The 72,089-nt window shown below is 43.1% G+C and overlaps 1 long non-coding RNA gene across 1 annotated transcript; it reads right to left on the bottom strand.

Moving 5' to 3' along the window:
- Positions 1-20,681: 20,681 nt before the first annotated feature.
- LOC122163288 lies at positions 20,682-54,993 on the bottom strand. Its single transcript, XR_006169873.1, has 4 exons — positions 54,908-54,993; positions 54,605-54,708; positions 27,842-27,957; positions 20,682-24,536 (listed from the first exon to the last, which is right to left on the bottom strand). It is a non-coding gene; the product is annotated as an uncharacterized LOC122163288 (long non-coding RNA).
- Positions 54,994-72,089: the final 17,096 nt, after the last annotated feature.

The following is a 72,089-nucleotide window of genomic DNA, read 5'->3' as shown; positions in this document are numbered from 1 at the left end:
AAACACTAAAAATTACAGCTCCTGAAATAGAGTGCTGTTCTTGTATTACAGAAGATGAGAGTTATTGGAGACGTTATCAATGTAACACAAATAATTGAGGTGGTTTTGGGAGATCCCTGTTTCTCTGGCACCAGAGGATTCCCCGGTTCTCTGTAGAAATGAATATAGTGTGTATTTCCACAGCAGTTCGAGCTGTGGTTTTTCTGGAGATATCACAGTCAGTTCAGATCTGAGGGAGAAAAACAAAACCAACAACCAAGCAATCACAAGCAATTTACCAGACGGACCGGGATGCCTCCAGCATCCCAAGCAGCCTGAGCCTGTCTGCCTCTGTTTAGGATAAATACTGAAGCTACACCTCTCTGAACTCTTCCGCCTTTGCCCATCAGTAATGTGTATATAAAAAGTCTGTGCCTGGGGATCAGCTAACAGGATTATTCACAGACACAAAATGAAGCTGGCCCAATCCTGGCATCCTTCGCAGCGCTCCTCGCAGCCTGTTGAGAGGGGCAGAAGCAGGATCAGGCTCCAGGTCCTCATAATTTTGGCAGCCTGTGAGGAATGCAAAGGGAATTTGGAAAGGGAGCAGCGGTAGGTAGAGGCTCGCATTTTTTTTTGGTAGTTGTTTTTCATTTTTAATACAACAACTTTCAGTCCTAAAGGAAACCCTGGCAAAGTGGCGAGGCTTTTGTCTCTCGCTATAATGCCACTGGGCTTCGGATTGACCTGCGTGATACAGTGACACTGTGTGGTTCGAATTTTTACATACAGCTGCATAAAGCAATTCTCATGTAAATTTTGGAGGTAAATAAGCCTGCTGTTGGTCTGCTGCATGGACACATATGCTCAAATCATTAGGCTCGACAGGAGATTACCATTAGCCCACCCGTCTCTCGCTGGCTCGCTCTTTCCCTCCCCGCCACACAGCTCTTACAAGAGACCAAAGCACCTCGCTATTTTAACAAATGTCAGCACAGTTATGGCAGAGGAAAGAAGAAAATTGTTGTATGCTCTTCCTGCAGCCCCCTGCCACACCCACAGAGCCTCGGCTGGAAGCAGTGTGAAATTAGATGAGGCCGCGAGCTAATTACCATGGCGCAATCAGGCTGGAGTGATTCCCTTCCCTCAGCCCTTTGAATTGCAGAGGACTGATCCAAACCCCTTTGGTTCCCAGTGTTGGCAACAGGCTCAGTGCCTGTCACATCCCTTCTTGCATGTGTATTTTCTTTTGCCCAGGACAGCCCCGTTGCCTCCTATTGGGTGAAGAAAGCTTTCTGAGCCAAAGCAGAAAGTCCTTTCCAGGCTCTTGATGCTGGGACATACCCGCATGCTTCCACAGGTGCTTGCCAATCAGCCACTGTGCCTGGGCTTCACATCAGAATGGTTTTGCTTTCGAATGGAGAGGGGTTTTATTGAATGCACTCTGAAGGCAAGAGGCAGACAAAGCGAGTGTGCGCACACGCGTGCGCAGAACGCAAAGGGGGCAAAGGGGCCAAGGGGAACCTGGCCTGGGGTTGTTTGTTTATGCGAACTTTAAATAATTCATTTTTGTCCCTATTGAGCTCATCACAGCGTGACAAAAATAAACGTGTCTTCTTGGCCTATTGTTTGGAGCGGAGGATTGTCAAGCGAGAGGAAAATATTACAGTGACTGAGGGAGATACACGCAAGAGTGTGACCTTTAACTGCAGCACCTACAACCAGTCTCATCAAATTAAAGCACTGTATATTTTCCTTAATAATCTCTGATTAGGCTCAGGGTATGAGTGGACACGAACGCCCGCCATTGCTATGCAGCAGGAGGCCTGCTAAGCAGCAGCCGAGCGCTTGGGAATAAGTGAGCAAAATGCTTTAATTTGATAGGGTTAGAATCCTGCAGGCTCCGGGGTGAGAAGTCACCAACAGCTCCGCTCGCACTGAATATGCAGAAATAAAAAAGTAAATTGCTTACATCTGCTACAGGCAGGAGGGAAAATGATCTGATTGGACAGGCCGAGGGCTTTCCATCTCTTTTGGGTTAGAAAGAGGGGTTTGGAGCATCAAAAGCTCGTAATTGGAGTAATTCTGAATTAATGGACATATACACACACGTACAAGTACTCACACCGTTTTGAGGCAGCTGGTTACAGGATGCACATGCGTAGGAATGTTTAGGGATTGCAAAAACGCAGTTAAAAACGCTGTCCCTTATTCCTGATATTACTGACATTTGGATTTCATGACCTGTAAGAAGTGCAGTAAGTGCAAAAAGCCCAACCCGTCTGTCTGAGCCTACAGCTGTTTATTCACAATACAGTCGTGCTGTATCTCTCTCCCTATCTGCCTGTCTCCCTATCTCTGTTGTATATCTGGTCTTTCATGTCTGAGGGTCTTTGCTGCATGCAGAATCCAGGCTTTAGCCTTGCCATCTGATACTGTATTTAATCTATGTATTTGATCAATAAGAATCAAAGACAAGGCTCAAGGTCTTTTTGGCACAAGGCATTCAGCTTTGTGTCGGGTGTCAGAGGTTGTCTACAGTGTCACCTTGATGGTGTCACACTAATTTGTAACCTACTTTACTTGTCTCTGTGATCACGGCCTGCGCTGCTTTTTTTTTTCTTTTTCTTTTTTTTCCCTGTCTTTTTTTTTTTAATGGTTATTTTTATTAGTTTGGGAGGGAAGAGGTGGGGGAGCTCAGAGGTGGGAAGCTGAAGACATTAGCTTAGAGGTTCAACGAGCACCCTTCCTGACCTGACCCTCTTCCCCCACCTCTCTGTCTTCTCTCTGCGAGTTGCTTACGCCACAGGATAACGGTGTCACCTCTCCCTGACAAGCTCTGTATCCCAACAGGGCAGGAATTACTAAATCCACAATGACTGAGGGAAGAAATCCTGCAAGGCAAACGTTCAGGAGTGATTTCTCAGCTTGCCACTAAGGGGGAAAGGTAGCACATCAAACCTTGGACTGAAAGGCCAGAGTCCAGCGTTCTGGGTAAATCCACAGAGTAGGTACATCTCTGCATTTCACTGGTATTTCCCTTGGAGCCAGGCTTCTTTGGATCTCGCACTGATATACAAACTTGAACAATTTGTTCTTTTATGGCTGCCTAAGGCTGTACTGCATCATTTCAATGGCCTTTTGTCTTGTGACAAGTATTGCAATGCCTATAATGTACTAAACATTCTAAAAATCCATGTAATTAATTCCCCAACATATCTAATATAGAACTATTATCTTGAGGACAGATAAATGCAGTTTATTATCTCTTTTTTTCCCTTCCTTACACCTTCTTTTTTTTTTTTTTTTCTCCACGTTCTTATTTAACACAGAAAATAATCACACAGTAAATGTATTATTTTACTCTCGTTTTGAATTGTGTGTGTGAAGGCACTGCACAAAAACTGAAGCTGCGCTTCATCCCAGATCCTTAGATGTAGAGTGCAACCTCTACCACACATTTCCTTGAAAGGTCGGGCAAAATGGTGGGCAACTGGTGACTGGAATTAAGCGTCCACTTTTGTATCTCGCTTTCGGAAGCGCCACCAGTCCACAGTGATTGCAGCAATCAATGGAGACTGGAACGCTGCAGAGCCACACAGCCCCAGCCAGTGCATTCAGTTAATCTACTTGTACAATTAACGTTGCCGTATTATTTAATGGATTGGTGGAAATATTAGGCCTTAAGAGCAGCTGAGGGTCCACCTGCCCTGGGATTCGGTCTGTAGTAACAGCTGGAGTGGATGCTGATAGAAAGCAAACAGTGATAGGAAAAAATCCAGTCGTGTTTTTTAAATCTTCAGGCCCTGGGGAAAGCGTGGTATTAAGTGCAGAGGTTTGCTGTTATGATTAAGCTCTATTTTGAAGTTGCATAGAAGAAGAGGAGCCCTGAATGGATCCCACACGCTCTACAGACAGCGCTGCTTTTCATGTCTGCGCTGGCTGTCACTGCTGGAGGTACAAAGCAGGGCTGGCTTTACAGGTTCTGCTCTGAAAGCTTCTTGTGGGAAGCTGGTTGTCTCCTGGTTAAGGTGCCACGTCCCCGAGTCTCTGCTCTCTGCTCTCTCTTCTCGCAGAGAAGCCTCTTTTGTCTGCCTGGCCATGCCTGCCACAGTCTATTGCAAGGTATTTGTCAACAATTATGTGTCTATTAAGGACAAGTCAATCAGGCTATGTGCAAATAGCCAGACCTCCGGGGTCTGCCTATTGATAGGGACCTGTCGATAGCCAATCCAGTCTTTTTTCAACCAAACAAGGAATCAAGCACTCACCAAATTCATGGTGAGGCTGAGTCCCCGCAGCCCATTTTTATTCTCATAGCATTGGCCTCTCTTTTTTTTTCTGCACTAATATTTATTTTTAACAAACAAGACTACAAGGTGCTTGTTAAGGGGCTGTTTTAACTATAAGGAGAATGTTTCCTCTGTGTAATTAAGAATGTTACCAAGCGGTTGTGCTCGTAGGTGGCTGCAGTTAATCCTGATGGCAGTAAAACTATGAGGGAATTAATAACAGAAACTTTAAATTAGTCCAACTGTAATTAATACCTACAGTATATAAATACCCGCTCTTCCACCAACAAAAATTTTAGATGTATTTACCTCTATTAGGCTGGAAAAGTTAATAATATTATGCAATATCTTCATGCATATTCAATTTGTAAACTCAACAGTTGATTCTGTAATTTATATTGCAAATGACTTCACACGAGCAGGGGGGAGGGTGGGGAAGATGAGACTGCGTGCTGGAAGCATGCTTTAATCAAAAGCCGTGACATGAGAAGGATGCTCCACAGGGCGATCTCATCTGAATGGGCAGAACTCTGCTGTCACAGAACATGTTGGTGTAACAAAGTGAAAGGCGGTGTTAAGTACCTTTGCAAAGACCTGAAATGACCACAAATATTGAAAGCAGATGTAATATTTAAGGCACAATTGATACCTGATCTGTCCTTTTTAGCTACCTCACAGCTGGCTTTGTTAGCTATTACCCAAACAAACATTCTGTCCATCAGGCTTTTATTTCTCTATTTCTAGCCTTCAGCCAGAACAGAAACTGAGAGACAAGCACCAAGTAATCACTAAACCAGTTAATATTATAATTCATCATTTATCTTGTAAGATCCTTAAAACATTTATTCTTTGAACTAAGCTGATGCGTTTTTGCTCTGAAAAATGAGCAAATGCAGACATCTATTCCTAGCAGAGCACTTCATGGTCAGTGCAGGATTGTTGGGTATAGAGACAGGTTTGGTTTGGTTACAAACTTCTTTCTATTTCAAATTAAGCCCTAGCCAAGGGGGAGCCTTTAACTTGATTTTTATTGCTGGCTTTTATCTTGGTCTAAATTTAGTTACTTTTTTTTCTCCATTAAAAAAAAAAAAAAAAAAAAGAAATTCAGTTTCTCATTTTAAACCACAAAATACTTTTAAAAAAAGTCTTCCTGGTGGCAGCTCCTTTTTGAATTCCTCACCCTTCCCCAGACACGGACCCTTTAGAAAACAGCTTTGGTTTTGCTTTAATCTGATTTTAGCAGGTGCAGCACGTGGACGAAAGCTTTTCAGCAGATGCTTTGGGAAAATGAACATTAAAGGCAGGCAATTTATTTCACTGTAAATAGTAGCTGTTTTTGCTACGGAACCTTAAAAAAATCCAGACATGTCAGTACACAGGGTTAGCATGCGTGCTCCTAGCTTGTATGAGCATTCAGTGCTGTGTCAGTTTCACACATGGAATTGGCTCTCGAGGTCATGTATATAATAGCATAACTTCACAGGAGATGGATCTATGGTATTGAAAAGACCCAGTTAAAGCAATATTGCCTAAGTATGTTTGTGGACACACAAAAACTGTGATGCTTACCTTTCAGATAAGTACCAAATAAAAAGTCTTCTCTAAAAGCTTTTAATTGAACTTCGTTTTCGCCCCCTAGAACTCGAAGAGGCGAGGATCTAGCAAATAACTTGAGCAGTTCCTGAATTCAGAAATGCAGAGAGGCTGTACTATCTGCCCTCCTCTGGAACAGAGGTCTCAGATCCCACCTCCCATTTCTGCCCAGCTCCCGTGGAAAGAAAAGCGTATTTGTTTAGAAATTACATCTTAAAAAAACGCACATCTTATCAGTATTGAGGTTTATCTGATCGATAAGCTTCTTTCAAACATCCAGGGAGGATTCTGTGGGGTTTTTCCTTTTGGTTTTTATTCAAGAGAGAAAGGACAAATTTTCTATTCAGAGGGCCTCTAATGCTGCTGAAGGTCTGTCTCTAAATTCCCTGAAGTTTAGCAAGCAGGATGACAGCTCTGCTGTTCTGCATTCATATTTACACAGGAGAGCAGCATGCAAAGAGCATGGCTCTCTAAACAGTGTGAAATGGGCTGCAGTGCCCTGCTGCACAGGGGTGAGCTAAGGACAGAACATCTGCCTCTGAGTTTTGGGGCGTTTATTTTTCTGGTGCTGGTCAGCTTTATCCGAGTTCCGTGCTCACAAGGATCTTTTCCACTGCTCCTTTTAAAATTGCTTTTTTGTTCTGTTTGTTTATTTTTCTTCATCAGCAAATTATTTTCTTAATTGGTATACATAAGTGAAACTGATGTGTGAGAAAGCCCTCTGCCGTGCTAGGCAGGACCGTGGGGAAGGAAGGAGCTCATTGCCCATACAGGATGCCTCCGATTTCTCTCTCTCTTCCAGATTACTTGAGAGAAGAGTCGAAACCTTTGATGAGAAACAGCATGTAGCAACAAAGACTCAACCACTCTGCATATATTTTTCACCTTTTTTTTTCTTTTTTTTTTTTTACATGAAAAAGATTGTTATTTTAATTGGCAGGAAGAGGTTATTTGGGGATGGTTCTGTAGAAGGAAATGGCATAGGGAAATAAGTAGTGGTGTGTGTGCGATATGCAGAGCAGAGGCACTTCAGATTTTGTTGGATAGTTTTACTGTCAGGCAGATATTTGTATCAGAGGGTTTCCATTTGAAATGCTTGCTTAAAACAGAGCGGGAGGCAAATCAGCAAAGAAAGAGCCCTGCTCTGAAACACAGAATTCCATCCCTTCCTCAGGGATGACAAGGCAGTTAAAAGGAAGGGGCTGGTACGCACCTCAAGCGATTCCATCCTCACCGAACGGAGAAAGACTCCGTCCGGAGGGGTTGCAAAGGGTTAGCAAGTTCTTGCTGTGATTTTGTACTCTGTATGGGCAAAGTCTGTCTGTCTTTTGATGAGTTAGAGAGATCCTTCATGAAAAGAGTTGCTCCCTCTGCCCTGTAGTTGCGGTGTGCTCAGCTCCACGTCTCGCACAGCTCAGTGTGCTGCACGTTGCAGACAGCACCGGCCATGGAGCTTTCTCTGCTCCGAGCGCAGCGAGCACAGCTTTGCTACAGATGCAAAATCCTAATGCATGTGTGGGAAAGTGGATGTGAAAACAAAATCCTCCACCAGCTGACATCCTGTTACCATAGTTATCGCTTTCTGTGAGACAGGGACAGTGCTGCGTGTTGCCCTTGCTCAAATGCGTACGGCAGAAATAGAGAATGCAGCATGTTTGCGTGTTTTGCAGTGCCAGTGCAGCAATACAGCTCTGTGTACTGGAATGCAGCTCAGAGTCTGCTAAGGAATTTTTCTCATTTTACAAATCGTTAGGGCTCAGGGGTTTGCTAAAAATATACTTTCGAAGCTCATGTAGTCCTTCCCAAGTGTTCCAGTTTATCCTCCTTTTAATGGTGCAAAGCTGGGTTGTGTTAAGGCTGGGCGTGTGATCTCTTCTGCCCAAAGAAACGAGGAAGAAGTGTGTGATGCACTAACATGAGCAGGGAAGAAATATCCGTTTCTCATCAGCTTCTTTCCTGATCTGAATTCCTCAAAAGGAGCTCTGATGTCGTGGGTACTCTGAACAAATGCGGCTAACAGAAATCCATGGAAAGAAATAAAAAGTCCTGGAAGCTGTTCTTCCTCCCTCAGTTTCCTTCTGTACCTCGGCCTCGGCTCTGGCTGATGCAGATAGGGAACTTCTCGTGGTCAGAACTGGCCACTGGCAGTCCCTGCTGGGCAGGAGGGCCACAATGCCACCATGCCCAGCGCTGAGCACCTGCAGCCAACCACTGCTAATAGCAATAATAACAACTGCCCACTGAGCGCCTAAATGTTTTAAGTGTCTCGCGTAAGTGGATAACTTGATTTGTAAATAAACTGCATTTGAGGAATATTTCATAAACATCCTGCGCTAAGTTGGTGCCTGGGGTAATATAGATTTTCATCCATATTCATCTCCGTGCGGGAATTCCCGAGAGTTTCTGGGGCTTTGCAGCGAGCTGATTCTTTCATGCTGAAAATAAATAAATAAATACATAAATAAACAGGGGAGAAAAAAAAAAAAATGTAATACAAACCCTGTGGGGGGATAAAAAAGAAAAAATAATACGGAAAGACAAAGCGATGGAAACAATTTTAATTGCAAGAAAGTGCCCGCTTCTCAGTGCCGGGCGCGGAAGCCTCCCCCTGCTGCTGCCGGGCCCCTTCGGCGGCTGGAGCGCGCGGAGCGCAGCGCTGCGCTGCGGCGTCCGCCTGCGCGGTGCGACAGCGCCACCTACCGGCCGTGGCGCAGACCGGGCGCCCGGCACAAAGCGGCACCTCGGGCCCGGCGTGCCGCCCCGTTTCCCCCGCGGCCGGAAAAGGGGCCGGAGAATGGGGAGCACCATGAACGTCCCCACGTGCTGGCTGGGTCAGCCGCCCCGCCTCGGCTGTCTGGGGAGTGTGAATCGCGCGAGTGGGACCTGGGTTTCTTTGGCCGTGGAATTTGTTTGTTTTCACACGAAGGAGTGCGTTTTGTCAGTTCTTTTCCTTTATTTATATATGCATTCACAGCCCTAGAATGTGGGGATCGAATGCTTCCAGAACCCGTGTATTTATTCTACAAGAAACACTAGGCCTGGGAGGTATGAGGATGTGTAGCTGTGTAACACAGCTGCTGGGGGAAGCCAGATGCATGCAGAGGTACCTGGGGCTGAGCAGCTGGATTTGAGCATGAGAAGAAGCATAGATCTGAGTGAAGGGTCAGGTACTGTCTTCATAGGAACGATGACAAAGAGGCATTTACTTATGCCTGCTGATTTGCACCAATCCATCGGCGGTTTGAGCTCAGTTCTGCGGGAGGCTGTGCTGATGGAGCAGCTACAAAGACAAGCCATTGTATGCGTTGTGTATGTTCTGGCTAGCAGGTCACTGGTTGCTGCTTTCACTCGGAGCTGTTAAGAGCATGCGGTTGTCAGAGGGCCCGAGTCTGACAGCCAGCAGGCTCTGCAGCTGAGGCTGCAACCCGCAGCTGTCCTGTTGCCCCAGCTATGCTCAATGGCAACAGCCAGAGATCCCCAAGGAGTCCTTCTAAAATGACCAGGTCCTCGCGCCCCTTCCTTACAGAGCAGCGTTGCTAAAACCCCTGGCAGTCCCTCACACTGTGTGCAGGAATCGCCACGCTCGCTTTCTTCATGCTCTGGCTTTGTAGCTGAAACAACCAGCTCTAAAGCGTATCTGTCTGGAAAGCAGTGGCTAAAGCAGCTATCCAGGGCCTTGCTGCTGATTCAGTGTGACACCGAGGCTTGGAAACAATATTATTCCTGTGTTTTCCTCTGGCAGCGCAACCACAATCAGCTGTGATCGGTGTTTAAAATACCATTCCTGAAAGCGTGGTATGTCTTACTCAAAGCTGTTCCTTGCAAGGAATGATGTTATTTTCTCCTGAGTATAATTGATCTGTATCTCTGCTTTCAGATGTAACAAATGCTGCACTGTGTTGCTGTAGCTTTGAATGTTGTGATTTGCTCTTTAGGTGTTCACATTTAGGCAAAATGTTTCAGTCGTTTGGTAACCACTGCGTTACTGTGCCTGTCTGTTCTTTTGCTAATGAGAAATGTACACACACCATTTCTTCTTGTATGGTTTTTCCCGTTTCTGCTGCCTATCCTTAATGTAAGAGTTATTTTTTTTTTTTTACAGCTTGTAAAGGTAACATTTAGTAGGAAGTATTTGTAAAATTAGAGCAAAGCGTTTTCTGATAATGGAAAATGAGAGGCAACATATTTTGCTGAGTGGAAAATTACTTTTTAATATTTTAATTATATTTTAGTGCTAGCAGATGAAGGTAGGCTTCAGGGGGGAAGGATTTCAGTCTTTGGGGTATGAAAATGAAGCGGTGAGGAGCTGGGGCTCCTGGATTTCTACCACAGCTTTTCAATTCCCTGACCAAAAAGGAGAAACTTGAGAAAAATCTCTGCTTGGTTTCTGATCAGAATGTAGCAGTTCTGAGGCTCAGGTGCCATGGGGGTGTTGGGAGCAGGGAGTGCTGGGATGGAGATACCTGTATAAACCTGCTGGTCCTCCTCACACGGAGGCCTGCAGGGCTCGGGCTGTGGCTGCCTGGCATCACCTGGAGTTACTCCTGCTGGAGTAACCTGAGCTGGCCAGAGGTGAGGCTTTCTTAAGCCCTGGGGTTTTCACTGAAGAGAGGATAAAAGACACACATTGCTTGAAGTGGACTGGTGCCTCTCAGGGGGCTTTGGCTGCACCTCCCACCTGCCTGCGTGTGAGCCTGTCTCATCCCACATATGCTGACTTTTTTTTTGGTAAAGCATTTGGATTTCACGTTCATCCTAACAGTGAGATAAACGTAAGAGCTCCCCTTGTAGTGACCCTTTCAGCCTTGGATGAGGGATTGCATTTTGCCCACTGCTCTGCGTTGTTCGGTGCTCAGGTGAATGGCAGAGAGCCCTCCTGACTTGGGCTCACAGGGGGGAGCAGAGAGCAGTGAGGATTGGAGCCCTTCCAGTTCCATCAGAGTTTTGCTTGACTGAGGACATCGGCATTTGGCTACAAATGAACTCAGCTTAGTTTTCACCTGGAGACTGCTGCACGCTCCCCAGAAAGATATGTATTTTTTTTCTTGCTAACACAATCACAAAATAATACAAACTTCTCCCCACAAAGTGTTGATTGTTCTGTAATGAAATCGTAAGTAATTTTGTAGTTGCTTTGGGGAAAAAAAGCAAAAACTGTTCCCAGCACCTGCTGCATGGTATCACAGAGCTACTGCTCATAATGATTCTAATGTGTGAAGGCGGTTGCATAATATCATCGTATTACTGTTTCTATAAGGAAAAATCATGGACAAGCGACTGCCAGTAAAAAATCTTCACATCAAATGCTATTTTTTTCCTCCTTGCTGCTCCTCTGTCTCAAAATATCTTTGCATTTTCCTTGTTAGAGTCTGTAGGTTTGATTGGTGGAAATAACAGCCAGCAAATAATGAAGAGGGGAGGGGAAAAAAATTGCCATGTGTAAGGAAAAAAAAAAAAAAAAAGGCATATTTCTATAGAAGCTAATGTTCTATAAAGAGATGCAAAAGGAAGAGAAAAAGATACTAGATAGCACAGCTGCATTGAATTGCAAGACAGCTGGAATTTTTCAATGTAACCAGATTTTAGATGAGTTTTCTTTTCATTTCTCTATAATAAGATCTTTGTAGACCACAGTCCTAAACAAAATCTTCTTGGTGATGATGAAAATAGGAAAGAGCAGTCCTGCTTGTGACAGTCAAAATACGAGGCCAGATCCTGCACTGCTATAAACCTGTGTCAGCAGAGCAAAGCTGTTTCCACTGACTGCAGAGCTGCTTTGCTGCAGGCACTGGAGTAGCAGGGCTCTGCAGTACGAAGGGATGCTGTCTAGTGGTCAGGATGACCTGAGTGCCCTCAGCTGAATGGATAAGAATGAAAGAAATTTCAGGCAGAGCCTCTGAATAGGCTTAGAGCTGAATCAGAAAATCCCGGGCAGCGCATACCACAGCAGCTACTCCAGCCTTGGAAGAAATCCAAGATGCTTCTGCCTCACGTCAAGATTCTCTGTCTGACCTCTCAGAGTGATAAATAGTGAGTTCACATTTCACCCTGATCCTTCCTGAACCTGCCCCCTTGCAGAGGGCTCGGGGTAGGAGAGGTCAGGGCCCTCGCGGGCATGCAAAGGTGTGATAAAAGGAGAGAAGTTCTTGTGCACTCTCTGCCTCGTTCCCTTCCTCATTACATTCGCACAGGTCAGCCTCGTCTGACTCTTCAGCAGACAGAAGAGCAAGAGGCATTTCCAAGCTGTAGTTCTGTTCTGCCACCTGCTTGCCATGTGGTCTTTAGCAAGTTACCTAATCTCTGTCAGTTTCCTGAAATATATCATGCAGTATAAATGAAGCCTTAAAGAACAGCGTGTGCTTCTTCCTGTTAAATATCTCATAGAGAAGTCGATGTGTTCAGCTGATTTGGACACCTTAATATGCAGAACTTGCCAAAGAGAAACCCCCAGGAATACCCATTTGAGGAGGCTTTTTAATGCCAACCACAATCGGCACCTCAGTGGGATAGAAAGAACTACTGGCTCTCTGCAATTTTAAAAGTAGTTCTCAATACTGTATGCTGCGTCCTGACAATGTATTCCTTTGAGCTGCAAATCGGGTTTGTTTTTCTGATGTGGTTACATTAAGTTCTTAAACTGAATCAGAACCAATTCCTTACCTTGTGGCAGCAGGGGAATGCTGGGATCAGCCACAAGTTCCAACTTATTCCTATCAGTAGTCATCCATCACCAAACTTGGGGGAGTAAGGCAGAAATATAAGCACACTGACAATTTGCCAGAATGATTTAAGACCTGGCATTTAAGAGTTCCTGTTGTAGTTGCTCTTTTGACATGTCTTCTAATTCGCGCCCATCTTGAAGACACTCTGTGCTTTATTTCTTAATCTTCATCTGGGAATGGAACTCAGCAGCAGGAACAGAGAGGCCTTATCCTAGAGTAAGGTTGCACAAGGGCAGACAGATCTTACTTTTGGGTCAGCAGCAAGCATAAATGTGCCTTTAGTCATGCTATGGGCACCGTTCTGGTGGCTTTGCCTCTGACGTAAGAAGAGAAGCCAAAAAGCAGTGAGCATTATTGATCAGAGTGTGCAGGTAAATGATAAATGGGCAAGCATAGGTCACAACTTATTTAACTCCTTGTAGTCAGCAGCACAGATTCAGAGCTGGGTTATCCTGTCTGGATGCCCTGGGTCACAAAGAACAGTAATTCACAAATCCTCCCCTTCTTTGACTCCTTCCTTCACCAAGGATGTGGACTTGGTACCAGAAAGAGGCTGTGCATACAGCAACATCAGGGCTTCTTGCTGATCATGTTACAGAAGGTTTTCTCTTTTTGCAAAGTATTTCCTGCTCTCTCCACTGAAATGACATTAGTATATACTGTTCCTCAGGCTTTTATATGAAGACTGCTATTAGCAGCAACATCCTTGAATACTTACCAAGAAAATCCAGCCATGGATATGTAGTTAGAGTACAGTGATACTTAAAAGAGGTAAGGTTACATCTTAAACCAAAACCTCAACGTGCTTACATGTAGTGGGCCTGTATGCATCTGTGTGCTTGATCTTTTAGACTTGCAGTACATGAAGACTGGCTTTTGTGCTTTCTCTTGCTACGTATTTTTTCTTTCTTGGTGAGATGAGGGAGGCAACGTGACTTAAGTTTGTGAGTGTAACTGTGTGCATGGGCAGCTCCTTCTCCGTGAATACACTCCCACACTTGCTTAGAATTGCATAGAGCTGGTTGTTCAAGTGTTCCCACTGTTACCTATGTTCAATAGAGTGAATGTCTGAAGCAAACAGAAACATAATGGGAATGTTTTTTTGTGGAGACGGTTATGCTGTATGTGCTCAGCTTTTCTCTGCATTCTGGATTTGAGAAGTTTTGCTAAATGTTGTGTAAAAATTTTACATGGCATCGCTGCTTGCAGATAAATGTGCAGTAGGGCATCCTGTTATGCAAAGCAGCCAACAGAACTAAAACTGAGAGCCTGTGTTCACTCTTTCTAAATAACACAACACCTGTATCTATATAGAAAAAAAAATGCACTATTTGGATATATGGTAAGGGAGAATATATAGAGACCAGAACACAGCCAGTGCCTAATGCGGTCTGATACTCTGTTTCCAAACTGTGTTAATAGTGACCTATAAAAATTGAAGACCGTTCAGTGGTGAAGCATTTTCTTCCTAAGCCAGCCAGCAGTAACCTTGGCCTATAAAATGTAAGGACATGCTACTGTTGTAAAGATCTACTTCTGCTTTTTGATGCATTTTTGAGTAGGGGAAATGCTACTCGAATGCCCTTGAAAGTCTTCAAGAACCGCTCTTGGAATGTTTTCTTTGTTGGGTTTGATCTTTATTTAGATCTTTCTTTCATTTAGTATCTGTCTGTCTAATTCTGTTCGTTGTTCCAAAAGACATTAATGTGACAGTGACAGCTGCCCATGTTTCTTTAAAACTTTTTCCTTAAGTTTAAACTTTTTTTTTGCTAGGAAACTATCACAAACCAGGGAGCCGTGTAACAGGAAGCTTATATTCCAAGCTTATTGAGAGAGTAAAGAAACTATTAGAGAATTTGTGAATAATTCTTTCTAAAGCATCTCCTCGAATAGTTTATTTTCAGAGCTCAATGAATATTGGAAGGGTCAAATTCGTGCCTGTACCCAGTCATGATGTCCGAGTAGGCTCTAAGGTTTTGGCCTGCCAGAGGTTGTCACACAGACTTAACTTTATGGACTTGAATGTTTCGTTGACGTTAATGCAGAAGTGCTTGTGGGATCAGGGCTGCTATTCGTGAAGGTACATGACTTTCTCTGCTGCTCTGCTCTGCACAATCAATGGTGCTTCTGTTGTAGGGATTCTTTCTAATGGGAGGGGAAGCAGAGGAAGTGTTCCTAAATATGATACAAAATGGGAGAAGGAGATGAGGGAAGAGCAAATAAGATAAAGGACACATTACATCTTGAGGTGGAGACTAAATCAGTGACAGGACAGTTGCACAGATACTCCCTTCTCTAAGCAGAGTTGACTGACTTCTGACCATATGTCAATGAATTCCTAGTAAAACGTCACCACTTGCCCTTTATCTATCTCCTGGCTTCTGATCTTCTGATATGGACGTTTTATGTCCCAGAAAAATACAAGTGGGGGAAAAAAAAAAAACAATGCTATTTCCATGCAAGGGATTTCTCCCAGGGCATATCAGTGACAGCTTCAGAGCAGAAGTTAACAGGCAGTTGGAGGTGCAGTTGGCATGCCAGCACTAAAAAGGGACCAAATGAGTCGCGGTGTGAGGGAGAAGATGTCAGCCGAGACACGGCGCACAATATGACGGGGATAAAGAAACAATGCAAAAGGCAGCAGTGGCTAACAGATGAGGTATTAGGCCTAGCAGGGAGAAGACAAGGGCTTAAATCAAAAAGACATCCTGATGAGACTGGATGTAAGCTGAGCACACAAGCCTCCAACGAGGGAGATGTGAGGTGGTTAAACGAAACGCTGCAGGAATTCATCCGTGGAGAGCAGTGCAGGAGTTGAGGCAGCAGAACAGGAGAGGTGGGTGCAAAGGGACTTTTCAGCACTGTCAGGGAAATTGCCCAAACACTCCCTCCCGGAGGTGGTGTCATCAGGGCAGCATATGGCAAAAGAGGGAAGAAACTAGAAGATAGTCCCAGAGCAAAGCAATCACAACATACACACGCTCAAAAAAATCTGGGGTTTAGAATTACTTTTTAACTACCCCTTTTCCCCAGGCTTTGTAAGGAAGATCTTCCTGCAGCAAAAAGCACTTGCTGTTTTCATGTACGGCCACAGACTGGGTTAGTGGGAGACGTGCTGCTGCTCGTGGGCAGCCAGCACCTAAAACAGACAAGACCAAAGCAAGGCTCTTAAATTCAGTACAGAGAGCTGGGCTGCAGGGTTGTTGGTTGGTTTTTTTTTTGGCAAAGTGAGTGTGGTGAAGGGAGGGTCTTTCAAGAGCAAGTACACTGCAGAGTGACCCAAGTGACTTTCAGCATCCAGGTCTTAGCAGCTATCCTCTGAACCCAATGGGAAGCTTTTACTAAACTACAGGAGTCTGTGGGCAATCTGGGATTTTGTGCCCAATCTTTGGAGCTAGTGTAGGCCATAAGCTCATCTCCCACATACATATTTTTGTAATTCCTTCTGATGGTGTAATGCAAAAATATTTTTATATGCACAGTATTTAATATATTTATCCTATTAACGTGATATAACATTGTCAATATTTTACATAATTTGCATCTAATCTTCATTTACAGGCAGACATAAATATAAATTTATCACTATGTGTGCATATGGCTGTAACATATGATTAATGTACTGTCAGTGTAATCTAACGGCTCAGAACCATCAGTTGTACAAATAGTCCTCTCTAGCCATGTTTCCTACTGCTGTTTAGCCCTTTTCCTTCCCTTCCTCCTTCTCTTTCACAGTCTGCCTAACCCACACTTGTTTCAGTAGCCAGCCTTAAAATAGCAGGCGAGCTTTGTGCGGTGGCTACTTGGATTTTACACGTGCTGCATAGTGCCTAAAAAGGGCTGTGTTCTTGGTGTCTTCTGGATATGAGAGGAATGGAAGTTAACAGAAATCTTTTCTCCCAGAAATCTCCACACGCAGCTAACAAGGATGAGTTGTCCACATAGCGTTCTTAATTCCCCATCCAACTTCGGCCAGTAGAGCTGTAAATGTACCATTTCCCTGCACACAATGACTTCTGGCTGGCCTGGGGCTCTGTCACATCTTCCTCCTGTCTACCAGAGCAGTCCGAGCACTTGCCCCCCTCACACAGCATCTGCAATGGCTGAGGTGCATCGCACCGACACGCCGTGAGTCCACGTGGGAGCCCAGTCACAGAACAGCAGCTGCCCCAAATAACTTTGCAGATCTCTGAGGTGGAAAGGAGCTGAGCTGTCAGAGCCAAGCCCCAACTATCCTCTGCAGGAGTTCTGTTTTCAATAACCTTTCCCAAGAATAGAAGGTAGGGTTTGTTCATGTAACAGAGATGTCTAACATACACATGAGTAATGTCTGTATCATTGCGGTGTTGACTCATATTTCATGATACAATATATTTTGCATGCTTTATGGCCTAACCCTGAAATTTTTATTTGATTCAAGTGATTCTTGGTCCTCAAAATAGTCCTATCAACTTCATGGGACTCTCCGGACTTCCCATGAAAGTGAAGTTTATAGACAGCCTCACATTTCTCCTTTATGGCCCAGAGCACCAAGCTGACCTTCAGGGCAGTTCTGTGCCGTGGTGTCCGAAGCGCTCACCTTTTCCAGGTGCGGTGCTGCTCCTCCTGGACCAGCTCTGCAAAGTGGGCTGAAAACACTTGTGGTGTGAACTAACCACCTCCAGACTGCTCTGCTCAGGGACAGGCACCTGCCTTATTTCACTCGCTCTGCTTCCTGAAATCCCTGCTTGCATTTACACCCTGGGAAACTGCTAAATTTATGGAGGCTTAATTTCTACCCGTTTTTGGAGCTCTGTTCTTGTGCGTTGTTCTCTGAACAAGCACTGACACTTCTGTAGTGCGTTGCTGCCAGACACGCTCTGCTTGGTGACTGTGGAACAAACCCAGCAGCACTGAATGCCCACATCATGCAGCACTCACGTGTTGCTGTGCTGAAAATCATGTACCTGCCTGTATCTCATCCTTCTTACTGAACATTTCAAACTTTGAACTGATAATTTGTAATGAACTCTCTGACAGATGGTGGATTTCCTTCTTCTCATTTGCCTTCCCTATCTCCCAGCAGCGTGTCAAATGATTATACTTATTTCCTCCAAAAAATTCAGACAATGAAAACTAAATGTTTCAAGATTTCAACAGAAAACTGATTCATAACAATTCATTTTTGCCTGTGAAACATGCTTGTCACAGAATTTCCCTTTATTTGGAAAATCAGTTTTTCATCAGAAGCTTTCTCTTCAGAGTTTTTCTCCCAGGCTTTTCTTCAGCATCCAGTCCTTCTAACAGCTCCTGAGGTGCAACATCTGCTGACTTCAGTCAGTTGCACCCCAGTAATTGAAAGCAGAGTTCTGTCTGTTATTTGTAAGGTGTGTTGAATGGACAAAACCTTACAGTAACTGAAATGTTAGGATTAGCAGCAAAGCGATCCTCTCATTTAGTCCTCCACTCTACTTGCATGTATCAGATATGAAATGTTTAATAAACTGCAGTTTAAGGGTAAGGGTGACGTACCCCTCAGCATATTCCTCAGTCTGAATTACTGAGTAAACTGCTTTTAATAGGTTTGTGTTTCCATTTACATGGAACATACACAAAAACAGATCGGGTAGGTTGTGCAGCTTCCTCCATTTTCGTGTTGGATGGTTCTTCCTTTGACATATTAGTGGTAAATTATGAAGGCCATTTTCTTCTTTTATATACTTCATGTACATCATGCATACTTAAAAGTACATGTTTTGCATCCAGTGTGTAGGCTCCTGTGAAATGAAAAAAGCATCTCCCCAAACCTACCAGTGTGGCACAGCTTCCTTTAGCTCACAGATGTATTTGGCATGTAATGATCACGGACTCAGACTTGTTTTTCAGATGTCTCATAGCACATGTATCGCGTTCTGCCTTCACATTTCTGTGTGATTTCTTCCACCCCAGGCTGTGTTAAGTGTCTGTATTTCATGTACTGGGAGTTTTTTGAAACATGAGTAATCTTACAGCTAATACACATGCCCTGTTTCTAATAATTATACATTTGAATTTAAATTGCGCTTTTCTCTGTGCTAGTGGCATGGTTCTTCTGTGGCTGTTCTAATCTCCAGTCCGTGCTTGTTTCACAGATGTACTGATCAGCAGAGCTTCAGCTCCCACTTTGAATTTCTTGCTACCGAAAAACTTTGTATTTAAGATGTTAATGTGTGCTTAAAGGGCAAGGTCCTTGGATGCATTTCCTCTGAGAAAAGTGTCCCAGGCACAAAGCTCCGAAGTTTGCAGCCAACACCTGCTGTAGTGAAAGTCTGCAGGGCAGAGAACCGCTGAAATGGTTTTTCCAGAATGATCTGTGAGAGTACGGGTAGAGTGGGGAGTCACAGAATCATAGGGTTCTGTAGCAGTGATGGAACGACATGCTTTTGGTCCCTGTTTTTAGAAAATCAGCGTGAAAAGAAATGTTTGCAAGGAACTGCAAATCTGTTGAATGTTTAAATACCTTTAATGTAACCAACGTGTTTTATTTTGAAGTGACAAAGATCTTAGACCCGCTAGAAACAGTTCAATAAAGGCAAAGTTGTGGTCTAAGTACATACTAAAAATATTTATGTACAATCTTCAGGCTTACAAGTAGACCCAAATTAGTAGTGTTATTCAGGGGATTAAGTTTTATAAGCATCTGAAACATGAAGCTTTGCTGTATTATACTTCAGTTTTTGCCAACAGCAGTTCTGTAATAGCCCAGTGAGTGACGTCACTGCTAATGACATTTCAGAAGAAGCAAACAAAATATTTATTATCTAATTCATTGTAAATTTTAATCACCAGCTGTAACAGCACAGGTTTTTACAGGAATTTTTTGAAGTCCTGACCTGTTTCAAATCAGTGAGGAAAAATGCTGGTGTCGTTCCTATGATCTGTGTTTTCAGTTCTTCCTTTAGATAGGTCATTTCTCTGAGCAGTTGAATTCCAAAATCTCAGGGTGTTACCTCAATGTTCATTTGCTCTGCTAAGTTTTTGCATTAGTAGGCAAACACAGAAGTCCAAAACATAGAACTCATGTTGTGATGTTAAATGCTGGTAGAAAAACATGTAGGTGGTTACAATAGCATGGAACAATTCACAGAGCCACTAAAAGCTGATTAAACAGCGTTGATCAGTCATTCTAAATAAATGAGAAGGAACAAAACTGAATATTGTGAGGAATAAGGATGGGACGTGATTTTTCAGCAAGAAAAGCTTTCCTGGCTTAACACAAAAATATAATGTGTTAACAGAGTCTTAAAATCAATATACAGCGAATTAGCAGTCAGCAGAGAACAGCCAGATGACAAGGGGAATGATTCATTTCTCAGAATGACTAAGATCTCAGGCAGCTTGTTGTGTGGAGTGTTTGGAGCCTGTGAATACAGTTAAAAGAAATTCCTTTAATTTGATCTGGAAGTATGTTTATGACAGATGTAAAGCACTTGAATTCTACTGAGGATTTCCTCTTGTGCTGCTGCCTTCCCGACTCTACTCTTTACAGCTGTTCTTCAAGTACTGACTACTAAGCTAGACAGCCTAGTCCTCTTACACCTTATTACATGAAAATGCAGTTTCCAGCTCTAGCTGAGTAATTAGATAACCCAGCGCTGCTAAGCTAATGATAATGAAGTGAGGAGGAAAGGATCCCTAAATAATCAGATCCTTTTTTTAGGGACTGAGAAGAAAATACATTTTGATGTTTTTCAGAAGGCACTCAGGCATCAGCTTCTACCTCTTTCTTTCATTTCAGCTTAAAATTTACCACTGGTTCATCAGAAGCAGTGTGGCCTTAGGTGTTCCAGCTGTAAATGAATGTGGATTGCTTTCACTTGGGAAATGACAGCTTCTGACATTTGTCTGAATATTAATGTTGAATCGGATGGAGGAATCATTATGGCTGATGTTTTTTGGTTAAGTTGAAGATGAAACTTTAACACAGGCCTGTGTTTAAGTTTTCCTGAAACAAATGAACATTTTTGGCAGGTTTTTTTTATTACTTAAGTCTCAGTTTGAGTTCAGATTTCTGCTTTTCTCTTTCTTGCTTGCTTTTTTATTTTTTATTTTTTTAACATTTTGACTATCTGTGAACTTCTCTTTTCCCTTTTTGGTGGGTTGAGAGAAATCTCAGAGCTGCTGTGAACTGGGGACAAAATCTTGTCTTCAATTGCAGCTGGCACCTTCTGGTTTTGTGCTGCCATCCTATCCATTGCTCTTTCTCATTTGGTCATTTAGGATATTTTCAGAGGAGCCCTTGGCCCGTTTTTTGAGTAATCCCAGCCCAGGTTTTCAGAACTGAGTCCTGCAGTTCCCGCTGATGTGTTTGCAGGTAACAAAGCCCTGAAACTGCTCAGTTATTTTGAAAACTTGGCCATGTATTTGTGTCAGCTTTGGAGCTAAGTGCTGCACTGGTGCTGTGTGGCTGAGCTTTTCTGCTCTTTCTGACCTGAGAGGGCACTGTCTGCAAGTTCAGGCTGTGCACACATCAGGGCTGCAAGCTGTCTGTAAGTCTGGGCAGCCTCGTCTTGCTTGCATTTGGAGGGTGCTAGAAGACTTGTAACTGGCCCCAGTCAACAAAAGGGCGCTCTTGTGCCCTATGAAACTACAGTACAGAGGCAGGCCAAAGGTAGATGCAGACCCACATTGTTAAATTCCAACTCTTAAATGCTTCTATTAATTTTCTGAGGTTTGTGTTTTCCTTCCCTAGTGCTAGCAGCCTCCTGCTTCAGCAAGTGCAGTGGCTCTTTCAGTAGTGCACCTTACTGAGCCCTGCAATGAGAAGGAAGATGTGAAGGTCAGATTTAAGGAGAGGGATGAACCCAAACTCAGAGGGAAGCGCTCCTGATGGAGCAGAGAATGAATGGCCCTTGTGCAGGGACAAGAGCAGCTCGTGCCTGGAGGCAGAAGGGAGTACAAGGTGAAGCTGAGAACAGGGAGGGAAATTCTAGATGTCTGTAAGATGAATAGCAGTAAGTTCAGTAGGAAGCCTGGTAGGCACAACCACCATAGCAGAAATCTCTCCAGCACACACACTGTGCTTCCATTTATTAATCTCTCATTTGTCAGCCTTCCCATTCAGAGCCTTGAGCTTTGTGAACTGCACCTGAGTTTCTGGGCTTGGCTTGAGATCCAAACCAGGGCGCTGCCAATTGCTGCTGCGGAGCCACAGACTCTCCCACTGAAGCACAGAGCACATCTTCAGCCCCACTGGTTCTGCTGCAGGGGGTAGCAGGTCGCTGTGCTGTAACTCCCCTGAAGGCAGGGCCCATGTGTGGCTGTACACATGCCAAACGTCAGCTACGTTTTTGGATTAACATATCCAGAAGCATTTAAGTGATTCAGAAGCCGACATCCCCAGCAGTTTTGACTTCTATGCCATCTCTAAATTGCTTTGACTTTCAGAGAGAATGGGGCTATTCAAATGTTTATTCACTTCTAAAAACATTCCCTGTGGTGCTTAGCAAATATCAGTATATTCCCTCTTCAGAGGACTGGGGTGAGTAGCAGCCCACTGCTCTTGAGTAATGAGGAGGAGAAGGGAAGACCTGTCCCCTCCTGGTATCGCTGCTTTGGGGAGAAAGTGTGCAGGTTTTTTTTTTTTCCAGGACTTCTGAAGTTCCTTGTTTTTGTCGGTTCTCTGTTCCCTATTTTAATTTTGTTTTCTTTGGCCCCTTTCTAACACTTCTGCCTTATAATTTGGGTGGGAGGTGGAAGGGGAATGGCTTTTTCTTTCCCCTTTATTGTGGCAGAGAATGGGGGATGGAGGCAGGCTTTCCTGGACTTTTATATTCAAAATACCTATAAATAATTAGTTGCAGGGACCTAGCTTCCCCCTCCTTTTAAGGCCTAATTTAGGTTCTTTATCAAAATGATTTAAAATGCCTTTCTCAGTAGGAAACCATATTTCAGAGCTTTTATTTATTAGACTTCTCAAAAAGTGTGTTTTTAATGCACATCCTGACTTTCTGCCAAAACTGTCCACTGAAACACTGGGACTGGAGCAACCCTTTGTAAAGGGAGTTATATTTATTGGATTTTTACATATTGATAAAAAACAATTCATCAAAATAAATCATACACAGAATCGGCACATAAATCTCCCAGTCCTCACTACACACTGTACTATATTACCATCTTGACAACCTTCTCTCAAATACAGGAAAACTTTTCTCATGATGTACATTTCTTTACCTCTCCGAAAGTATCCATAGTTTTCCTGAGCTGCACTGGTTGGTTGTTTTGAGCTGTAGGAGTTTGGGGTGTGGATTTTGTTTCATTATGTAGGGACAGGAAAACCTCACTGTATTTTCAGGCAGAGTAAGGCAGCCCTAAATGCCACAAAATATGCGAGGACTTCTAAGTACTAAAGGAAAGTCAGATTTCATAATAGGTGCTTGAATATCTGAATGCTATTGTGTTGTGAGCACAGAGAAATCAATTCCTTCTGTTTTAAGCAGCACAACATTGCCAGTACTGCATAGCTGGTCTGGGGGGAGCGCTTCGCTTAAGCAGTTTCAGGATGTTCAGAACAAGTGTGTGTGTGTCTGTCTGTCTCGTAGTGGACGTAGACTGGACCCATCCATTCTGGGACACCCTCTGTCCCCCTTCCAAATTACTTCCTGCTCTCTGAGCAGAAGCTACATAAAGATAATCTGAGCCTAATTATATTAAGTACATACAAATCTGTAAACTGGACTATGCAAGACTATGATTCAGTGTAATCCTCTGGAAATTTACAGCAAATAAAGCTTCTCTTGGCTGTGTTTTGAGTACCTCTCAGATGCAGATCCTGGGGATGTGAGAGCCTTCTCTAAAAATGAAAGTTCAGTCTTTCCCCATGCTGGTTCGAGAGCTGTGGCTTTCCAAAGGGGTTTTGTAGTACCGGGACCATCACTCCAGAAGGCTCTGGTGTTTCTGACAAAAGGGCTCTGACATCCAGCCAGCGTTTGTGAAAGTTCAGAGTTTGGAAACTGGGAGCTCTGTAATAAATCATTGCAATAAAAGGTAGAACAGATTCTAGCAAGTGTTCAATCACTCAGCATGGTGCCACTTAGAGGCAGAAGACCTTAAAACAACCAGCAAGATGTCTGCAGAAGAAACCTCCGCTGCCAGCTCTCAGCACTCTCTATCCTGTCATTTGACGCCTTTCATCTCAGGTTAGTTCAGCAGAGGGGCTGCAGTGCAGGCTGGGTCAGGATCTGAACCTGGGCACTGCTGATGAGCTTCAGTTCAGATATTGTGTTGGAAAGGGCTTGTGCTGTGCACCAAATGGAATCTGGAAACACTTGGGGCTAATAGCTTGCACCCTACCATGCTGTGTAACCAACTGCCCCTCGTGGTTTGGGGCTTTAAGGTAGGTAGGGGTGGCTGGTGCAGTTAAAACCGGGGGGCTCTTCCAGTTCCCTCCCAGGACTCAGAGTTCAGAAGGCAGGACATGCAGCTGCAGAGCCACCGATCTCTGGGGGTTGCTGGTCACATCACAGCACTGGAGGAGCAGGGCACACCTCCTGAGCCAGCCAATGTGCACCACATAGTGAAGAAAGCAGGGATTAAATGACCAGCAGGGCACTTTCTTAGGGTGTGCCCTTCTGCCTCTGAAGCCCCATATACCCCAAGTTAAATATTTTTCCTCCAGATGAACTGACTGTTTGAACTAGCAATGCCCACAGCCCCACAGATGGAGGACCAGTGGTAGGTGCTTACAGGCCAGTATCTTCCACCAGCACTTTCTCTGCTATGGAATCCAAAATGTGAAGATCACAGCTATCTTTCAGTAAAAGAAAATCAATATCAAATGCTGAGATAATTTTCCTAGTTAGAAAAACAGTTCCTGATATAAATGTGCTTTAATTATCAGTAGGGAAACTGAGGCAGTAAGGTGCAAAGGCTGAGAAGAATGCAGGTGTTCAGCTGTCGCTGTTTCTCAAATCTGTCGTTAGGAATGTACCTGGAGAAGAAAAACAAACATCTAGGTGAAAAAATAAAATAAGATGCTTTCCCTGCAGGAATTATTACTGTGGGAAGGGGAATTCTGCTCTTTGCCAGCATCTCGCATCGCCGCAGCAGTTCATGGTTTTAAGGGTAACTGTTTCAGGTCTCTCTCTCTCTCGTCAATTCTGTTTGTAAAAGGGGTGACAGGATTAATTTTTAAGTTCAGAAATAAGTGCACTTGTATAAGGAGAATTTAAGTCTGTATTTATTGCTTTTCATTGTAAGTAATTTTATTCATAAACAGATTAAATATAGGCAGCTAAAAAGCAATATGTACCAGTAGTAATTTCAGTGAATGATGACTCTAACATTTTTCTTCTTTAACATCTAAAGACAGTGGTTACATTTTTACCTTAAAATGTATTCCATAAAAGGGCAGAAGTCTTTCAAAATACTTGCAAACTTACCTCAGGAGAACAAATTTGTTTGGATGATAAACAAAAGTTCTGGTTTTAGTTTGGTTTAAAAAGAAAAAAAAAAAACCAACTTGAATTATATGTGAATGTCATAAAATATTTCCATGTACTTTCAAGAATAATTGAAGCATATGTACTCAAAGTGTAATACTTTTTATAATGGTTTCAGACTAAATTATCCATTATATGGGACTAACACATAAAAGCCTTTCCTCTACATCAAGTGATAGATCAAAGGGAGGAACGATGGCTTGTCCACATGCATAAACCACACCTCTCAAATTCTGAGAACAAGGATATGCAGTCTGCATTTTAACTACATCTCCATGACATGAAACAGTATTCTCATGTCTCCTACTGTGGGAGAGTCAGGTAGTCCTGGCTACAAAGATTTCCTTTTACATTTCTCCCTTTTTTTTTTTTTTGTTCTATCTCATGGATGACATTTCAGTGACTAGTCCCAGGTGAGTTTAATTTGAAAACTAAACTTCACTCAGATCCTCCCTGGGCAGTGGGGAAACCTGTTGAGATGGAGTGCGATTCTCAGTTATTTCAGGGTAGATCTGTGAGCCTAGCCTTGCAACCTGAGGGAAACTGCAGGGCATGCACATGGTGCTGCACAAAGCCTGAGCAGCTTCAGAGGCACAACCTGAGGATGCCTGTTCCACAGCTGCCTCCTTCTGCTCACCTGAGGATGGCCTTAATGGTTAGGGGGCATTCTCTGAGTCAGACCTGCTCCTCTCTACTGGCCGCTCTTTTGGGCTCAGAGGAATTTAATACTTCATGTTTGTGCCACTTTCCTATCTGCAATATTAAGCTGGTAGTACTTCCACCCTCACAGGGATTCCTTATCTTCTCTGTCTACCTAAAATGCTTTCCCTCATGCGGATGCTTTGAGGATTACAAATGCTGAGCATTATGGCTGGTAAGCAGCAAGGACCAAACAGACCAAACAGCCTCAGCTTTTGGGGTACTTTTTCTGAGTTTTTCCTACTTATTTCCATATTAGCAATTTAAAAAACAATGCAGACTCATTGTTATAGTGGCATAATTAAAGATGTTTGCGTTTGAAATTTGACTGCAGTAGAAAATTGAAGATGTATAATTTCATAGCAGTATGTCCCCAGATCTGGTCTTCCAGACAGCAGATTGGATGTTAGCCTAGTTATTCCCAGTAACATCTGGTTCATGAGCACTGATGCACTACATGATCAGAGAATAAAGTCCCTCAAGATAATCTATTCTCACCAAAATGTAAGTGTACCTTTTATTATTGTCGTGGTTGCTAAACAATGTGAAGTGCGCTGGGGAAGCACTGAGTTGAGGCACCAGAAGAAGAGGCTGCGATCATGGAAAGGTTGAAATTTCTCCTCTGATCATTTCTGACAGCTCAGAGTGGTTCTTCCACAATTGGAACCACTTGTGCTGCTTATTAATATAATGAAACTTATCCTCCAGCAAAAACAGAACCAAAGGTTGACACAAGAGTGGAGGGAGAGGCTGAAACCTGATCTGGTTAGGGATCTCTTAAAGATGATGGAAGTCTAATAAAATCCAGTCTGCTTCCTACCTCCGTTACAACTCCCACTCCCAGTCTGTCTTCACAAGCTGAAGTGGAATAATTCCTCCTTCCTCAGCCAAGCCAAACCCACCATTGGGCTCAAATATCAATATATCCTAACAGCATCTAACGGTCTTTGGCAGCTTGGCCTCTTTTGGTATCTTTCCCAATCTATGAAATTCTTTCTTTTGATTCCAATAGGTGCTAAAACATCTCTTGTTTCATAGTGGATTTTATATTTTCATTATTTTTTGCTACTTTTTTTTTTCCCCCCCCGTTTCCAGAGTACTTCATAAAAGCTCAGTACTTGATATATCTTCATTGTGGAGACAAACACTAGTTGAGAAAAGAAAAATATGCACTTCTCCATTAGCAAATGGTTACAGAAAAGATGTACATTTTGCATCTTGTTGGATTCTTCACTGCCAGAATGGGAATCGTGAGTTGTAAAGTCAAAAAGTACCCTAACAATTAAAACAACAACAACCTGAGATCTTCAAATATCTGAAGAGCCAGGTAGGAAAGCAGCTAACCAGAACTGGAAGGCTAAGCAGAACCAAGTGTCAGAGTTGATATAACTCATTACATTTACGTGGAAAATAAGGGATGAAAGTTTAGGTTTTTTTAAGAAATAAAGGAAACACCCAAGAATGAGTTTACAAAAGTGCAATATTTTCTCTCAAAGCCATAAGGTTAGCAGGTTGGTATCCAACATCTGTGACTGATTATGGGCATTTGAGATGGCAGGTGGCTTTAGGAAATGGAAACCTTACAGGGCTTTACAAATACTTTCTGTAGTTAGGCAAAGTTATTTGATTTATTCTCAGTGGTTTTCATTCTATAGCCTAGTTTAATATCTATCAACTTGTCTTAATCCATGTTAATATTTTCTTATAGACACAGCGTTGTGTAAATTCTCCAATCAGATTCCTAGAAGTTGCCCTGGAGAGTAATAGAGTTACTGGGTTTACACTACCGAGGCCTGTTAAGGTGAAGAACATAAATCATGGCATTTAAAAATGCCAGTCAAATCTTTCAGACAGTAATGAGATCAAGAACCAGATCTGATCATATTTGCTCCTGACAATTTTAAGAAGACCTATAATTCCATGTACTTCCACTATGTGTGGTCACATTGAAATTGCATGTCTGCATTAAGCAGCCAAAGCCAGAAAAAGCCCTCCAAAACTACCAGGCAGGCTTAAATCACACAGCTTGGGTGATCTACACCAGAGTTTAATAGTGTCACACACTCAAAGAATGAGCAAGGAAAGCTAAACGTACCACATGGCAGTTCCTTGTCCTGGACAACAGGCCAGCAGCTGCACAGGGGCTACATGAGATGCAGGGCCACCAAATGTAGCTCTTCTTCTGGGTTGGACAGGAACCACAACTTAACTCTGGGAAGAGACAACCAAAACAGGGTAATAAACCCCACAGGAAATGGCTGGAATTGCTTGACAAATCAAGCCAACGTACAACAACTGGCTCCTCCAGAAATAATAACAGTAGTAAAACAATTTGCAGCTGACAGCAGCATGGCTAATGGATGATCCAGGGCAGGCAGGAGTTAAAAGTTTCAATTATCCTTTCCTAGATAGCATTCCTGGGGAATAACTCAAGGAGCAAATACCATAGAAACCCCAACATAGGTTAGTTATTACTACAATGAAAAAAATCAGCATTCAGCCAAACCTCACCATTCTCTGGTATTGTAAAACTAGTCCCACAGTGCTATCTGAGAAGTTCTAACCTCAGCACTTGTCCGGATCCATTTCCAGCTATCTGTGTGTATGTCTGTGTATATTCTTCCACAGATTTATTTTAAATCTCCTTTCCTGAAGCTGTACAGCATTCTGATTTATAGGATTTTCCTAAGCTTCACATAGCCTTTTCTTTTTTACACAAAATATGTTTTACTACTTTGTATTTTTTCCCAAAGAAATGGATTTTATTGGACAGGGCTTCACACATAGCTGCATAACGTTTGTCTTATGGATTTTGTATTAAACCACTTTAACACTTTTGTAGACCTGAACTCTGCAAATACTGTGAGTGAAATGCCCTGAGCTTCATCTTGCATCTTTGAACTGAGCACAGTGAACTTTGCCTAGTTACTCAGCTGGCACACGAGCAGTCCATTTGCAATTCATAGAGAGAAAGAGAGAGGGCCTGATCCTGCACTTACCAAATCCAGAGGAAACCCTGCTGCTGAGAGCAGCAAGACCAGCAGCAAAATCATAATGAGTACTTAAGATGGTATTTCACAATAACTGTAATGTGACAATCGTGATGAAGTGGTTTTTTTTGGTTTTTTTTTTTGTTCTTTTTTTTCCTCCAAAGGCAGTGTCAGAATTAATAGGATCTTTCCAACTCACTCTCCTTGAAATGGTTTGCAAGAGCTAAAATAAATAAGTCCCTAGGATACTTCTCCATTGTTAGGATTTATGCTCATTTCATAAATAGCTGTTAGATTTTGAAGTTCTTTTCCCTCCATCATTGTCATCTTCCCTTCTTTATTGTAGCATGAGTAATCTAATTTTTCTGCATAGCATGTTGCAGTTTGATAGACGGATCTCTGAGGGATGCTGTATGTGTCAGCATCAGTGCAAATGACTTCTGAGGTTGGCTCACACCCCCACACGAGTGTGGAATCCAAATCACCCCAGAGTTACACATCCGCCCGCCCCACACCTCACTGCTGGATAATGTATTCACTTGCCTCTGGCAAGAGGAAAAAAAAAAAAAAAGTGAGATCCTCCATTGCATACTGATGTCATGGGGAAGAAGCCATAATTGGGGCTGGTCACATGCTAATGGGACAGTAAGCTGCTTTTTGCTGTCTGTGTAGATAAGCTTCAGCTCTCTTGATCTGCACCTATAGATATCACGTACTTGGAGAACACACCAAGTTTGGAGACTTGCAATTCAGACATTTCACCAAAAAACAAACAAAAAAAAAATACTGATAGGCTGGAGGCTCCTGGGTTTTTCTTTTTCCACAGAACCTGATCTCAGTAGCAGGAGACTTTGACTATCACTACTTTGGTTTATCAGTAATAATTAATGGCACATGCAATTGCATTCCCCACATTAATCAAGGGCACAGCTTTCAAATCTACAGTTCTAGTAGGAAAGCACTCACAAATCAGCTGCCCTTTCTTTTTCCTTTTAACAAGCAGATGCAAACCAGGAAAGAGGGATTTTCTGCTTTGGCTGCATCTAAACCTTTATTGCTCAGCTTGAAAGTTGAGAGAATGAAGTTCCCATGTTTCAAGCCTCATTCCCTCCTCCCAGCAATACACTTAAATAATTTGGGCACCAATACTTCCAGTCCTCATGTGAAGGATAGGGATACTTCCAGTGACTCATCTGTTTCTAGTTAGGCCCTAAGCACTCTCCTGCCCTTTCTTCCTGCTTGTAATAGCTGTAGAAGTTATTAGGTCTGCTGGGTTGAACTGGGGGCTCAGGATGGTCTGCCACTGGGTTGTGTGGACTTGGATCATTGCTCTGTGACTTCTTTTCCCTATCTGCAAACAGGACTTCTAGTGAAGACAAGAAGGGAATGTGGAGCATCTGTGATGAATGCTGTTACCTGATAACATAAGAATAGGTGGCAGTGATACTAGAGCTAAATCTGCAGATATAAGACTGCAATTTGTGATTCAATTGTCATCCCATTTCCAGGTAGTGAGACTGAGTTGGTTTTGATACAAAGCCACTGCATTCAGTTGTCTTAACCTTCAGCCTGCATAACTGCAAGGAAGAACACAAGAATTTTTTGCCTGATATCTTAACATGGCATTATATGCTTCATTAGTGGCACATAATGAAACTGCCTTATTTGAAGCATTCTGTTCCTGACATGCAACTCATTTCTCATTCAACAAGTTTAATTTTGCAGATTATGGGCATTTTTTTACATGACAGGAAAGATTTGAAGATATATATTATCAGAAAAAGCCAACAACAGCAACTCTTAAGAGAAACCATCGTTCTTCCTCTGCTAAAGTCAGAGCCCAAGGCCCGGTCCCAGCCTGGGGTTAGCCATATATGACACTAGGCATAGCTTCACTAGCAAGCTCTTAATAGCCTCTGTGTTTCCTGGCAGATCTCAGGTAATAATGTTGGTGGATATCAATCAAATCTTAAGTACATAAGACTCAATTATGATGTTGCAGAATACAGAGGCTGTTCAAATCCAGTCCAGACTATGAACTCAATCTGCTGTTTACTTAAAGTATATAGAAAACACTTGACCTCTTCTCAGTGGCATCCATGTGGAAACACTCGGCGATAAAGACCTTCCTTGGTTTTCATAGGAATCATGTTTCAACATTCTTTATCTTCTCTAATTAAGGTCAGTGGTCTTGTACTCCCAGCTTTACACTCACCCTTCTCCTTCACCAAAATAGCAGGCACTTATCCAGCTGCAGTTACCCTGTGTGTAATGCATGTAGACCAATTTGTGCCTCTATAATTCCAGGGGCAGAACAAAGTCATGAAAATTTGGGTCTTTGCTGAAAGAAATCCTGTTTGTGGGCTTCCGTGCTCACACACCATGATGAGGACCAATATCTAATAGAAGAGACATGGGGGGATAGGATTGCTTGCAAATTTAATTCCACTACTAGAATTTCCCCTTACCCGCAGCTCATATTCCCACCCAGCAGGAAAGGTGTGAGAAATTTCTGAAGGAGAATGGCAGAGAGTGAATTTCATCTCCCTTTGCAACAATGTAAGTGCTAATTGCAGGCAGGAAGCAAGGGGCTAACTAGTAGACATCTAGGAAAACACCTGGGGAATATGGCAAAGAGATTCATTATTTTCATTGTCAAAGAAACCCAGGAACATTTCACATGCCAGATTCCCCAAAGCTTCAACTTCCCTATGCTTTAACTCAAGCCCTAGCTGCATCCTCATGGAAACACACATCACACTCAATGGGGCACAGTCAAGGAATGCTAATTCCATAGCATTGAAAGCTGTTGCTGCAGGATGACAGAGGACACCTGTAAATCTATAACACTATGGAAAATACAACAATAATAGCAGTATCGCAAAACCTTTAGCTGCATCAGTGGAGGACAGGCCCAAAAACAGCAGCCGTAGATGCAGAAATAAATGAAATGCTTACCTTCAGAAGGCCTCACGTAGGCAGGGGTCTTCAGTGAGCTTCCTGTGTCTCTCCTACCAGCCTTTAAAGAGGTCTGGGAAGAGGTGGATCCTGGCTCCACCCCTTCTGGTCGCTCAGCTGCATTGCATCGCATTGCATTGCATGCACCTGAGCTCCCTGAGTTGGCCCTGCCTTCCCACCAGGTGCTCAATCACTGCTTCGGGCCATGAGTTAGCATTTCTGCTACACCAAATCAGCCCACCACCAAGGCTGAACAAACACGTCCCCCTGAACACAGGGCATGTGGGGACTGTGCTTATACTTAAAAAGCCCTGGTAACTTTTAGGAGAATTGTACTTCCTGATCACCAATTATATCATTTCTACAAGAAATATGAACTTTTATTATGAATAATGAATACATTTCTTTTATTATTATTATTATTCATTGTATCACAGCTGTGAGTGGTTAACAATGAAAGGGAAAGATTCATGAAATGAAACTCTGTAAAACAAAATTGAGCCAGGCATCTTCAGACCTCGGTATTTATTTAGGCTTGCAGCCGATGCATTGCACTCTTTGCCTTTGGACTGGCCTGTTCTCATTTCCCACTCACAGCAGAATATCGTTTTTAGAAAAGAGCTAATGCTCTTAAAAAGAAAAAAAAAAAGAAAGAAAGAAAGACCAGAACAAAACTAACGGAGTTGTGCCCTGTGTGAGATTGTCTTGACCCTGCTCAAAGGCAGCTGTGCAAGCCAGATCCTCATCTCCTCCCTCAGCACATGCTTCAGCCTAACTCCTGTGTCGTGACTGTATGTACAGGGTTAGGCCACTTGTTTTCTTTAGAGAATAACAACCCCAAAACATGATTTATTTTTCCCACTATGCTGGGTTTATAAGTAGCTGGAAATGGCTCTTTGCTCCTACAGCGGGAGTGGGGCACATGGAATAAGACTTCTAGAAATCTCCAGACCATCTCGCAGCCAGCAGAAGGCAGAGGGACACTGAACAGTTTCTGGACTCAGGACTGGGTCTCATTTTTCTTGCACTGCTTGTACTTGTCTTCACTTTGTCTGTCATTGTCCGTAATCCCACTGTAACCACAGCTGTCCCATGTTCTGAAGAGGCATCTTGCTTTTCTGGCTGCTGTTGGACAGGCCCACCAAGATTTTCTGTGGAAATATGTCTGGCTCACTACTTTTCATCAGTAGAAAGCTTGTGATGGAGACTGTGAGAATTTTGAGGCACTACAGTAGTTACAACTTATTTGTCTTCTCTGATTTATATGGGAGATCTGGGGAGTTACCGGAATACACAAGCCGTTGGCCTTCCAAAGACAAAGCAGAAGAATTTAGGAGCATCTTCCTCCACAGCTCAGAATAAAGGATTTTGATCAGCTGAGCCTATTGCCAGAATCACTGTCAGTATCCAGCAAAAAATTTGCGAAAGTTTCCTCCCTTCTTAGATCTGCAGAAGGATTTGTGTTATCACTTAAATGTGGAGTAGCACAATAAAATTCAAGGATGTTGAGCATGAATGAGCTCAGTCACTCATGCCACGAAGAAGGTGTGCTTTATTAAATACTGAGCCCCTTACATATTCACACCAGCCTCTGAATCACAATCCTTTTCCTTTCAACCAGAGAATATTCCCCCATCTACAAAGATTTTGCAAGTAAAGCTGTTCTACCATTTTGTTTGCCCTGAACTGAGATGCACCTACTTTGGATGTGCAAACCAGCAACTCCTGAAAATCACTGCCTGCAGAGCGTGCTGAAGAAGGAAAGATGGTATCCTAGAGATGAACAGCAGGGTCACTTTTTAGTAGCAGACAAACTAATCACTCAGTACCTGCTTTTGTTTTTTTCCATACTGGGGCTGGGTTTGACACATCTTCCATTTAGTTCTGTAACTGACCGGTCCTTACACTTCGTTTATTCCTCATTTAATTTCTGCAGCATCTTCCTGCATCCTTTTTTGGAAACCTCCATATTCCTGGCAAAATAGAGTCACCAGGAGCTGCTTAGATGTCCTCAGACCCCCTTGGAATTAATATTTTTTCGTGCTGTGCATTTTCTTCAGTGCTGGTATATGTGTTATCTTGTTTGATGGCATTTAATTTTGCATCAGTTTGCACGTTCTCGTCCTGCGTTGTATCCAGTAAGATTTTTGCATGACACATTTTGCCTTCTGCTGTTCCCACATCTTCTGCTGAGACAGGATTTATCTTGTGGATTCAAGTTTTCAAAGAGGTGTGGGGGCTTTTTCCTATGTTTAGGCGTTCACTGTTAGGATTTTCTGTGCCATGACAACTTCATGTTGGTAGCAGGTTAGAGATGGGTTTTTTTTCAGTTCAGTATTGGTGTAACTTGAAATCCTTTCTAACTTGAGTCTCTGAGTTGCTAGAATGAAAGTCTGCAGTTTGTACCCTGTCATCCACTCTGCTGTTGGTTGTTCCATGCTTTGAGTGTTTCTACAAGGCAAAATCATAAATACTGTCCCAAGATAGGTCGTGTGTTTAGAGCACTGGGACCCCTTTTTGAAGAATATCGTTGGACAAGTCACTGATCTCCCCATGCCTCAGTTCCCTGGATAAAATAATACAGACGGATAAAATAATACTAATGCTGGCCTGACTTCCTTTAGATATTGTGAGAATCGATGCACAAAGACATGGGTATCAAAGAGAGCTCTCGGGTGTCAAAGTAATAAGGGTCACAGGAGTTAAATAAAAAATAAAGCAGAAATTACTTAAGACTTTGTCAGCTACTAAGGATTACTGTTCATTTTAAAATCTCTGCCTGTTTACAAACTGGGATTGTTCCTAACATGTAATTTCAGCCTCCCAGCTGAAGTGAGGGTGTTAGCAAGTCTCGCAGTGCAGCACAGCATACCTTATCTCTATCGGTGAAAAATCAAAGGCATGTTTCCAGCTGTGCCCATGAGCACTATTTGGTCATTGAACAAAGCAACTGACACCTCATATCCAACCTCCCGAATGATCCCAGCCTGATTCAGGTGCACAAACAAGTGCAGAAATGAGCTCCATGCACAGAACTCGTTATTCAATCAAGCCTTTAATTGTAAATGTTTCAAGCAAGGAATTGCCCTGTTTTATGAAAGTGTGCTCAGCAATACTGCGCCATGGACATCTGTCATTCAGCAGGCGCCACCCAATAAAAGTACTTAAAATGTTCTGTTCCTCAATTAAAATATAAAACAGAGCTGTTTAGGAGCTTTTATGAGGTGATTTCTGTTTACCTGACAGATTTCCACACTGGAGGAGTACGGAGTGGGATTTCAGTTTCTGATCAGAAGCAACCATTCTACAGAATAGTAAAGCTCCAATTGTTCTGATTTATTCTTTTTAAACCTCAGGAACACTAAATCCATGGGGAACAAAGAAGTCTCCACTGCAAAGTTCAAAACTAGGAAGGGCTGTTGCTGGTTGCATGCCCTCCCCAAGCAGACAGATGACATCAGCCCTGTGGTTGCACTTTGCTGCTGTGCCTGGGCTGAAGAAATGCTGGAACCAGAACTAATCTTTGCAGCCTCCATCAGACACTGCTAGCCTCTTCCAAATTCAATCTGGCAAATCCTAGGAAAAAAAGCCTATTTTGCTGTGATCTGAAGCAGCCTGCTATGAGGAGGAACAAGACTATGGCTAGGTAGAGAACTCCATTTTCCCCTGATGGAGCACTGCACAGATGTTGTCGTGGTTCTCCTGTTCTCCTAACCTGCCTATGGATTTGAACAGAGACCTTTCATTTTTCCTCCTGCTACTCAAACAGAATTGTGCCATACACTTCTATTTCTCCCTGTGTGAGAGCCTCAGAAACTCATCTACCCTGGGATGACAGGTGCCTCTTGCCATTGCTAGTCTGGCCACTGCAACCACTTCTATTTTTAATGACCCTCACTAGAGGTGACACTTCCACAGTACCAGTGCTGCTGCACCAGTAAAGATAAGACTCTCTGTGCCATCTAGTAGAATATGTGCCCACATGCACCCTCGCCAGGATTTCCCTGTTACTCACCAGCAGCTTTACTCAACTGTATCCCACCCCTCTGTGGTATGTTTCCTTGCTGAACTGCAATTGGAATACCTCAGCCAGCTCATGCCAGAACCTGATGAGCAATGAAATGTTGTGCCAATCCATCTTCAGCCTGGAAACTACAAAAAAAAAGTTTTGCTATGTATTATGCATGGTATCTGGAAAAGCAGTGGTTTGCTCCACTGTCTCCTGTGTTTCATTCTATGCAGGGCCTGCGCACTTCATCATATCCAGTCAGCCTTGGGATGAAGGAGGATGACAGTGTCATGATGAGAGCACTCTGTCCTTACAAGATGAAGCCTTCAACACTGAACCTTAAAACCAAGCCATCCAGCTCCTGCCAGGTAATAATTTTTGAGTTCTCCCCTTCCAATACTGTTACCTGTTGTGTTACTGCTCATCACACTGGGGTCACACAGCTGGGCTCTAGCACCACAGGCAAGTGCAGGACAGTGCTCATGGGGCTGTGCTGAGGGGGGTGAAGGTAGGTTCATTTCCCAGTGCCATTCTGCTTCTTCCTACAGCTCCTTGTGGTTGCCTGTGGCTCCACGGAACTGCCACATCAGGTCATGAACCTCAAGGTGAACCAAATTGGGATTCCACACACATCACACCAGACTTCCTTTGGGAAATGCAAACCTGTCCCAGGAGTTTCAAGCATCCTGATGTGTTCATCCTGTATTGCCTCACTGAAGAAGTAAAACTACCTGCTCCTGAGGTAAAAATAATACTAAATACTACATAACAAAACTAAGGCTCAAGATGGTGATTCTCTGCTCAGCTGTCATTGTAATCTTCCATGAGAAATAAAACCTCCTTTTAAAATAAAGGAGAGGAAAAGCAAATATGAACTAAACCCATGAACACCTCCTGGGTTTTGCATAGCAGGTACTGGGAGGAGACTTTCTTCCTCGAACAACACTGCTCCAAAAATGTTAGGAAATCTTGTTAGCCTCCAACTCAATCTGTTGCTTTTTTTTCCTCTCCAGCAACAGCATGAGTTAAGGATGAGACATTAGCCCTTACTTTGATACCCCCACTGTCAGTTCAAGTCAGATTCGTCCTGTTACTTATGTGTACCCTTTTGTGAGCATATCGATTACACAAGTGAGTTCTCGAGTACTTGGGCACTCAATACAGCCACACAATGGAGAAAAGCATCCCAGTTAACGCAGAATTACATGTGTGCTAAAACAGGGGACAAGAATAAATACTGACGCACAATTCAAAGCCACAACTTAAGAGCTGTGTATTTTACTGCAAGGCAGCACTTTATGCTATTAAAAATAAAGCCTGCATTTTAATTTCCAAGCCATGGCAGAATTGCCATCTTTAGGCCACTTTTGAACGCACCAGAGTATTTCACAAAAATCCAAAATCCAGTGCAAACCCCTCCCTCCCCTCCCCTCATTTTTACCTTTTGCATTATGAATGCTGCGAGTAAGGACTGCCTGTTTCACAGGGGGCTTGGTATCACAGAAAGCTGGTTGTTGATCTCTGGATGCCTGCAGGCCAGCAATCTGTGCTACAAGTTACCCCTCTTAAAAAAAAAAAAAAAAAAAGACAAGTGGATAAAACTGGTACAAGCATCTGTAACAAGCTAATTGGACCCTTGTGGGCAACATAGCAGATACAAAATTAAAACAAACAAAACATGTCATTGTACAACTGTACTTTCAGGACCATTATCACGAAGGGATCCGTCTGGATTTTTATTTTTGGCTTGTTTTGTTTAAAAGGACCTAATTATGGCCAGAGCTGGAGTATCACGAGTCTGTTTTCATCTATAAAGAAAGGATATTTTGCCTCTGAACCTGAGAAATTGTTAGAAGTTGGTAATTAGTATGACTTGTTAATAGAGTTTGGCTGTGATTAAGCTCTGATTGAGTGTGAGTTTGGTTCTTGTCAATGCGAATGCCTGTAAGGTTGAGAGATGTTTAATGAGACACCTGTTGTCAGCAGCACCCAGTGGGCTTTGTCACGCCTGATTGGAATTTGTACTACAGAGCAGGAGTGACGCTGCTCTGAAACGCAGCAGTACGTGGGCACCTGGTGGAACACGAGGGGGCTGAGGCCTGAGGGAGGGTCAGACCTGTGGGGTACAGTGCCTGGCTGCAAAGGGCAGCCCCTCAGTGAGAGCAGGCTCTGCAGTGCAGCTCTGCAGCCTGTGGAAAGTTGTTACTGAGTGCCTTGGGGACGGGCTGTGTCCAGCAGGCCGGGTGATGCTCGGCAAGCTGAACAGTTGCTCCAGCTCCAACCATGGTATTTAATATGATAAAGTGTCCTTGTCAAGAGCCATGTGATTATGTCTGACTTGGGGAGTGCAACAGGCAAAAACTGCTGACATCTTAATTTAGCCCCTGTGGGGCTTTAACATTTCTCTCTTTGGGAGAAGGCAAGAGAGGGGATGCAACCAGATATATTTAATGCCCCTCAATTTAATGCTCAGGGCTCTTTGAAATGTTAGGCTAATGGAGAGAGGCTCAGCTTAGCTGTGGTACATCCCTATCTCTAGGCATCATCCTCAAGCAAAAATGTCCCAGTGAACAAACTCAGGATCTCCTGGGATTAGGCCAGCAAGAAAGTTTCTTTCAAAGACTGCATTTTTCTGTTAGAAACCAGTGTAATTTTCCATGTCTCCGTGTAGCTGCTCCCTACACCAAAATTCGGGCCTGATCATAACTTTGTATATTTGGACTGCATACATACAATATTATTTCCCCAAAACATCTTCCAACATTTTCAAGTGGCTCCTATTTAAAATATACCTCATTTTTACATGAAAAAGGACAAAGAAGCTGGAAACAATCAAGCCAGTCACTTTCACAGTCTTTCAGTATCTGAGGACTGCCTTGGCTGGGAACAGAGCAGAAACATTTCAGCTTAGAATGTCCCTGAGGAAGGAGCCAGTGGCTTTGTGATGAAGCTGAGCAACCACTGGATGGCATTGCTCTACACAAATGTACCTGTGAGCACATGCAGCTGAGTGTGAGCAGGCTGCTTCACCAAGGAGATTAATTCAGACCCGAGAGGCTCAGGCTGCTGTGACCCCACCAATCCTTTAAATAATAGTCGGGTCTTAGCTGTCTGGCTCCGAGTTCTGGATGCACAGTTTGGTCAGAGCGAACAAAGCAGGCTCCCAAAGCACACTTAGTTCCAGGCTGAATATATTCTTCTTTCATTTTAGGTTAGGTCAAATATTTAGCCAGTTTTTTACACTCTTCCTGCTTATGAGAGGGGAAAATAATCATTTGTAGCTTGTGATCATATCAGAGTGACTCAGGGCAAGCACACCCCGCCAGCAGGTTCTGCTTTCACGCAAGTCCTGGTCCTGCAGCCATTCTGGCCAGGCAGCTCCAGCTCCCAGGGCTCAGCACAGTGCGAGTCAGCTAGGTTTGTTATTTGTGTGTGATGTCAAAAGCAGAAATAAATAAAAAAAAGAAAAAAACTGGGTGCCAGGCATGTATGGCTTTGATGTGGGTTCCATAATTTTGAGACTAGGTTATTATCCCAAGTGTGGTGCCTGTGCTTGCGATAGTGCCCTCTCAGCACACATAATACAGCTCTGCCTTCTGCCACAGCACTTATTGATAAGGAGTCAGCTGGTGGCCAAATAACCTGATGTTCATATTCTCCCCTGGGGTCTGTGTTTCTTTCATTAACAGCACACACTACGTTGGCCTAGTTTTTTTAACGACTACATCTGGCCAAGCCTATCTGAAAATGTCATTGGCCCAGTTCAGGCCCAGGAGAAATCCGCTGATGGCTTTGGAGAAGCAGCAGGATGTTTGGAATTGCAGCCCCACAGAAGGTGGATCTGAAGGGGAATAATGCAGGATTTTTGAGAATCAAGTTGAAATTAACTGACACCCATAGTCTGCACATCTGTCTTCAAATTAGGATATAACTTAGTTACAATTGAGTCTTGTATACTGACTGCTAGGTAAAGATTTCTGGGCACAGATTGCCTATTAGTATCGTCCCAGTTTTGACTGATCTAACAAATTTAATAATCATAGTCATTTGGGTAAATCCACTTAAACTGGAATTAAAATGTCATGGTCAGTTCAAGTCCTGCAGCAGCTCCTACATGTTGGTTCTCAGGTCTATACCCAGACCCTGCTGCACTCACCTGCCTTCTTAAGTACTGGAGAAGTAAGACCAGTGGATCACTTCATAAGATGTTACATTTCTTTTATGACTCCATTTGTCTCCTTTTTCTGGACCTACTCCAAGTCCAAAAAAGCAAACAAAAATCCTGTATCCATCTTCATCTGCTGAGCAGTTTGTTAATAAGTGCTTCCCACTGTCACAAATGCTTAGGCTCTGTGGGAAATTTAGGTTCTATTAGCAGTGGGCAACTCAGAGCCAACTTCTGGTGGCCACCACTCTGCTACAGAGACTCCAGGAGCAGGCCAGAACAACTGGTGTTGATTAACTGCTTACTGTCTCCTGTTAGGAACCACTGATTGAGATTTCTTGGGTCATCCACAGCCCCTACGAAGTAGCACAAACGTTCAGTGGGCTCAGTGGTTTTAATCTCTTTCCACTGATATTGGAGGAAAATTTGTTCTGAACTTCAGCACAGAGCTGTTTGAACACAGGATAAATGTGTACATCGTGTTTAGTGTTGGAGAGTAAAAGAGTAAGAAATAAAAGGAAGGGTGTTCCTATAGACCTTCCATTGCACAACAGGTTGTGTCTGGGAAATATTGCCTTGCACCCAGCATTGGTGAGGGATGATAGAAATCCTGACCAGGGCACCCACTGCTGTGCTGGCTGTTTTAAGACAGATTGTACAGGCAGTCAGCTCAGCATGCAAATTTGCCCTGGATTTTTCTAGAGTCACAGCAACTTCCCAGGCCTCCAGAAAGTCAAGGTGACCTTTGAAGGGGAAGTCCAGAGCATTGGTAGGTAATGGGAATTTATAAAGAAAAAAAAAAAAAAGAAATGTTAGACTAATTCCAACCCATTACAGAACTCTTAAGAAAAATGAACTGTATCTGCTGAAGTGGCTCATTCTGTTCAGTGGCACAATGTAATGGGGGATCTGTCACTGTCAGTGCTGTTCTTGTCTCACTGAAAGCCACGGTGCCTTTCACAACCACTAAATAAAAATTCAAGCCAGCTGTCCCACCTGCCGGAGCAGTTTCTATTCTGGGCTCTGGTGTGCTGTAGGTATTGTGCTCATTGATTAGCTGTGGCTTATTGTCCCTTGACATTGTTAGGGAATATTCTCTAGGTTATAATCGCTAGGACTGATGCAGGCAGAACATTTCAAACCTTGCTGCTGCAGTTCAGGCTGCTATTGTGCATGGTGCCAGGCTGTGGCTACATCTGCAGGTCAGACTGCGGTGGGAAGCTTTTTGATAGGAAATGAGAAGGAAACTTCAGAGAAGTTGCCTAAGTCAGAAGAGATGGGGGCCTCCGTGACTCTGGGTGTCAATAAGGTGTTAGGGCAAGATTGACACCCTTCAGCAATAACACAGCTGGTTCCATTGAAGATGCTAACATGCAAGCAGAGGAGGGAAGAGCCTCTTGTGAATTAATGAACAGAGCCAGTGACTATTAGTAAAAGGGAAGTTTTTACCCCAGGAAGCTGAAAGTGCCTCTTCAAGCTGGTTATTTTAGTGGGAATAAGTTCAAAAACAAGCAGAGCATCACTTCAGTTCTGCAAAAGAAGCTAAAATATTTACCTCTCTTTTTAAGGTCAGACTGGCTTCTGGGGAGGAGAATAACAGTGATAACGTAGATAATGAAGTCTCTGAAGTGCCTTGGCAGAGAACGTGCAGATTAACACGCAAATCCTTACCTAAAGAAGGCATGCAGCACTGAGTCTCCTTCCCTGAAAGCACTATAAGTTGTGATAGGAGTTAGTTCTAGAAGATACTGGATTTAACACTAGAAAGCAACTGGTATTTTGCCCACGATTGTCTTTCTAGGAAAGGAGTCAGAACAGTGAATTACTCCCTCTGCTGCTTTTTACCGTAAGTAGAAAATAATAGTTTAGCTTTTCTGCTGACCAAACTGAGTTTGTCCAATGCATCAGGATTCCCCAGGACAGCATAATATCAAAGACTTCTGCTGGAAGGCTTAGCATATCAGGATGTTTAACACAGAGTTACACTTGGGAATTAGATTATGCCAGCCAAGGGTGCAGTTTTACAGTCAGCTTAAGCTCACCTGAGGCTAGGTTGCCAACAGCATTACTTCCCCATTCAACCTATGTATCAACATTTATTCAGCCATGCAATCCATTCCATGACTAGATTTGGTTGGGGCTTAACAAGATGGGAGTGTCAGTCTGAGAGATGGGGGATAAAATGGGATCACCCCTTCAAATGGCATCGTGGGCTTAAGCTAATCAAGAACAGTACTGTGAAGTTGTGCAGAAACAGCGATGCTAAATTGCACCATAAGAACTTTTTACTCAATTTGCACCAAAACCTCCAGAGCCTTGAATTCATGCTTGAGGAACCAAGAACTGCCTGTCTGACCCCTGTGGGAGTCAAGGAGCTGCTAGTCCTTTGCTGCTTCACTCCTCGCTCCTCATTTCATCTATTACAATCACCCCATTAGAAGAAAAGATTACTCTCAGATGCCACAGCCCCAAAGGTGTCAGGTCTGTACTTCCCTGCAGGATGTGGGGCCACATGCCCACCTCTGCCCAGACCTGCCCCACAGGAGCAGCTGTGCTGCCTTTCCCTTAAACCACTCCACATCCATCCCACAGGAGCCCTTCTAGGAATGAAGTGAGTCAGGCCCTGCCACGGTGTGCAGGGAAGCGACAGCAGCTACATCTGTTCGCTCTGCTCCGCGCTCAGGATCTGTGACATTGCTATCAGTACAGCCTGAAACAGAACGGGTGCGAGCTCTGGGAACCAGTAGAGGGTCTGGATGGAAACAATAACAACCACAGGGATACCACCAGCCCTAGTGGGAGCAAAAATGTTGCTTTACCACTTCTGAGTGCAGCAGAGCATATGGACAGTCTGGGACTGTTGTCAGCAACCCAGAATGGGGTAGCTCTGTTCTGGCAAACACCATTTTTTGTCTTTATGACCAAAGAATAGTTGCATGTTGGAAGCTCTGTAGTTGCTAGGGGATGAGCCATTAATATGTTGGCGACTCAGAAGTCAGCCAAAGAAAATGCTGAGATAAAATTATATTTTACCACCTCTGTTTCACCCCAAGTGTGTCATCCAGTCTACTTGCTCTGCTTAGGTTATCTCCTGCACACTGTGCTGTGCTAACTTCTTTGTCCTTTTTGATTTTATTTGTCACCTTTCCCAACCAGGCCTCCGAAGAATAATATAAATGTGACAGCCTAGAAAGACTTCTTACATGATAAATTCCTGCTTACTGGCAGAGTAAGACTTCAGGCTGTTTTTCTCCTATAAAAAACTTTCCTCTAGTTGCCTGAAAAGTAAGAATGGCATAAAATGAGTGATGGTAATGATGGGAGCTGTGTTGCTAAATCAAACTGTGGGAATGGGAATGCACCCTACAGAATCACTAGTAATCCTGTGATAGGCCTTAAGGGTGTTACCTACTCCCTAGCCCACAGTTCTCCCTGCCCATCTGTTGGGGTAACTCTGCATTATCTTATTACAGAACAGTGATGCTTTTTGCCTTCCCTGTAGTTTCTTCCTATTGGTGTCAATGGTGGCTTCTCCCCTTTTATGCCTGCAGCCTGCTTCACCACACTGCTCAGTGCAGCCTACAAGTCTTGCCTGCAGCAGTGGCAAGTGCAGCTCTGGAAAGGTTTAATCCAAAACAGAACAAAGTACTCTATTCCAAAATAAATACATCTGCAGATCTCCTGATTTGACAATAGCATTCACTAAACAATGGAGAGAATACAAGGTGAGCTCTGCTTAGGCATCCTTTCCTCTCTCCAGCCCAGTACCCATCCATAAATACCATAAATATGCATATATATATTTTTAAAGCCTGGAGTTTTAAAGCAACTGCTCCCAGTCCCCTCCAGTGATTCCCCAGACATGTCCCCTTTGCCCTGCTATACAAGTGTGTAGTTCCAAACCATTCTTCAGTGAAGTAGGTTCTGCTTTTCCTGTTCGTTTGCTTTAACCCACACCACTTACAGCTAACTGAGAAACAATACAAAGCCATGTTTTGTATGATCACCTAGTACCCTGCAAACAACAGTATTCATTAAAAATAGTACAGGCATACTACAGCTGCCAGCTTCTGTCTATACTGTGACACAGACATATTTTTTTCATCTTGAGACACTGAACAAAAGTCATAAACAGTTGCTTTGATCAAAAGAAATCTCTGCTAGTCTGTGGCTTGTTCACCCCTTCCCTTCATGCCAGCCACTGTTCATTTCATTGAATGTTCGTTCTGCTGTACAGCTGGCTCTTGAGTAAGTCAGAGCAAATTCAGCACTGTACAGTAATACATTTGGAATGAATGTGTTGTTTCTATTGATGGAAAACAATTTAGCTATTTTTGGGACATGGGAATCATATGTGCCAAGGTGAGCAACACTGGTATCTGTTAGTACCTTGCCTATAGTGTCAGTATGGATGTACCTAGACTTGTTCTCATGTAATCGGTGTTGTAGATGCAAACAGTGTTCATTTAAAAAATGCATATTTAGCAGATCAGAGCTCTGAAATAATAATAATCAATGTATCATAACCACTTTGAAAGCCTTCTCAGTTACAAGCCTATTTTCTCTTTAGATACTGTGAGAATTCCTTTAAACAGATGATGAGGTTAGGATTTCAGTTGCAGTGTTACATCACCTATATCTGCTCCTCAGCATTGTTTCTCTAAGCACACCTAGCAACTTCAATCTGCTCCATATGCAGATACAGTACAATATTAACCAGCTCCTTAATTATGAGTAAAGTATTAAATGTATTTGAAAAATGTAGGAGGTGACAAAACATCCAGTGAGTTCTCTGAGGACAGAAACATCATTTATTGAATGTATTTTGGATAACTTTAGTCAGACCATGAACAAGACTGCTTTGGTTTGAGAGCTGTACAGAAAAATGTGTCTCTGCTTTGCATGAGCCTTGGCACTTCTTTTTTTTTTTTTCCCCTGTTATTTGTTTCCACCTTTATTTGGAACACAACCACAAGCATTTCAATATTTTCCATTAAAAAGAACAAGATTGTGTTTCTGAGGTAGTGGGCACCATGAAATCAGGAATTGGAATTACACTGTTATGTATTCTTAATAGAACTCTGAAAAGGAGCTGCAAACATTGAGATTCAGAGGAACCAAGAATCCTGGACTGCCATCGGTACAGCTGACCTCCAGCAGGTGGATGTGTGATGGAAGGAGCTGAGCCCCCAGATGAGTGTGAAGGTCATGTGCTGCAGGCTCCGAGGTAACCATGCACAGCTCACGAGCACTGAATGTCCATTCTTGCCAGTACAGGTAACAGACTGTTCTCTATCAGTGCTGAAATAATGCTTCCAATGCTTAACGTGTTCTGAACTGTTTATTTAAATGAAAGAGTGTTTTTCAAGGTAAGGAGGAATGAGACTCTTAAGCCTTTTTTGTCTGGAAATATGTATATATATATATGGAATTGATTGAAAAAAAATAGCCCTGGTCATTCACACAAACGGAATAATTGAAACAGCATTAATAGCTATTAGCTCAGTGAGGAGAAGGCCCTGTTCAGGGAGGCTAAAGGGTGCAAGAGGTAACAATTGGAATTCCTCAAGACGAGCTCCTTCTCACAGCACACCCCATCCAAAATCTCCTCCTCAACGGCTGCCCGGCTGACTTTAAACTGCCAACACGGACAAAAAGGGGATGTTGCATCTTTTACAAACAGCCTTTTGTTTGCCGTTCTGACACCTGCGAAAAGCAAAATTGTTATTTTCTTGCTGCTTGTTGCTAGTTTGATGCCCGCTCTGGGGCCCTACATCAGAGACACTGTTCAAAACAGGTTGCAGGGGTCCGTTTCCGTGCTGTCTGCCGATGGTGCTGCCTGAAGGAAAACCATGGAAACGGAGTTTGACAGGCTCACAGGGACCCACGGCTGCCAGAGCCGCTGCCTTTGAGCGCCTGATGAAGACATCACAGAGCAAACACAACATTAAAACGCTGCTGGCTGCTTTGCATCACTTAGAATGCAAATCTCTTTGTTCTGCTCGGCCCTTGCGTTTTGTAGCTGAGGAATCTGTGCTATCATCTAACACGGATTTGCTGACCTTTCTTCCTTCCCTGTCCACTCTCCTAAAAAAATATATATATATTTTAAAAATATTTTAAAAGATCAGCTTTTGTGGGAAGGAGGGTGGCATGGCTCTGTGCATTTTGAAATGGCCCCAGTTTTTTTCAGTTCCTGGGATTTCTGTGCACAAATTAAACACCCGTATTGCAGAGCAGGCTGGGTTGGTTTGCTTTGTTGCTCCCTGTGTATTATTTGACTTGGATTCATTTACATGGCAACTCACAGGGGTAGATTTTATGTCATCTTCATGCCACAGATTAAAAAGTAAAAGTAATCATTTATTTGCACAGCACATCCCCTCCAACCCTTTAAGCTGTACGGATGAAAATAGATGAAAAAAATGCGAACTCCCCAACCACCATAATACCTATTTTATAACTTTTTATGCTAAATTTAAGCTGTGTGGTTATTATTCCGCCCTCCATTTGTAAGTGGCTTGTATTTTAACTGCAGTCTCTAATTTTAGTAACTGTCAGACCTTCGAAATGCCCCATGCCTTTGTGCTCAGATATGGGATTTTGGTGGCTCCTGGCAGGCTAAGCTATGCATGGGGCAATCAGGAAGGCTTTTTTGCTGATTGGAGAAACCACTGTGAGCACCTGCAGTAGGAAGGATCTGATGGGGAGACAGCAAACAAACTGGCTATTCTCTCAGAAGTGATAATTTATCATTTCATTCTCCCTGTGCTGTGTAACTCACACATTACTTAAGCTGAGAGAGGGCTACCATCGCTAAACTGGAAACAATGCCCAAAACTTAGAGCTGCAGCTTGCATCAGGAAATTATTTAAGCTCGTGTAAATCCGCGTCCACCACGGTTCAGTAAGGCTTAAATGGGCATTTAGGTTAAGATCATTCTCAAAGACTTTCCTAAAAATACAGGTCTTAGCTAAGTAGCTCCTCAATAAGCTTTGGGAAGCTTGTCCTCAGGGGCCAAGGAGAACAATGTGAGACTGGTCCCTGCCTGGACTAGAGGTTTGGCACCAGATGAGCACCTTCATGGGTATATCTTGGGATTAGACCAAAATGAAGCTACTGGCTCCTGCTCAGACACTGAGTAAGCCATAGAAAGGCGACAGTTTTCCTACCCTCATCTCTAGGGAGAGCAGTTCTGCACTGGAAACACAGGACAGACCTGGGGGCTAAAGAGTTTTTCAAGTGATGGTCAGGTCCCATTGCTTTCCTTGCTGCTGCCAAGTGGATATTGTTCAGTGCCAGAGAAGAAGGGTCTGCCTAGGCAAGGTTTCCAAGTGAGCAGTTTTCTGCTTCTTGCACTGAGCCCAAACTGCTTTGAGTCTGTTTTGCTGCTGGGAAGTCTGTTTTGCAACCTGGGAAAAGGCACACTTACCAGCAATGTTTAGCTGTCTCCACAGAAACTATTATTTGTGGGTGAAATCACTGTGCAGTTATTGGAAACAACAGCTGTAAATCTCCACATAAGTGTTGAGGCCTTGTCACACAGTATTTTCTGTCTCCAAAATGATCCAGGTGCTCATTTCTCTCAGCTTCCTAAGTTCCTTATGGTTATGCTGTTCATTCTCTTTTTACTCTCTCTTCCACTCTTTTTCTTTCTCTTTAGGCTGACTCCTGGAAAGATCTTCTCTTTTCTTGCAGACTCATTGACTGCTTTCCTAACTCAAATCCTTGTGCAAGACCTTGTAGAAGTGACATTTACAAAAAACACCATTTTGAGACCTCATTTTTTTCCTGCCCATTGATGTCCTCTCAGTTTGAATTGCAGTGTTTAATTTTGACTGTGAGGCAAAGTTGGCAGTTTCCTGACTAACCCAATGTCAGATCAGAAAAAAGAATGAAAACCAGAAAGGTGCCTTAGAATGTCTAAGTGGAAGACAATCAAATTTCTGTGTCAAAAAGAGGACAAAACCAAGGATGTGGGACTTGCATGAAAAATCTTGCAGACAGTTATTTTTTCCTCTTCCTTTATTTCACAGTGGGACAAATTCCACTTTATTTCAGTTCATCTGTAAAACATGAGGAGCCAGCTGAGCGTAGCATTGGTTCAGAATGAGGGCAGCTGACAAGGGAAAGGTAAAAGGAACTAGTAACTTCTGCAGTTCTCTCCAAGAAATGTCTTCGGTCCAAAAAAAAAAGCAAAAAAATGCTCAAATTAACTTCTAAAGAACAGAGGAAGGCACTAGGACATCAACTAACATGTAATACAGCAGACTCCAAAGTGTGATTAGTGCCTTAATTGTTCATATATAGGGCATCATGCAATTCATACACGAGGTGCTTTCCAAATTTTTCTTCACTGTCAAAGACTTTGGAAAATAATCTTCAAAGCAAGCTGAAAGCACTACTTCATCAACTGTGTGTGATGCTTCCAATGGAGCGCCCATCTCCAGCTCCTTACACCTGAAATCTTAGCTCTGTTTTTCCGTCTCCTTGACACACAGAAGTTGGATGGCACAAAGCATTTCCCAGGGAACTGTCCTCACTAATAGTGACGTTGCTTAAGTGGAGCCTGAATCCCATCAGCAGGGAAGACCCCTCCCATCCAGACAGCAGCACTGATCAGAGAGTTTGGGACTCCCAGTACGTTACAGTTTGCAAGTCTACAGCTCTGAGACAAAGAGGGATATTCAGAACAGCCTAATTAGTTGCATTTTCTTTTCTAACCCCAGTCAAAAACCAGTCAGACTGTGCTTCAGATTTTGACATCCTATTAAATGCAGAACACAGGCCAATAGCTTTCATTTTCCCTTGTGATGCTACAGACTCTTGTTTTTATAGTTTGACAGAGAGACATAATTAGGCCTCAGAAAGGACAAGTCCAGACTATTAGTTCCCCACAGAGGCTCCATGGAAAATCAGAACCCACAATTACTCTCCACTTTCCCACTGAGGTAAATGTGTGGATGTCTGCTCTCCAGCATCAGATGTTCCGTTCACAACCTTTAAGCCTATGACTTTACAGTCCTTTCACTTGAAGGGCACAAGGAAAAAGAAAGGAAGGATGATACCAGCATTTGACTTTCCAAAGGGACAAGTGCAAGTAAAGGACAATAAATGACATTGCTAATGCTACAGGTACAATGCTTATCAGAGATGCAGACAGAGAGAAACAGAGATTAATCCCCATATTCCTGCCCTCTTTATTGTGGCCCAACAGAACTGGGTTGTCAAAATAATAATAATAATAATAATAATAATAATAATAATAATAATAATAAAATTAATTCAACTGCCCCACATATAAAATGAACAAGATACAGGTTAGCAGACTAAGCACAATTCTGGTAAAGCAGAATGCATCATCAGGGCATGGCATTTAGTGACATTTGTTCATTGGGGTCCTTTCCCAATCTCCTCATCTGTTTCTGAGTTAACAACAGCTTCACTTTTTAGTTCTCAAAGACCAATAGAAAATTCACTCTCTAGATGCCTCAGTCTCTCTCAAAGGCAATTTCTTAGTCTGTGTTTGCCAAGTGGTACATAGCAGCTCCCACTTGGTCTTAGTCTCCAATTGCTTGGACAATTTCTGTACATTTCCTGATGAGCTGCAATCTTGGACACATCTGATTCAAATGAGCTCTCATCCTCGATATAACCATGGAGCACTGGTCCTTTGTTTGTTTTTGCAATAGCATCATATTTTAGATGCATCTTCAGTTTATAATCCCCAGTAATCCTCAGATCCTGCTGTGCCTAGCCAGCAGTCCTTAATTCCGTGTAAACCATTCTACAGCTGTCTTTATTATATCATGTGTTACTGTTTTCAAGTCATTACCCCAATCTATCAGCATTATATTGAATTTTAATCCTATCTTCCAAAGTGTTGCTCAACACATTGTCTGAGAATTCACCTCACAAGGAGCATCAGCCCGTGGTCCCTCCTGCCACCTGCTTCCCATCGCTAACCTTGGTGCATGATCTGGTCCTGTGCCAGAGCTGTACAGCACATATTGCACTGCTGGCACTTCTTTTTTCTTCTGGTATCGTCCTTTTCTTTGTAGGATGTCAAACCTATTCAGGACTATTTCATCCCACTGAAAACCCTTGACATCTGATACCACAGAGATGAGCAGTAATTAGGGGCAGGGCCTATCTGCCCATCTGCAACTACAAGAAAATGCTTTGCATTTCAAATAAGCAAGGTTTATTCCTCACTTTAAAGCCTTGTCCCTGGGTTCTCGTGTCTCCACCATGCTGCAAAAGCACTCCATCACCCAGGGACATGCAATTGCTAAATGCACCCATTGCTGGCCCCTTTCCCTGGCCAAAAGGGCATCAGTCATGGAGAGCCACGCAGATGCAGAACTGCAGCACAGTGTTCTGTAGCCACTCAATTAGACTGCCTGTTTTTGCTCAGCCTCTCAAGCACTTGGTGAAAGTAAAATGCTTACACAATTCCTCTGCCTACAAGGCCTTGAAATCTTCAGGGGGCCTGGCTTTGCTGCCTGGTTTTCCACTGACAGGCTGATAGAGACATCACAAATCTCTCCAAAGGCCAGTCACTAGGCTTCTTTCAACATCAAAGGGTGTCAGTGTTCACTCTGCCTAGGAGCCTGGGGCAATATAAATCACACATGAATAGGTGAACTGAGTCTTTGAGGTTAAATTCTCTCTGTATATACAAATATCTCTCCTTGGGTATCTGAAGTCATTGTGTTGTTTCCCCATCAATATCAAGTATTTTCTTTCAGTTGTAATATTCCATTGGCAAGCTAGGCTTTACAGAGAAAAATAAAAAGGATGCGCTAGGGTGCTGCAGGAAGAGAATTAACTCATTTTAAAAATGTGTTGTCATTGTCTTGGAAGAAAAGTTAGTAAGCCGATACTGGGCTTTTTTTGTTGGGCTTCTTTAGTGTCTGTAGCTACACTCTCTTGGGCTGAACCATCTTTCCTAGAGTCACTCAGGTGTGTTTATTCCCAGACATGCAGGAACCCCTGCCAGGCTCCTGGCTCACCCACAGAGCTTCTGCTTCCACCACAGCTCCCGCTACAGTCAGGCAGCATGGCCCAGCCCCAGAGCTGGGCAGCAAGAAGCAGAGTTGATGAACACAGATGCCATCCCCTGCAGAGGCTCCAGCCAGCCATGGCCAACATCAAGGAGGCAGATCTGAGAGCCTGCATTTCTTCTTGGACTGACACCTCACTCAGATGCCGAGTGTCATCTGGCTGTGAAAGACCTGGATGATAGGAAATGTGTTTACTCCTATTACATCAACCAGCTGACATCTCGGGTCATTAGCTGGAGAAGGCAAAATGCCTCAGTGGTGGCTGCTTGGAGAGTTTGATTCACCCTGACTGGCACAGTTGTGGCACCTCTGTGTGGGGTATTTACCACCTAAAAACAGGAGTCAGGACAGCTGGGCCTGTCACTAAATTACACTGCACAAAGATAGTTCTGATTCCTGCCTACCCTTGTGCAGGCAGGGCCCTGGCAGCAGCTCCCGTGTCAGTGCTACATCAGCACATTTGTGAGACGCCTGCACTGCTGCCAACTGGCCCTGCCTGCTCCAAGCAGCAGTACCTGATGCCGCTGCGGAGGAAATCTGGTCCAGTATCTTGTAGAGTATTCAACAGATTATCACATGGGAGAGAATGCCAAATCCTTGGGGGGGGGGGAGGGGGGTTGCTATTCCCAGGAAATAAATGGCTATCAGGTTCAGGCTGTTGGCTACTTGAAAGACTAGCTCAGTTCTTAAGCCTCTCCACATCAAATCTGCACTCTCAGCAGCTGGTTACATCCCCATGCTTCTGCAAGACAGTGAGAGAAACGTGCAGCTAGTCAGCCTCCATGTCCTGGTATATAGCACATAGCTCACCCTTCTCACTGCCACTGCTTTTTCTCTCACTAGAGAGAATTTTCCTGTGGGCAGCCACCCAGCCAGGTCCCACAGCTTGGTGCCAAGCCAAAACGTGAGCTGGGAAACTACCTGGTCTTAAATTATGTGGGTTTAATGAGATTTTTTATGACCTCTGCAGTAAATTACCTGTGCTCAGTATTGTGTTTGAGTTACACCCAGCAGAAATTGTAGCAAGGCAGTAATTGCAGAGTATCTGTGTAAGATCTCTGTGCCGTGAGGCGTGGATTTTCATTTCATACATTAGTAGCAATTTGCTGCCTTAGTTCCGTATAATCAGTACTTTCCTTTTAACGCACAGGAGGAAAAGGAGAAGGACAAAACTTCCCAGCACTGGGAAAATGCTTGGAGCTGCTGTTTGGAAGCAGAATTGTGTGGATTGTGTGGCTCTCTCCCTTACCTCTCCAGCTGCCCAAGGGCTGCATTGCTGCTCAAGTCATGTATCCCTTAACACAAAGTCAGAGATATGACAGGAAAAATGGATTTGGTTGACCATTCCTAGAAGGGTTTTGTGAGCGTTGAGTGGGTTATACACCAGATTTTACATTATTCCCACTGCCCATGCTGCATCAATACATTCCAACCACCTCCAATATATCTTTTTTTTTTTTTTTTTCTGGAAAGCTGCTCCTTATGAATATAGACTCTCAAACTGGATAGGGAGATTGTCCTGCTGCTTTGCTGAGTGATGCCATTTAAACCACATGTACCTACAGTATTAGGTCAGTATTAGGTGTTTTTGGAGGTAATCAGGATGCCTTGGAAGGACAGTAAGTATTGTCAAGGAGAGGGACCTGAAAGAGACACTCACTTACGGCTTTTAGTGCTATAACAGCCTGTGGTTTGGCTAGCAGGTGACACGCTGGTGTCGTTAGACTGAAAGCAGTTGTAAGTCAGAACTGATGGTCAGAAAAACACCCACGTCACTCTGCTTCACAACCCACATCCACAGCTAGAGCGCTGTGTGCTGGCACACATCATCTGCATACTTCCTGGCACAACAGTTTTAGAGTCAGCATTTCAGGCTGTAACCTAAGTAGAAGAACTGTGCTTCACCAACAGCCAGAGCTTCTACACCTTTCTGTGCCCATTCGATATTCAAAGTGAGGCCATCATTCCCATACCTGCACATCTCAGTCCAGTCTCTGTCTTTCTACACTGCAAAAGAGTACACCTTAAGATGAAAAAAGCCTTAAGATGCCATGGACATTTTCCATTCATTTGTATCCATTGCTTTGAAATCATAATGTGAAAATCTTCGCAGTTAAATAGCATTTGATTTTTCCTGTTTCTTTCTTCTGACGTGCAGTCTGCAGGGCTGCAGTCAGGGAATCACTCCCTTGCAGTAGCCAGTACCTACTCCACTAACTTTCTGGGCACATCTCCTGTCTAGCTTAAAATCTGCATAATGAAAAGAAAGCCATTTTCCTTACAATCCATTCTCCTGTTCAAAGCTTTTCATGTGCCAGGTTGTTGTTTTTTAATCACACAAAATGGTATATATTAATGAGCTCTGAAGTTACATAAAGATAGATCTAAAGCATAAAAACACTAATATGCCCTGTAGCATTCAGTGCTTTGAACACAGAATGGCATCTGTGTGAGAGTGTGATTGCACGCAGCTATGGAAACCAGTGCCAGAAAATGAGGAAATGCTGAACAAGTGGTGCAGGATTGGAAAAAACTGGGAACAAAGATATTCAATTTGCATAAAAAGGCCTGGTTTGCTAGCAGCCGGAATTGTGCGACTTTCCACTTCAAAATGATTATTTTCTAGTTCTGCTGGCAACACGGCGATTATCTTTTTCTTGAAAGAAAACACTCCCACCAGCTCCCAGCAGAAATGGAAGGGCAGGCAGGCTCCTAGGTCAGATCTGGCTATTGCAAATGGGACAAGTTTTGCAGACATGAGAAACTGTAAGGACTTTCCTCGTCTTCGCGTTCATCCTAAGGAATTTCCTTCTCATTTCCAGATGGTACCAATTAAGAGTCAGAACCCCTGCCCTAACGGTTGTTAACAAAACAAGCACAATCTGAGTCTTTAATGAGTAAAACTAGAGTCACATAATACACTCAAGAGCAGCCAAAATGAAAAGAAAGATTGCAGTTGGCAAACGCTTAGGCTTTCAGGTACTGAAATTGTAAAATACTACGGCTGGAGATTTGGTTTTTAATACTGAAGGGTGCCTTCCACTGCTGAGTTCAGTGGGATTATTTGGGGGCTTAAAGATAAGCACTTGGATAAACCATTCCAATCAGTGACTGAGGCATGACTTCAGCAGTAAAGCTGGGCCACATGTAATTCATATTATAAGGTATTTTTATTATGTATTATTGAATTCCTTTTATTAATCAGTAATTGGCAATTAAAATAGCATCCATACTTTCAAAAAAGAAAATATCAGGTATTTCCAGTTAGAAGAGCATGCCACTGAGGGTTCTACTTGCAGGAGGAGCTGTTACCCTGGTGTGCAAACCACTGAGGTTCCCTCTCAGTAATTCAGAAGTCTTATCTGCCTTTTCTTTTTCTTTGCTGCTAATTGGGAATTGTGTGAAAAACTGTGTTGAGGCTCTGACTCAGAAATGGGATCACTAGGCTCTTCAGGCCTAATAAAGGAGAAACAGTCATGATGATCATTTTAGCTTGAGCCAATCAAGTTCCTCATTGGTTTAATTCTGCATCAGAATGTAAAGTGACCCTAACCTGCTCTGATTAGTTTGTGGCTCGTCTCATAATCATATCCCTCCCAGCTCAGTACAAGAGAGGCAAAATGGATGTACATGAAGGAAGGCACACAGGCTCCACAGGCAGATATCTCACCTGCAAGCTTCATGCAGTGCTCTCTGCAGGTACAGCTTCAGGGCCTTTGAGATCACAACGAGACAAGGACACAGAAAGAGGGTTTTGCGCCATGGTACCATGCCCTGTCAAAGCAGTGAAAACCACACAGCAGATGCTGGAATTAATATAAAATGTAGGAGATAAGAGCAGAGAGGTGCAGTCAGACCAACTAGCACAGAGATGTCCAGTGATGAGTATGGGGAAAGAGCAGGTATCTTCTGGCACACTACCCCAGAGGCTTGCTGAACCAAAGAATGCAAATAGATTAAATGTAACACCCACCAGCTTCCAGCTGGAGCTTCTTTCTCAAGCCTCCTGTTCTACCCATCTTGAAGCAACCCACCAAAGTCATCATGTGGCTTGGAAAGGAAAGCAGACGTGCTTCCAGTCTGTCCTGCAGGGTTTATACCTCTAACATCACATGAGAAGATACAGGGTTAAACTTTAAACTCAAAATTCCCTTGAGGGTCATGTAGCTCCTCATGAAGTCCTCATTACCACAGTCATCTCAGAACATCATAAAGTTAATGTTAACTCAGACAGCAAGGTGACTCCATCATGCTCTGAGTCAACTGCTGCTTTTCAAACTCCAAAAAGATAAATCTGCGTAGTTCTCACTATCCTCTATAGTTGGTGCCACCCTCCAGGCTCTTCATTGCTGTTGTATTTGTTTTGTTGTTTATTACTGAAATAAAACGAGGAATTCTAGAGTGATTCAGCAGATCACAAAGGAGCAAAACGAAAGGAGGACCTGTTATCATTCTTGCTGAGATAGCTGTAAGACTCTGATTGTGTATTGCCTGTGTGTAAGGACAGGACTGTGATGTAGGAAGTAGGAGTCTCTTAAATGACCAGTAGTCATGGAAAGGTCTGCATTACTGTTGAGAAGACAGGGCAGTAGTTGTGCCACAGAAGTGCTAAAGGTACTAAGAAGCTAAAGCTTCTCCACAGATGTTTCTAGGCAGCACCGTTGAAGTCAGCTGCTGTGGACAGCTGGACACGGGGGTGAGTTTTCCTATGGAAATTCTAGGAGAGTAAATGGCAAAGATCCTCTGGTTTGGGTGCAAGCCCTCATCTTTTTTCCAGACAAAAGGAGTCAGTTTAGAAAGCAGATTAATACTGTATGCAAGGCTTCCCCAGCAAGCAAGTTGGGCTGTACTTCATACTGCAGTCAAAGAAATTAGAGGCAGAAAAGGTTACATCATCCAGCTCTTAATCTAAAGATACATGTACTAAAATATGTGGCACATGGTTAAATGCTTTGCTAGGTCAGAGACCTAATTTGCTCCCTGTCAGTAGGGCTGTTCTCTATCATGGACATTTTTAGGGCTAATTAGACTGTGCTCCTGGCTATTGCAAGAGCAAAACCCAAGGCATGAATCCTCTGGCACTTCTAAGTGCTGTCAGCATTCTGCAGATAACAACAAATAATAACAACCCTTCTGTTTGAGGTCTGTGTTCGAGGTGGTTTCAGGGTGATCAGATCTGGCAGGAGAATTGCCAAGCCAATGAGGACTGCCCCAGCCCTGTGTGAAAGATGCCCCAGATACAGTCCTGAAGGTGGGATTATTTTTGTGCCCTTTTTTACCTCTCCTCCACCTCCAATTTCTAACCATTCGTGTGGATCCTAGATTCCCGATTCTTAGACTTTAGATGATAAACTGTGTCTTTGCTGGGTCTGGTTTAAGACTATAAAGTATGTTTTATAATCTGCATATAGAAATAGCTTGCATGCACCTACTCACAGTGTACGATGATCATTAACCTACTCTCCTATTCCTGGATTCACTTACTCATTGCAGCTGATTTGCAAACTTGCAGGAAAGAGAGATTCTTACACCACTCCATGTGTGCGGGTACTAATGCACACAGAAGCTCCACTGCAATACAAACAACATTCATAATACCATAATGCTCGCTGCATGTGCAGATTTGATACATCATTGGGCACATATTTTGTGAATGAAATGGCGCGGTTGGTTTCAAGACAGCATGCTCCTTCAACATGGTCTCTGTTTTGCTTTCTGAGAGCTAGATCACATTCTTAACCCAGTTGAAACATTTCCCATTCCATCATGTAATGAAGAAGCTGAGGACGATTGTATTAACAGCCAGTAATATCTAGTTATCAAAGTTTGTCTGCCTCCCTTACAGCCTTTTAAACTGTTTGCCTGAACCTGCAATTCCGCATCCAGCCGGACTGGCTGTGAACACTAGATGGCGCTTCGCAGCAAGAAAGGTTAATAGTTTATGCAGCTCAATGAAGAGCTCCCTTACTGCCCTCCTTCACGAGCAGGACTTTTTTTCTTACTGTGCCCTCATCACATCACTGGTCCTAATTCAGCATTTAGTCCACGGAGAAATACCTGATCAGTTCCCAGATAAATTCCCACTTTCACCAAAGATGGCATGATTATTTCATGATGAGCTCTAACTTATATTAATATCAGTCAAACTGCTTCATATTTTGCCTAAAGCTGCTGCATACACAAGAAGCTGTATTGAAACAGGGAGACCTGCAGGTATCTAAGATGCTTTCTTCTCGGTTGGCTCCGGTCAGGGAGCTGCCCTTTTTTCCTGTTAACACCTGTAGTGGTACAAGGCCAGTTTTCACGGGTACTTGGCCTCTTTTATTTACCCCCGAGGCTACACTAGAATAGTAACCCACAGCCAGCCTCAGCCTGCCTTGCAGAGCAGGTATGTGAGCACGGTCTGGAGCATCCTCCTCCTTTCTGGGGAGCTGAGGTTTACCCCACCCTCTCCCAGGTCGGGCCTCCAGGCAGCGCTGCGCTCAGCAGGTGCCCTACAAGTGTGGCACAAAAACAGGCTGAGGCCACAGTAAACAACTTGCCAGTATCTATTTAGGTGTAAGGGTGAACTGCCACAGATTATACGTTAAACACGACATGTAGAAGGCTTAGGTTCTATAAGGCTCAGGTTATACACAAGGAGCTGCCATGTGCAGCAGCAGGCACAGCTGGAGCCCATCCTCTGCAGAGAGCTGTGTCCCCATGGCACCTTCCTGGGGACCTGCTTGGGCTGCAGTGCCACACTTGTAGTAGGGCATCGCTTACAGGGAAGCTGAAGCAGAGCTGGTGAGCGCCTACATCTGCAAAGGCAGGAAAGCTGAGTCCTGCTGAGCAGCTTGAGAACAGCCATACCAGGTGTTTTCCTGAGCCAGTGCCCTTCAGCCCTTCCTCCAAACATTTCCCAGAGAGCATCCAGGGGAAATCTCCCACTAGTGCTGCTTCACTTGTTTTGGAAACCTTTTTCTTTCCTCGTGTAGCCATTATTCCATCGTCCTTTTGATAATGCTTACACCTCGACTGAATGTCAACTGCTGCTCTTCACACAGAGCTGCAGTGCTTGGCCCTGTTTGATCTTTCCCAGGGTCTTTCTTAACACATTCCACCCTCTGTAGCTTTTTTTCCCTCTTTTCTTTCTTTTAAATAAAAGATTTCTACATTTTAAAGTCATCACCTGGATTATTTATTTATCCTCTCATCCTTACCAAGGTCAGTGTTTCCAATTGCTTGGAAGTACTTCTTCACCCTTCTTACAGATTACTGTACAAGGTCCTCTTTTTTCCTCAGCTACCTGACTGTCCCTAACTCCCCTCCAGCAACTTGTTTTCCCTCAGTTCAGCTCTGTAGTTTGTGAACTGATCAGGCTACTGACAAGCCGACTGCTTGTTGCACAGCTTCCCCTTGTTCCAGGAAGAGCCAAACAATTGCAGTTTCGGAGGTTACCCCTAATATTGTCCTGTTCTGTTCTAACTTAGTTTCACATAACTCTCCCTTGCTTTGTTCCACCTCTGCTTAATATTATTTCCCAGCTCTATACACAAACTGCTGATAAATTCAAGAGTTTTGTCTCAGTACTGAATAGAGACCTTGAAATTGTACCTCAGTCCCACAGCATGGCTAACTGCCATGGTGCTGCTGCTGGCCTTCACTGCATTTGGTGGCTTCATCAGTGATGGCACAAACAGAGGGCAGTGATAACAGCAGGGCAGTGGCCTGGAGCCCAGAAGGAGCCATACATTGGTGGCAGCAGCCCAGCGTAGCCTCAGCTGGGCTCACCTGCTTGGAAGGATGAGGGAAAAGTTCCTGCTCTCAGTCCTTCTGCAGAGCAAGACACAGAGCTGTCCAGAGGGTGCTGCTCATGGGCTCCTCACTGCTAATGGTGACGCTTCATACTGCTGTCCTGCCATGTAACACCCACTGCTGGGACTCGTCCAGTATTGTCTGTGCTGCGAAAGTCTTCCAAGCCAACCGAATAGATTCTAGCGCATTCTGCCATTCTTTCATCACAGAGTATAGTACTGTTAACCTAGTAAGGAAGCTTCAATCTCTTTCCAGTTCAGGAGAATTCTCCCCATTGTTTCCAAAGAAATCTTTCTGGATGTGCTGCCAAGAGTGTGCATTTTCTGTCATGTTCCAAGTTGCTTGAAATAAGAAAGAATTATCCTCACAATTAAGATCAGGCCGTACAATTTAGATACATGCCTTAAAAGATTTCCTATTCTCTGCCAGAGATGTATTGTTCTTCCCCATTTAATTTTATTTACTTTTTTTTAGTGGATGCAACAGTTACACTGTCATTTATTAGAGAACAAGGAAGCAGCAGCTGCAGAGCTGTGTATATAAAATAAACACAGTGTGGATGAAGCTATCAGAAGCTCAGATTTCAAGGAGGAGAGGGGGAGGATTGCTTTTAATAAGATCTTGTGTTAGTAAAGTTGTGAGACGGAACTGCAGGGTCTTACCCTATTAAGAATACGAGGGGGAACAAATTCTTTCATTTAATGGAACAACAGTGTTAGCTGCATGCATACAGACAGAGGGCTTAATTTAAAAAGTAAAAGCAATTTGGTCATTCATGTTCAGACTTTGGGAACTCCACAGAGCATGCCAAATGCACTCATTTCTTTTTAACCCTTTGGCTGCAAGGCGTGTACAGTATGGAAGAGGCACAGCCATGGTGTATTTACTCAGCTGAACAGAACTTTCTTCTCTCTCAAGCTATGCAGGAAGCAGCTGATGCCCAGGGAAGGCAGGTGGGAGGGAGGCATCCTGTCCCCAGCTCTGACGCAGTTTTATTCTGTTAGCTTGGGTGAATCGCTTCGCTCACCATCAGTGCAAACACAGATGCTGATGCTATCAATGGCTGCTACTTGTTTGTTTATTCATCTGTATTAAACTAGTGACGAGGAAGCCCCAGCAAGCATGAGAGCACTCAGATCAGAGGGTTGTACGGGAGCCAACTGCAATTGTACTCACTGAATTTGCAGCCGAGCACTTCAGCATCGCATGCCGTGACATGAATTGGCCCCATCCCTTGCATGCTCACACAGTGACATGTAGTGCTGCCTTGGAATGGTACCTGGCTACTTTGAGGCTGCATACACACAATGAAACACCTGTCCTAAAACCAACAGAGGCATGGGCAGATTCAGGTCCAGCAGCCCAACCTGTGCTTCACAGTTGTAAGGGGCTCCGAGGTGCCCCATTGGGGCAGGTCTGAGCACCTCACACAGTGCATCAAAACGTGGGACAGGGAGCTGAGTCAGTCGAGCACCAAATCAGTGTATGAACATCCTTATCAGAGGTGCTTTATAATAAAGCCGAAACCATTTTGTAATACAACTAGATTCAGCCACAGGTGATAACAATAACAACAAATACACTCCTACACTGAGCCACCGTCTGCTCGAGCAGCACACCTCACTGCACATGGAGCCAAACTAGCTCTGGACAACTCTGACACAACCAACTGTGGCTGTATTTTCATAAACATGCATACATACACACATGCAGAACTCTACTGCGGGCATTATTTCATTAACAGCATAATCGTGCAAAGTATGCATGTATTTTCTATAATTGTATAATCAGCATATAATTATATAGGGTAGAAAATATAAACATAAATTAAATAGGTGAATGCATTTATTATTGAGATATAAATTTCAGTGGTAACTGAAATCACGCCAGGGTGTATGTGTGTGTATTAATACAGCACTGGAATGGAAAATGTTGCATTTATAGAAGTACTTGATACAGCTAAAGCCACCTCTGCACTCAGACACAGTTTGCAGTGACACTGCGTACAGAGGCTTCAGAAGGCTGTAGCAGTGAGTCTGCATTAGAGGCCTGCTGCTGGCATGCTCTGCTGGGAAATTAACAGCAACAACAAAAGGAAATGGATAGAGCTTCTGTTTTGCAGCTGCCTCATTGTGCAAGGACTCCAGTGATTCCATCTGCCCACATGGAAAACTGTTGGGGTGGGAATGCAGCTGACATATCACACTCTTCTGAGGTATAAAAACTATGCAGGAAAGCCAAAGGAGAAAGGACTTTTCTCCCTAGTTCATGCACTTATCTCAGCTAGCTGCCTGCATCCTTTACATAAAACGTGGCCAAATAGATAAAACGGAGAAACAGGATTATTTTTTTTAAAAGATATTACACTTTTAGAAGTATGCAAGCACACATTCTTACACTAGAGAGTATGAAATCACCATCCAGACCTCTTACATCCCAGCAACCTAAACTGATAAAAAGCAGTACAGAAACAATGATAAAAATGGGTCTGAGATTACTGACCTCCTTTCTCTCTTGCTTCTGTTTATGAACTGTAGTTGGCCACTGGAGGCAGACTTCGACCTCTAGGGTTTCATGTCTCACCTAGAAGAGCCATATTCCAGACAAACCAACCCATTAGCCCAAGCTTCTTCCAAGAGAAATATTTTATCATACGGAACGGCTCAGGAATTCAGCCCTCAGCAAGGACTGCTTCAATCACAGATGGGAACTTGGGAACTCTACTAAATCACAGATGGTGTATTTTTTCCTATAATTCACAAAATGAGCTATTTCTACTGCTTTTTTTTTTTTTCCCCTTCTCTGATTTTTATATTTTGCACATGGCAATTGCAAACAGAGATACACATTTTTTAAAAGGGCCCTTGAAAACAGTTTCTCTTAATGATGCATGTAATCTTTTCCTGTTCAGCACACCCTAACAACAACATGTCATCCTTTTCAGAAATTAAAACATAGCTAATTTTAATAGGATTGGGTTTATGTTTTATGCACTTTGCTTATTTATACTCTGTGTCAATTTCTTTTTTCTTGGATAAGCTTGACATTCCCTTATTATCTCTTGAAATACTGTCAGCCGTGAGCTATTTCCTAGACCAAGATGTGGCAGCTTCTGCTGTTGCCACTTGTGAGCCACAAGAAAGTGATGGATCCCCACTCATACTCCTTGCAGTTTGTGTTATCTTAATCCTGAATAATCACCAACACAAGAAGGTGGCATAGCACAACTTCATCCCATCAAACGCTGGCTGCTAAATGAGGCAATGTATTTAGGCACCCTATAAAAGCTCTGTGTAGTCAGAGAAGGAGAGTGGAAGAAAGGAGAGGGAGAGAACAGTAGCACCATGGCACACCAGCAGTTCATTCTTTGGAGAAGCTTCTCCCTCTGCTATCTACACCAGGGGCCTAAGGCAGGCAGGTACTGTATGCAAGTTGAGGAAGAGAGAGAAATCTGGACATCTTCCAAACAACTTAGTCTTAAAACACAAAACAACAGATGGAAACAGAGAGAGATGGGGGTCCACAAGCAGTCAATGAGATTGTGTTATGAGTTTGCATAGAACACGCCAGTCTCTGCACATCAGTGCAGTTCCTCTTTTGAGCTGCTAACTGACAGCAAAAAAAGCCAAAATTACATTTAATACTTTCCTGAAATTGCTTCATTGCTTTTCCATGTAAACTGCTGCTGTAGCTGGCACAGAGGTTTTATTTGTTTGCCAGTAGGAGAGGAGGACAGCTTATACAATATGAATAAGAGAAAAGGTAGCTATGAGCAAATCTCTCTGTTCAGCCACGATTCGGAAAGATTTAGAGCTCCACATGTTGATACCAGTCTGGAAACAAGTAGAGTTGCTAGCAGCACCGTGCTGCGATCCAACCTCTGGGGATCCTTTTCTATATCCATTTAACTTTTCCACCTCATTTGCTATCACAAGCTGCTCAGATACTGTCTCCATTTTGTTTCTGTTTTGTATTTACTGATGTTATCAAAAATTACACTTCACCGGAGGGTAATCAGGGCAGCATTGCTGCCCTCTTCTTGCAGAGCTGCTCAAATCTTCACATGCTAGCCACAAAGCCAACAGCGAACCAAATGAAAGCACTATGCAAGTCAACTTTTCATCTTGCCACTGGCCTTTGAATCAGACTTTTAAAGATTAATTCATGTCATATTCCACAATGTGGGATTCCACAATGCTTTGGCAATGACAGGAGTTTGGTATTGTTGTAACGCTGAATCACATTCAGGCGCTGTTTGGTGCTCACAGCCAGCCAGGCCTTCAGAGTCTTGTGCCGATTTTCCCGACTCAATAAAATTGCTCAGCAGTTTCTCAGGTCACAGACAGAGATTTTGGCCTAAAAAAAACAGCTCCAGTCCCGCCATCAGTGCTTCTGCCTGACACAATCACACTTTCTAACCACACTCTTACTCATGACCTCACTCCAGGTCCTTGCCAGCATACATCCCATCCATATCACCTTTCCTAGGGGAAAATGCACGTCTACTACAGTGTCTCAGAGGAAGAGTGGCCACGTTTGTCACATCACATCACATGGCACCCACCCACCCACAGGCACAGCGTGACAAGAAGCCCAGACATGGTCACTCACACAGCGGATCACAGCCAAGGGCCCCATCCTGACTTTGGTCCAGCACTGGTGGTCAGGAAAAGAGAGAGATTGTTCCTCAAGAGTCTGCTCCTTTCTGTGAGCCAAAAATAAGGGACTTTTGGATTAAAGGTTGGCCCAGACCACCACATTGCAGGGGCAGCAAATAATCTATCCTCCATTCAGTTTGCTGCTCATTCTGCATAGTTTTGTTGTTGGCCTCCAGTTTTTCCACACCCTCCCATATCTTTCTCCACTACTTAAACATGCATTGTGCAAAATAATTATTTGTGTGCGATCATTTCAGACTCCTGCACCATCTTGCTAACGTGTTCAATCTCCAAGTCTCTCTTGTGTCAAAGTGGTGCCATACTACTGATGTGGTTGCCTTTCTGGCTGACAATACGAGAAAAGCAGGGAAAAGGGGCCAGGTGTCTGTATTCTTCATAGATCCAAGGTGCTAAGCAGCTAAAGATATGTGAGAGGCAGTGTTCTGCCTGCATCTCTAAAATCTCCCCATGAGGGAGCTGGAATGGATACTGCTCTTGGATTTTAATGCTCATATACCCGCTCATGTAAAGCCCAACTATCGAGTCCTCATGAGGGTGAAATGGGTCTGAGCCTAAACATTTTAGATGTAGTGAGTTTGTAGACACACCACACATAATTTAGTGAATAACTGATGCAAGGCAAAAAGATGGCAGAGTTCTGTGATCTAACAGCTGTGCAAACAAGCTAGAGAATTTAAAATTCAGAAAGCTGTATCTGCAGGAAAGCATTTAAAAAAAAATCCCTAGTGTCACATCTGGTGGCATCAAATTGTCATTATGACATGGTATTTAAGATGATTTAATGGGTTTATTGCCGAGTAAGATCCTTGGAGTTTGCTTAAACTACTGAGCATTAAAAAGATGTAACTCTTTAAATGACATTCTGACAAAGTACTGCCTAAACAGTTCATTATCCTTCAGGAATACATACATATGTGTATCAGCATGTGTGCACGTGGAAATGAACAGATCAGTAAGAAGATGAACAGAGCAGACTCATGTGTGGCGTGAGAACTAGCTTTGGAAAAATTAACTTCCCTTTCTCCCTCTCTCTTCTGTATCTCATACATCCATACAGTGGGCAGGATCTCCTTAATTACTCCTCTCTTAGGGCACTGAATCAATGGGTGGTTTTGAAACAAAGGATTCAGCTACTAAAAACAGCCTGGTAAAGTGTCTGGAAAAGGTTACTGGTTATAGATGACTTCTAAGAAAAGGTGTCGAGGAAAAGAAAAGGGGCCTCTTTTCTTGCTGAATATTTTTAATGTGTCGTAGTATTTCTTTCACCTTTAGTTCCCGGAACAGTTCTCATTTCCCCTGAATGTTCTGACTTCTTATCTCAGGCCCTTTCAGCTTGTTGATTTTAAATTCAGTCTGGCTAATTCAAATTCAAGGCACACTGCTCCTCAAGTCTTTCACCATCTTCTGATTCCACAGAAGGGGGCTGTTAATAGTATGGGGTTTTGTCAGTGAGGAGCAGTGCAAACTTCCTTTTACACTTACTCCTTTCATAGTAGATTGACACGACACATAGCAAGCTAGTCAGACAATCCTGCTGTACGTGTCTAACTTGGTGATTTTCTCCCTGCTGATTGCATACAGAATGCAGTTTTCCAGCCAGAGGTGCCCTAATGCACACCTTCGACAGATGCCCGAAGTAAACAGTAAAGATCTCCGCCTATGAAACGATGCGACAGAGATTTGCCTAACCAGAACACATTCCTGAATAATTCCATCAAGTCACCAGAAGCTTTTCTATCATCTATGGCAATTTTCCACCATCGATGCATTTGCCTTTTAACATTTGAATAAACTGTCAGAGCACAGCCTGCCTCTGCTAGCCAACCCTGCACACGTGTAAAACGAAAGAGGGAAAGGCAGGCTTTTTCCTATTCAGACAGAATTAGCTGTTGAAATACCAGAAGTGAGCTGGGCAGCGTAGCATGGAGCTTCACACATCCCAGGTGATCACCACAGATCTCTGCAGTCAGGTGCCTGTCCTGGTGTCCAGCAGAGCAGCTGGGGTGAAGTGCACAGCTTTGTGCAGTGCACACACTGCCATGCAGGTCAGTCCCTGCTGCTGATCCTCCTCCTCCATGTGGTACCTCCACACAGGCAGCTTGCAGCTGGTCTGTACTGACACTCTGTTTGCCCTGCAGCACTTCACTACCTGTTTACATCTCTGACTTTAATTTTCAATCTATATCAAACAAATTATTTTTTCTTTTTTTTTTCCCTTGTAAAATGCAGCTCTTAGAAAGCAGGAAGAAGGAGTTTGTTTCTTGTGAAAGTAAGTCAGCTTCAAGGGGTCTTCAACAGCCAGAGGGTTACTAGTTCTTTTTTTTTTTTTCACTGTGAGTTTGATAGTGAATAATTGTAAGAGGGGAAAAATCACCTCAGGTTGTATATTGCCACTTCCTCTTGCATTGCACTTAATGAAAACCTTTGATTAGCCTGCTGAAGAGACCCCACATTCAATAATTTGAAGCAAAAGGTTAATGGTGTTATTACAACTATTATCCCTTTTAAAATCATTATCCTCTTGTTTTTTATGTCTATATTACCTTCACCTTTCCATGAACCCACTTTACCAGCTGTTTCCCTCTGTCATAAAGTTTGCTGAACATCATCCTAGGAATAGGACAAATGCCATGTTTTATCAATCAAGCCTAAGGGAATTCTCAGCTTCTCATAACCCAAACTGTAAAAGGAGATCATTACAAAGTTTCTATTTTGATTTTTGAATTGGTCATTAGTACAGTTAACACACAGTTAATACCAAGGTGCAAAATGCTGCAATTAAGTCACCATTTTACTTGGGAAGTTTTACAGATTAACAAAGTATGAGAACTGAGACTAATCAATTGTAATTGTTTTCAAAATAGTCATTTGTAAGGACGAACATCCTGAGCAAAAAATGCATGGAATGCCCAAAATAAAAATAATGTGCTAAATTGAGGTGGTGAGACACCTTTTTCTAAGAACATCTTCCTAACTGAGACACTTAACTTGCATTGAGGTGGAGTGAGATTGAGCTGTGAATGCATAGCAGTGCCTGAGATATGTTTGAAAATGTGCCTTCCTCTCCAGAGATGCTGATTCTGTTTGCTAACTTCAGCCACCTAAATTCAGTTGCCCCATCAACACAGGAGCTAAGTCTGCTCTTTATGAGAGAAAACTTCCTGGTGCACAGTTGGCATCTTCTGTAATCCACGTTATTTCAGATCCTGTGGACACCATTAGTCAGCATCTTCCTTGATAATATACTGAGACCAGGGTCTAACAGTGGGTCTAGAAGAACTTGTCTACACAGAATAAATTCCCAGTTAATAAAAAGTCTAAAGGGAATTACAGGCCTTAAAATAATCAAATTTTCTAAGTGTTCAGTCTTCATTATGCAAAATAAAAATATCACACACTTCCTAGAGTTCAAAAAGAATCCGTTAAAGATAACACCTCTACATGAAAATACATTTGTTGCAGAATGGCAGCAGTGCAGCATTTACTGAGCTCGTAGTAAAACAAATGAAGTGCTCTGTGATTGCTTCCTTTGAACATGGAAAAATACAGGTAGTGCATACTAATGTTTTCCAACAATAATGTCTATCAGGGAAGAGCTTTGATCTGAGCAGACATCTAAGCAGAACAAGGGGTGGGCTTTGCCCATGCCGTTTTTATAACCATGGATGTAGAGGAGAAGTTAATGCCTGTGTAAGTTATGTACCATTGCTGGCAGCAGAGTGAGAGAGGTTTCCTCTTTTTTAAATCCCAAACATTTTGCTACCAACTTCTGAATGGTAATTCAAGAAGAAAAAATGGGAAATTTTGCCAGGTGGAAGATGTAATAAGAAGCAAATTCCCACTATGAAATTCCTATGATTGACGTGCTCTTGTCATTATCATTGAAAAAAATCTTGCAGTGTGTTATAATGACGAGAAGATGTGTAATGTTATTCTGATACAAGAAAGGACAGTGTACATCCATTGATCCAAAGAATTCTAATTCACCCCATAAAGTGAGATAAGAATCACTACAGCAGGCAGTTAAAGGTCCATCTCGCCCTGTATCCTGGCTCTGACAATGCCTAGTACTTCATATTTCAGAAGAAAATGTCAAAATAGGAGCCCCATTGTGTGCACTTTTAAAAATGAACAGTATTAATAGTAAGCATGTTCTTATCTCCCATGCTTTTCACAGCTAGCCAACCATTATTGCCTTCCACAATAGTTACCGCAGCAAGTGAATTTTGCACATTCTCTTTTATATTGGTGCATATATGCATAGCTGCATATATATGTCTGTAGCACACAGACAATAAATACACGTGCAGCAACTGAAATAATAGGCCCTAGTACTTAAGAATTCATACGCTTTATTTTAAAAGCAAATACATGCTTAACCAGTTCTTGTCAGCCAAGCTTTTTCATTTCTGTTCTACTCACAGCTTGCACTGGTTACTGAGGAATTTCTCCAATAATTGTTTAAATATTTTTCAAATGCTGTCAGCCTACTAATGGTTTAAAAAGCAAATAAAGAACCGGCTGGTAAAGTTGTAACATTAAAGGTGAGGTTTGGGGAAATGGGCCGAGATTCAAATATTTCAACTTTTCAATGGAAAGGTTTGTGAGAGAAGCTAGAAAAAATTATAGCTAAAAAATAGCTAGAAGAATTCATAGTTGTACAAGTAGTTCCACCCCCTGCAAAGTAGCAACACAATGATTGAATATTTAGAAAATAGCAGTAGTACTTTCTGTTCGGAATCAAGCCATGATTTCCTCGCAGCAAAATGAATGAAGTCAGAGGTCACAAGAAAGAATAATTGTGTTACCATCTCCTGAACCTTTAAGACAACATTCTCAGAACTTGATGATCTTTGGGGTCCCTTCCAACCCAAGCCATTCTGTGATTCTGTGATCCTTCTAGGATCCTTGTAGCCTACATCATCCAGTGTTTGTGACAGTTTTCCTGCATGCAGAGGAATGGGGAGGGCATCATCATGGTCTCCCCAGGGCCTCTGAAATGAATTGAGAGATTCTGGCTCCCTTCTGTAATGGGACACGCTCATAAAGGTGCAGCTCTGCCCTAAGACAATAATTAGATTTAATGCCTTGCAGCATCAGCAGGTTACTGGTGAATGTAAGAGGATTTTGTCCCCTGGGTTTGTCAGTCAACTTCCACCAGTGGGCTGTTCTGCCTTCCCTGAAAGCACAGGGGGCAAGGAACTCAGTGTCCTTTCTTGTGACACCAAGAATATGCTTACAGGTCCAAAGTTATCCTGGTCACTAAGGTTTAGGGAAAGAAGGGGGGTGTTCTGGGGTAAGCTTGTTTTTACACCTTCTGCTAGCCAGGGTCAATTTCTAAATAGGGCCACATGGGGAAATCCCATTTCTAGAGACCTTGCCAGTGATGGTGCCATCTTCCTTCATTCTCCTTCACTGTAATTACATGATGACTGAAATACTAATTTGGTCTTTAAGCTTGATCCGAAACATTCCAGGAAAACTTAGTAGTTCGTGATACTGGGTTAACTAGGGGGGCTTAACACCCAGCCCTCCCATGGTGCTATAGGGAAAGAGGTTCCACATCATGGAGCAACTTCAACTACCCAAGGCTTAGAAGGCAGAGTATCTGAATGCATTTCCACGACTTTCCTAACATCATTCTTTCTCTTACAACATCCAACAATCCGACATTGAGCTTAAACACCTCATGACACACGCATCAATTTAAGGATAAAAACTGTGTCTACATTGAAAATCGTGCTTAAAAAAGCAGGAAAAAAACAAGTAATGCTGTTGTATGTCAAAGCATACATTTCCACTAGCAGAGCTCAACCATGATCCCAAACTGCTTCCTGTCCTGCCAGTCACTCATGCTATCTCAGGCTGCTGACTCCTGTTCCCATCCATTGTAGCTCTCACCCTATGTTCCCTGTTGGCATAAAGTGTTCCATTATCTTCAGATTCTGCTGAAGCAATCTCTTTCCTAAGCCTGGGCAACAACAGCAGCAATCAGAAATGGCGTTGCAAAATAAATAAATAAATAAATAAATAAAATAAACCAACTGCTTTACATGGAAAACATCTACATCTGATCATTGCTGTAGTGCCAGGCCATGCTGAGAGCCACACATAGCCCCGAGGGAGACTTCTTCAAGCAGATTCTGTCCAGCAAATAGAGCGCTAGGAACTGTCTTTAAAAGATGCTGGATATGCCATCTGTGTTTTTGCAGTGATATGAACCCACGACAGAGCTTGGTGTGAACTGGTATGGTTGAAGCGTCACCACAACACACACATTCCTGTTTGCAAGAATGCTCTAACAAAGGATGAGTTCAGATCCAGACTTGCATTTCCTTTCAGCATGAGGTTTTCTGGTATGAGATTTGGGTTCATCTCAAGTTCAAACTTTTTCAGCCTAAGTGTAAAAACATGCACTTTACAATACCATCAAAACCCTCAAATTACAGCCAAGAACAGGAAACAACTACACCAGCACATAAATAAGAACCCAAATGAGTTTAATTCCCCATCTACTTTCTGGTTATGCATTCCCTTGAGCCTGAGCACCAAACCATGAGCCACACATGAATAATGCAATTGCTGTTTCAGTGTTGGATCAGCAGGAGAAACCTGTATCCTTCTTTGTCTGATATTACTAGGGTCATTTCTGACCATCTTGCTTTGAAGTCAGAGTCACTAAGATGCAGAAGGGTACACTTCACAATTGTAGGAAGCTCTTCCAGAAGGCCACTTAAATTGTGCTGATGCCAGTAAACCCTAGAAATCGTTCTGTCCTCAGGGGGCAGCAGGATGGAGGGACGTTATAACCACATTCTAATCTACTTGTGCTTCTTGCAGGACCTGTAGTAGTTGTAAGCATTCAAAGCCACCCTCAAACAATGCCATCCAAATAGTGCTGGATTTAGATCATTTTGTGTAAGAGAACTAGTTGTAACCGACCCAGCAATCTGATCCACTACATAGTATTTAAGCAAACAGCAGATTGCACAAGCATATTCTTTACCAGCGCACGAAACAACATAATCCTCACATGTTGGACTGCAACCCTGGCACACTGGGCACAGAACTGGTTTGGGGATCCTTGTCCTGTGGCGGTATTGCTGCAGCCACCTCCCAGATCGTTCATCTGGGAGTGAGGGGAGGGAGCACGCTGGTACTGTACTGCTGCTGAAGGACGAAGCAATTGTCTGCACCTCACCTCTTTTCTCCAATCCATCCTCTCAACACTCTCTCCTCTGAAAGTAATCATAGCAAAGAACTACGTCCAAGCACTCAGTGCAGGAGCCTTGACAGTTTGGTTCTCAGCCACTGATGGAGTGCAACATGCTCTACCCCTGGCAGTCCTGCTGTCACTTGTGATTTTCCATTTCCAGACATAGTCTTGTACTAAGATTGGACTTTTGCCCTTCGCGAGGATTCTGCTTTGTTTGAAAGGCTGCATGAAGAAAACACTTGTCAAGATAAAATCTGCACCTTGATAGACTCCTGGGCCAGTACAGCAGTAGTTGCTTTTCTAAATGGACCACATACAGCACAGGTCTTAAAAATATGCTCAATGGTATTCATACCTTGGCAGTGGTGACATATCAGACTGTGTTTGCAGCAGCATTTGGAAACGAATCTCCGGCTCTTTGCACTCTCCTATGTGTAAATGTCACTTAATTGTCTAAGAAAAATTTGGCTGACCTTTCAATTACTAGTAATAGAATAAAAGCAGTAGAAGACTGTGTGTGACAGCAAGTGTCACTAATACCCAGTTGTCGCCTTCCTGTGCTGACTGGGAGAGCCACAGAGAATTCATACTCCATTCCAGGACTGCATTTTTGGCAGAACACTGATAAACGATTTCACTGGTAAAAGGATAGGAACTAGGAAAAGAAAGGAATTGTCCCTCATCCTTCTCTGTCCTGACTCCATGGACAAATCCAGAAAGAGGATTTCTAAATGTCTGTAAAAAGGCCCTACATTCTGAGAGCTTTTGTGGAACTTAATACCTTCTTTCAGCAGGAAGCATTGCATAGTTGAGACTATTTGCAGATAAAGGTCTGAGTACATGAATGAACCCTCCCAGTCATGCAGAATTAATGTCGATATGAAATTTACATGCTATTTTTGAGTTCTGGGCCAGTATATGTAGTTTATACAACTGCTTACACAGCTGTTGTTAACTGCATTTGTGAGACATTCATTCAAGTAGCGCGTATCTCACGGCTCTTCCACTGAAATATACAGCTGTGTAGTTACTGTTTTGTCTACCATGTTTGGTACTGGATAAGAAAGGACACTTGAGTGGATGTTACAGTACAGTAATCTCACATCCAGTTTGTAAATTAGCTGTTAGCAGCAGTGTTTATAAACACTTCTCAAACTCCTCCTTCAGGTTCGCCCTCTTAAAACTGTCAGGCTGTTGGTTAAAGATCAGGAAAGTTGAATGATAACCTCCTCGTGCTGGTGCATGACTCAGGAACCTTGTCTCAGCTTCTATCTAGTAAGTTTTTCACTTCTTTCTCAGTCACTGCTTTGACCCCCCCAAAATAGAGACCTTCTTGGCAGAGGTCACTTGTTAAGACCACTTCTCATCTTGAATATTGTACAGAACACGGGTTTGTGTCTTCTGCGTGGAGACTCAAAATCTGTGTGATACCTTCAAAGCTCTTCTGACAAATTTGAGCCCTG

Source organism: Centrocercus urophasianus, unplaced genomic scaffold (genome assembly GCF_019232065.1).
Source record: "Centrocercus urophasianus isolate 14NV4802_14NV808 unplaced genomic scaffold, USGS_Curo_1.0 seq_23, whole genome shotgun sequence".
NCBI classification, from domain to species: domain Eukaryota; kingdom Metazoa; phylum Chordata; class Aves; order Galliformes; family Phasianidae; genus Centrocercus; species Centrocercus urophasianus.
Note: the sequence above shows the minus strand (reverse complement) of the source record. Positions and strands in the feature narration are given on the sequence as shown.